The sequence below is a fragment of the Camellia sinensis genome, chromosome 2 (genome assembly GCF_055761805.1).
Source record: "Camellia sinensis isolate YWXY chromosome 2, ASM5576180v1, whole genome shotgun sequence".
Lineage (NCBI taxonomy): Eukaryota > Viridiplantae > Streptophyta > Magnoliopsida > Ericales > Theaceae > Camellia > Camellia sinensis.
In genome coordinates, this window is record NC_138962.1 from 15180312 (window position 1) to 15252400 (window position 72089).

The following is a 72089-nucleotide window of genomic DNA, read 5'->3' on the forward strand; positions in this document are numbered from 1 at the left end:
GAAGAGGATGCAAAGATGCACTCAGAAAATATTTTCAGAAAATCAGAGGTCCCGCTCGAGCGTGGGTTTCCCCGCTCGAGCGGACATGCTGACAAAGGTCTCCGCTCGAGCGTAAATTACTCCGCTCGAGCGGACTGTAAAACAGTGCAAGATGCTGGGAGCTCGATTTTCCCGCTCGAGCGGCACTTCCCCCGCTCGAGCGGACGACTGAAATCTGGAAATCCCACATTCGAGCTCCAGGTTCAAAACCAAGCTTAGATGCATAAACTTCGATCCTCTTGGGCCAATTTTTTGGAAAACTCTTTTAAACACATAGAATACCATGTTTCAAAACTCAATTTAGAAAATCAAAGCCCAAGGGTGTTTTATTCAAACCCAATTTCGAACCATTTCCAAGAACAATCCTCAAACATGACATGCATGATCTTAAATCATCTTCAAAGCTTTAGTGCTGTTTCAAAAGAGCTCAAACCTTCAAAAACAAGATGAACTCATGGAGTATGACCAAAAGATGGACATGCATGTGAGGTATTATGAACTACAACCTCAAAACTTCAATATATGTACATGCATGCAACCATTAAGCTTTAATTCAACAACAATGAACCAATTCATGACTTAGTTCTACAATGAAGCATGAATCATGCAAGAACAACTCAAAGACACCATTAAGATGATGAATGATCTACCTTAGGTGTAGAATTAGAAGTGAGGGAGCTCAAATTAGTAATCAACCTTCGATTCTTTAAGCAATTCTAGCCAATTCACCATGAAACAAGTTGAACTCAACTCTTCTAGCTCCTCTCTCTCTCTCTAAGGTCGGCTAGAGCATCAAACAAGGCTGAGGAAATGTTTGTTTCAAGTGTGCACAAAGCTCTAATATGTTATAATAAGAGGCCCACTAACAATGGCAATTTGGTAATTAAGCCTAACTCTTTAATTAGCTTGTTTTAATCTAATTTAGTCATACCTAATCAGTTTTCAAGTAAATACACCATAAACTCACATTAATTATGAGGATTATAAAACATTAATCGATTCCCGGTTCGGCCGCCGATAAGGCCTTCAATTAGCAGTTTAAACATAAAACATGAACAGATAATCAAACAATCAAACAGATAGGTTATGCATTTAAACAGATACAGTCAGTCAATTAATTCCAGACTCCAGTCAGTCAGTTCAGTACTTTTAATCAGCTTAATTATCAGTCATGATCAATTCAGTTTAACAGTAATCAGTCAGTCATTAGTCGGTAAACAGTGTTTAGTCGGTAAACAGTGTGAGGGTTGTTACAACTACCAAGGCATCATTATGCGGATGTTGGACCAGTTCTAAGTCGGCTTCAGTAAAGGCTATCATTGGCCCTTGGCATTCTCCTGGCCGATGTCTCTTTTCCCCGACTTGGTAAATATGCTGTAAATGTCTTACCCTCTGGGTTTCTCCTCTGACTTCGTTTTCGTTGACCCTTGAGTGGATTACATTAACCACCCTCGGTTCTCCTGCTTGTGGTAGCTGTGCTGGGGGAGGGGGTGCTGCTGGTGCTTGAGGCAACCTTGCCTGCTCTTCCCTTGTTCTGGCCTCATCGACCAGGTCCCTCAGAAGGCCTTGTCTTACCAGGTCCTCCAAGTGTGCTTTTAAGGCTCTGCAACCTTGAGTTGGATGCCCTTTTTCATTGTGGTAGGCACAACGTCTACCAACGTTCCTTCCCATGAATTCCCCCGGTGCTCTTGCCGGAGCCCTGAAATAAGGTTGATTTCGAATTCGATCTAAGATTTTATGGATTAGGATTCGGAATACCGTTGTTACCGCCTGTTTATTTCTTAATTCTGTTTCTTGTTTGGTCAGCCCATTGTTGACTCGGCCTCGCTTTGGCGAGCCGTTTCCCTTTTCTTGTTTCACCTCTTTGTTTCCCGATGTATCTTCTTCGGCCCTGGCGTATTTCTCAATTCTTGCCATGAGTTCTTCCATGCTTTTTGGCAATGTTTTTGCCAAAGACTTCCGTAGTGGGCAGTCATCTTTCAGGCCGTTCTTGAAAGACACGATTGCTACTTCCTGGTTGCATTCGGGTATTCGGTTGAACACCTCGTAGTACCTCTTCGCATAGGCCCTAAGGCCTTCTTCCTTGGTGATTCTTAGAGCCATCAAAGCATCAACCCTCAGGGGTTGCAGCTTGTTGGTCACGAACCTGGCCACAAACATCTCGGCCAAGCCTTCCCATGTCTTTATGCTTCCTTTTGGTAACTTATGGAACCAATCAGATGCAATTTCCTCAAAGGATGAGGGGAATACTTTGCAGAGCAACGGCTCGTTCCCGCTATATAATGCCATTGAATTTAGGTATAGCCCAACATGAAAGTTTGGATCTGATTTACCATCATAGATTTGAAACCTCGGCATACTGAATCTCTTGGGCGGTTCGAATTTGTCTAGTTCCACCGAGAAGGCTATCTTCGGTTTTACTGGGGAGTTTACCTCGGCTTCAGCATTCTGCTGCCTCCTTTTGAGGTAGTCCCTCAGGTCTTCTTTGCTCCTCCCTGGAGCTCGGCTGTCTTTGGATTTTAGTCTTTTTGGTACACTGCTTTCGGCCTCGTGGTGGGTCCGTTTGGATCTTTCTTCATGGGTTGTGTCAAAATGGAGTACTTGCCCCTGAACATGTCGATGTTCTTTGGGGTCTGGATTCTTCATGTGGTGTGTCCTTCGGGACTCTTCTTGCCTCGGTTTTTCCCGTCTGACTTCCCTGGAAGGCCGGTGAGAATGCCTTCCGCTCCTGGTATGCTGAGGGACCTCGGGGATTGTTTTTCTTCCACCCTTCTAGGTGTTGGTCGCTGGCATCGGCGTATCTTGCAGCGGGTATGGTGGCTGCATAACATTATTCTGCATCATGAAGTTGACGACTGACTGAAGGTCCGACAACTTGTTCGCCAGTTCTTTCACCTCCTCATCCCTTCGTAGGCACCTGTCCCTCCATACCTGGAGGTTATCTTCATTGTAGTACTTTCCTTGGTTTGTCTTTTTTGTCGTGTCGCCTTCTGGGATGTCGTCGTTCCCTCTGTGACTTTGGTCACGGGCTTCTGTATTGTGGTTGTCTCCTTCAATGTCAAGATCAATTGGTCTGCCACTCCCAGTGGGAGCGCCATCCCCAGTTTTTTCTTGTTGTCCGTTACTGGCCATCTATTCTTCCTTCGTTCCCACAGACGGCGCCAAATTGTGTGGGTGATTTTCCGACCACACTGCCCGCTTAGTAATCAGCTGGGGAGCACAGGCAGAATAAAGGGCTTTAGCAACCTGTAACAGAAAGAAAAAGCTCCGGCGGTGGTTCTTCCACCCGGGGGCACTCCGACGATCAAGTCAGTATATCTCTCAAAGATAATCAAGTGCTAAACTGAATACTCAAAACATAAATTGCATACCTTAGACCCACGGGGGTGCCTCTCTTTTATAATATACTCACTCCAAGTCCCACTTGAATTATGACTTCTATGTACTTCAATTTTAGTGCTTACTTTGGACTCTTTAGGAGATAAAGATAAACTCCCTAAGAGCTTTATCCTTATCTTAGTTAAGTCCCCTCTTTGTCTTAGGACTCTTGTCCCTTATCTCGGATTCCGATATCTTCGGAGATAACCTCGGCTTCTCCGAGATTATCTCGGCTTAACTACCAGGACACGTGGCACCTCGGCTGACATGTCGGCGTCACCATGCCACGTGTTGGTATTCAGAAAATACATCCCCACAATTGAAAAAATATGATTTTATATATAGGCTTATTTTGGATCAACTTTAAGTCTAAATTTGAATGACATCCACACGTTTTTTGAGGTGAGTCCAAAGAGGTGATGTGTTTCTTGCCGCATAGCAAGTCACACGGTGAAGATGGTTCGTCAAAACTATTTATGAGTGAATGAAAAGTTGACGTCATTTTCAGGTTCGTGGAATAGGAAATTTAAGAAGTAAATGTGAGTTTTCTTGAAATGGATTGTCCCACATTGAAACTTTAATAGAGCTTGTATATGTATATAAATTCTAGGTGGACAAACTTGGGTTGGGCCCCAAGGGGTACCCCAAGTTTGTAGAACGGAAGAGTTATGGACAAAGTGAGCCTTGGCTCAAACCACCACACACGCGGCGCCGTCGTCTGTCCGGTTGTGCCGAGCCGGGTGTAGATTGTGGGTTGGGTCCTAACATTAATTTTTTGGACAAAATTTATTTGAATTTTTTCAAATTCTTGCAAGAAAATTATTTTTTTAAACGAAATTAATTCAAATTTCCGGTCCATAATAGTGCCTCCTCTGGTCCAGCAGGTTCAAAAAGTTTGCACCTGTTTTGTTCTGCAACAGATTTGTTCATTTCAAAATCATACCTATTCGGTTTAGAACCTATCTGTTTGGATTTGTCCTAGAGTCACCAATTTTCTTATAAATAGAAGACCTTTCCAGCAGATTTTCACATCCAGAAAATTTATTTGTCTTCCCAGTTTTGCTCTCTCTTTGCATTATTCTTTATTTTAGTTTTTAGAGAAATATTTGTGAGTATAGAGCATAGGTTTGTTCGCCAAAACAGATTGTTTTTAGTGCTAATACAATCTGTGTAGATCATTGTATCATGAGAGATAGACGCCATTTATCCGTAAGCACCGTACGGGGCAAATCTGTCTTAAGGACAAAGTGTCACACACTCGATATGATCTATTTTTGTACTTATTCATTTCGGTAAAATAAATTATGTAAGTAATTTATTTTTATTTGTTTGATTTGTTTCAAGTTATTTATTTTATATAGAAGATTGTTCCTACAATCTTAAGACAGATTCAAATTATTCTGTTTAAACAAGATTTTTCACTTGTTTCCTTTTTTTCTGCTTACAGAAATTAATTTTCTGTGCGTTTACAAAATAATATTCTGGTTGGAAAATACAAATAATAGTTATATACTGTTTATTTTCTTTGACAACTAGTAGTAATATACTGTAGTCATTAACAATTTAGAATATTTATTTGTGAAGTTGGTTAGAAATTAATTTTGATTTTCATAAATAATTTCTGAGTTTTCATTAATTAAAATTCTATTTTTAATATTTTAATTTTTGAAGTGTTACAGAAATATTTTTCTGTATGGAATTAATTTGTTTAAATAAAATTTTTATTTTCAAATTAATTAAAAATAAAAGTTACAATTCTTGTTTCTTTTATTTTTACAGAATTAAATTATGTGTTTATGGTTTAATTTTCTGTGTAGTATAAAATTCTAATTCTAATTTTGTTTTATAATTTAGAATTCATGGCTACTGAAACTAATGCTCAAACAAGTACTGTTTTGGTGGCTGCAATTGCTCCAACCTCTCCTCTTGTTGTGACTATGCCAGTAAATAACGGTAAGAAGCCAGAGAAGTTCTTAGGAACTAATTATAAAAGATGGCAGTAGAAAATGCTATCTTAATACTCTCAACTTGGCACGCTTTCTCCGTAAGGATGCTCCTACTCTGAAAGAGGATGAAATCGACCGGCAAATGGTTGTTGTGGTCGATGCTTGGAAACATGCTGATTTCCTTTGCCAAAACTACATCTTGAACGGACTTGACAACACATTATACAACATCTACTGCCCTATTAAGACGGAAAATGAACTTTGGGAGTCTTTGGAGAAAAAGTACGAAGCAGAAGAAGCTGGCTCAAAGAAATTTGTGGTTGGCAAATTCCTGGATTTTGTGATGATTGATTCTAAGACTGTGATCAGCCAAGTTCAAGATCCCCAACTCATTCTGTATGACATTTATGCAGAAGGTATGTCTCTCAATTAATCCTTCAAAGTTGCTTCCTTAATTGAAAAATTACCACAAGGCTAGAAGGATTTCAAGAACTACCTCAAACATAAGCACAAAGAAATGACTTTAGAGAAATTAATTGTGCGTTTGAGGATTGAGGAGAACAACCGCAATTCTGAGAAGTGGACTGGTAAGCATCCAATGGAGTCTAAGGCAAATGTGGTGAAACATGTTCTAAAACTAAAGAAACGAAAGTATGCTGGAGAAAGTTTCGCACAAGGCTCTAAAGGAGGGGAAACTAAGAAATACAAGTTTAATGGCAAATCGGGCCAAAGATTTCCATAGCAAACTTAAAGGCAAAGGAAGATCAAGCAAGAAACCTGCTTAAGCCAATATGACCGAAGTGGACAAAATTTCCAATGGTGTAGGTGGCATAAATCTTTCTGTAATTGTTTTTGAGGCAAACCTTGTCGAAAATCCTAAAGAATGGTTGGTGGACACTGGTGCTACTCGTCACATCTGTGCCGACAAAGAGATATTCACATCGTATTCTATGGTGGACAACAACAAACAACTTTTTATGGATAAATCCTCAACTTTTAAAGTTAAAGGATAATGAAATATTATTCTGAAGATGACATTTAGAAAGGAACTCACTCTCAACAATGTACTGCATGTACTGAACATTCGCAAGAATCTAGTCTCCGGATCCTCTGTTGAGTAAAAATGGGTTTAGGCTAGTTTTTGAAAGTGACAAGTTTGTAGTTACCAAAAACGGGATGTATGTAGGAAAATGTTACATGTCTGATGGCATTTTCAAACTAAATGTAATGACTGTTGTCCCCTCTGTTATTAATAATAATACATCTTCTTCTTACTTGTTTGAGTCTTCAAATTTATAGCATGGTAGATTAGGACAGGTTAATTATGGATCTTTGTGTAGATTAATTAATATGGAATGTTTACTTAAGTTTGACACTGATTAAAATCATAAATGTGAAATTTGTGTTGATGCAAAATTAATTAAAACTTCTTTTTCATTCAATTGAAAGAAGTACGAAACCACTTGAATTAATTCATAGTAACATTTGTGATTTTAAATCAATTCAAACTAGAGGTGAGAAAAAAATATTTTATCACTTTCATAGATGACTATTCTAGCTATAGGTATGTTTATTTAATTCGAACCAATGATGAAACTTTGGAAACTTTTCATTCAATATAAGAATGAAGTTGAAAATCAACTTGGTAAGAAAATTAAAAAACTTAGAAGTGATAGAGGTGGTGAATATGAATTACTTTTTGGTGAGTTTTGTAAAGAACATAGAATAATTTATCAAACCATCACTCCTTATTTACCTTAGCAAAATGGAATTGCTGAAAGGAAAAATAGGACTTTAAAAGAAATGATGAATGCCATGTTAATAAGTTCTGGATTGCCTCAGAACTTGTGGAGGGAAGCAATACTTTTTGCTAATTATATTCTTAATAAAGTACCTCGAAAGAAAGTGAATCAAACACCTTATGAATTGTGACATAGGAGAGTACCATTCTACAAATACTTAAAAGTGTGGGGGTATTTGGCTAAAATAGCTATTCCTAGTCCTAAAAATACTAAGATAGGTCTTAAAACTATTGATTGCATATTCAGTGGCTATGCCAAGAATAGTAGTGCATATTAGTTTTTGATTCATAAGTCAGAACATTCTGAAATGCATGTAAATACTATAATTGAATCGCGGAATGCATCATTCTTTGAAAATATATTACCTAATAAAACTGGACAAGAGACTAGTACTAATAAAAGATCTTATGATACTATTAGTAGTCATGATCAAGAACAAGAGTAAGAGATAGATCAAAATGAGGAAGAGGAACCTAGGCGTAGTAAACATGCTAGAACCTCAAAACCTTTTGGTTCAGATTTTCTAACATTATTGTTAGAAAATGTGTCTTTAACTTTTAAAGAAGCTATGTCCAGTCCTGATACCCCTTCATGGAAAGAAGCTGTAGATAGTGAAGTTGAATCCATCCTGCAAAATCACACTTGAGAATTGGTAGATTTGCCACCAAGTTGTAAACCTCTTGGGTACAAGTGGATTTTCAAGAGAAAAATAAAAGCGGATAGATCAATTGAAAAATGCAAGGCAAAACTTGTGGTTAAAGGATATAGACAAAAAAAAAAAAGTCTTGATTACTTTGACACATACTCACCAGTCACTAGAATAACATCTATTAGAATGCTAATTGTCATTACATCTTCGTACAATTTAGAAATTAATCAAATGAATGTTAAAATAGCTTTCTTAAATAGTGAGTTAGATGAAGAAATTTACATGAAACAACTAGAAGTATTTTCTATTCTAGGAAAAGAAAAGAAAGTGTGTAAATTGGTTAAATCATTATATGGTTTAAAACAAGTGCCAAAATAATGCAATGAAAAATTTGACAAGGCGATGATGTCAAATGGATTTAAAATTAATGAATGTAACAAATGTGTTTATATTAAAAACACAAACAACGGTTATGTTATACTATGTCCTTATGTGGATGATATGCTCATCATAGGTAGTAATAATGACATGATTAAAACTACCAAGAAAATGTTGAATAAACAATTTGACATGAAGAACATGGGGATTGTTGACGTAATTCTTAGTATGAAAATTACCAAAACATTAAAAGGTTATACTTTGTCACAATCACATTACATTGAGAAAATACTTGATAAATTTAGCAAAGATGATGATCATTTTGTTAGAACAGCTGTGGATGTTAATTTATTTCTTTCTAAGTATGTATAGGAAAGTATTTCTCAATTAGAGTATGCCCAAATTATTAGAAGCTTAATGTACTTGATGAATTACACTCGTCTGGATATAGCTTATGTAGTAAGTAGATATACGAGTAATTCAGAAGTAGAACACTGGAAAACAATTATAAGGATTATAAGATATCTCCGATTTACTTGTAACATTAGGCTAAATTATACTAGATATCCAACATTACTTGAAGGATACTGTGATGCAAACTGGATACTAGAGACTTAAAATCCACCCGTGGATATGTCTTTATACTTGGTGGGGCGACTATATCTTGAAAATCTTTCAAACAAACTTGCATTGCTAGGTCTACTATTGAATCAAAGTTTATAGCTTTAGATAAAGCTGGGGAAAAAGCAAAATGGCTTCATCACTACCTTGAAGATATTCCAATGTGGCCAAAATCGATGCCTGCTGTTTACATATATTGTGATAGTCAATCAGCAATTGGTAGAGCACAGAGTCATATGTATAACGGTAAGTTATGACACATTTGTCGTCGACATAACATCCTGAGATAACTACTCTCTAATGGAATTATTTCCATTGAATATGTGAAGTCTAAAGACAATATAGCTGATCCATTAACCAAAGGGTTAGCAAGAGAGTTAGTTGAGAATTCATCGAGGGGAATGGGACTTAAGCCTATTAAATAAGAGTTACCACAACGGCAACACAACCTAGTTGACTGGATATCCTAAGATCTAGGTTCAAAGGGACAACCGAGTTGTGCATGACTCATAAGGATCACTAGAGAGTCAAACTTCTACCCATTTCTATGATAAAATAGTGATATCTGCAGTGTTTTAGGTTAAGTAATACTTTAATGATTCTTATATCTAGGAATACCTAGTGGAGTAAGGCAGGATACTCTTTATAAGATTCACCTATACGAGTGAGAACTAGGCCGGCTCTATGAGATTAGTGAAGGGCTACAAATCTTTAGAGAACTCATGAAAGACCAGGTTGTTCAGGGCCAAAATGAACACAATAATGAGAACTAAACTGTGTCTGGCAATATATTGTGTGAGTTCTATTGTCTTAGTTTACATAAATGGTTAAACAGTTCAAGACATAATATTCACTAGTTAGCTAGTAATCCGATAGTGTCTCACAAGGAAAAGTTCAAAGCCAAAAGCCACCTATTCTTCACAGAATATTTTCAATTTATGTACTCTTTGTAATTAGATCATGTTGTTGCATTCTCTCTCAGTCAAATTTCATTCATGTGGGGGATTGTTGGAAACATATAGTTTTATATATAGGCTTATTTTGGGCCAACTTTGAGCCCAAATTTGAGTAGGGCCCACACGTCTTTTGAGATGGGTCTAGGAGATTACGTGTTCCTTGCTGTATGGCAAGTCACACGGTGAAGACGGTTCGTCAAAACCATTTATGAGTGAATGAGAAGTTGACGTCGTTTTCAGGTTCGTGGAATAGGAAATTGAAGAAGTAAATGTGGGTTTCCTTGAAATGGATTGTCCCATATTAAAACTTTAAGAGAGCTTGTGTATGTATATAAGCTCTAGGTGGACAAACTTGGGTTAGGCCCCAAGGGGAACTCCACGTTTGTAGAAGGGAGAGGTTATGGACAAAGTGAGTCTTGGCTCAAACCACCACACATGCGTGCACGCACGGCCTCCGTCCGTCTGTCCAGCTGAGCTGGGCTGGGTTTAGGTGTGAGGTGCAGGTTGTGGATTGGGTCCTAACATTAATTTTTTGGACAAAATTTATTTGAATTTTTTCAAATTCTTGCGAGGAAATTATTTTTTCTAAACGAAATTAATTCAAATTTTTGCGCGAAATTTGAATTCAAATTTTCGGTCCATAACAATGCCTTATTCGGTCCAGCATGTTCAAACAGGTTGCTCCAGAAGGTTCAAACGGTTTGCATATGTTTTGTTCTGCAACAGATTTGTTCATTTCAAAATCATACTTGTTCGGTTTGAGAACCTATCTATTCAGATCTGTCCTAGAGTCACCAATTTTCCTATAAATAGAAGACCTTTCCAGTAGATTTTTAGATCCAGAAAATTCATTTGTTTTCCCAGTTTTGTTCTCTCTTTGCATTATTCTTGATTCTAGTTTTTAGAGAAATATTTGAGAGTATAGAACACAGGTTCTAGTTCGCCGAAACAGATTGTTTTGAGTGCTAATACAATCTGTGTAGATCATTGTATTCTGGAAGATAGACGCCACTTATCCGTAAGCACCGTAGCGGGGTGAATCTATCTTAAGGACAGAGTGTCACATACTGGACTTGATCTATTTTTGTACTTATTCATTTCGGTAAAATAAATTCTATAAGTAATTTATTTTTATTTGTTTGATTTGTTTCAAGTTAAGGGCAAATTACATATACCTCCCTTGAGGTTTGGCTAAATTACAAATACCCCCTGAGGTTTCGAAAATTACATCCCGCCCCGTAAGGTTTGTATTTTCATAACAATTTGCCCCCTGAGATTTAAATTTCATAACGAATTACCCCCCTAATTTGTTATGCAAATATAGCATTCAGGGGGAAATTTGAAATTTCTTAAACCTCAGGGGCATATTTGTAATTTAGCCAAATCTCGAGAGGGGTATATGTAATTTGCCCTTATTTGTTTTACATAGAAGATTGTTCCTGCAGTTTCTAAGTCTTCTACTTCGATAAGCAAGTAGAGTTATAGTTATATTAAAAAGCTGGTCTTCCTTCTACCTATAAAAATATATTTAGATCCCATCAATTATTCTAAATATAATGTATTCTAAAGAGGGTCAATAGAGAGAAACCTTTTTTCCAATAATATTGATATTAGGTTTATATTTAATCAATTTTGGGATCACTTGAAAGTTTCACATAATTGATTCGGATATTTTATTTATTTTTCGCATTATGTTATTATTTGTGAAAATCATGATAGTTCACAATTTTGGATTATGAAGGTTGTTATATGTATAACACCATAAAATTATTTATATGTAGTATCAGACCACTGGTTAGAGAACATCATGATTTTTCATTAAATAAAATTAATGATTTTAATTTATGTCCGCCATTGATTGTTTGTATATTATTATTGAGGGCAAATTACTTGGAAGTCCTATTTAAAAGAAGATAAGTCGATTTAGTCTCATAACCTTTTGAATACTCTTAAAAGTCCACTATGTATTTTTCTTTTTCATTATTTTCTGTGCATTTATTTTTCTTTACCTCTTTCTTTTCATGATTTTCAGTGACCAGCGACCATGTCTTAATTGTTCTCTTTCTCTTTCTAATATATAGTCACCGATGACTGACGACCATCATTGCTTGGGGGTTCACCGGTAACCACCGACCATTAACTCCTTACTTCACCCTTACCGACGGCGAAAGAGATGAGTTTCCGATGAATAATATAAGTAGATCTACTCAGATCTACATCAAATCTGAGTAAATCTACATGAGATCCGACTAGATCTAAACAAAAAATAGTTGCTGGAGTACAATATTTTGTCTATATCTGTTTCTCTCCTTCAATCATGTTTAAGTACATAATTAAAGTCATAATCACAATTCATTTCATTATATTCCAACTAAGTTAAAGAACTATTCAATTGAATTGATCAATGGCATTTTAGACAATTCACACAATTTCTTTTCTATAAAAACACCACTACCCTCCACATGTTACACATCTCATACATTCATACACCTACACATTTGGTTGAGGGAAAAAAAGAAGAGAAAGTGAGTGAACCTTGGTAATGGAAGAGAGGAAAATGGGAGAAAATTGTGCATGCATTTCACCTAACTCCAAGTAAGCCACAATACAACTATCTCTTTTATTTTCCTTTTTCAAATATATGTTAGTAGAGGTTTGAAACATTATTTTTAGATGTGTTGTAATGGTGTTCTTGTGTTAAAAATAAAAAAAAAAATTGAGCCTTATTCCACCTTTACTTGTGTTTTCTCTAAATCGGTACAAAACTATCTTTTTCTACACCTATCTCTCATAATTTCTAAAGGGAAATCCAAATTTTTGAGTTTAATATATACTATTTAGCATGTTTTTATTATAAAACAAGTGAAAAAATTATCCTTTGTTGTCCTCTTTTCTTACATTCTCTCTTATTTCAAGCTTTGTGTTCAAAGAATCAGTTTTTCAGCCAACTTGCGAAAAATTTAGAAAATTGTAAAAAAATTTCCTTGACCTCATTTTTACGTCAAAAACTTCCTTGAATGGTTAGATTTCAAGTAAAATTGGCTTTATTGAAAAAGACTGAGCGGTTTGAAAGAAAATTCGATTTTCATAACGATCAACAAATCGGGACAGCGCTGGAATGTTTCTTGAATAACTAAAAATCTAGAAAATCTATCCCATTTTCGAAAAAATGTTCTGAATGTTGGGTATACCTCCTTATTGGAGTGTGGGACCCAATTGATTTATTAAAAGAGTTTTAATTTGGCTTGGTTTAGTATAATATATTTTTATATATTATATTTGTGGAGACCCAATCTAATTTGGTAACAATTAGGATTTGATTACAAAACCCTAGATTCACAATATATATATATATATATATATATATATATTGTTTTGTGTGTGCCGTAGGTGAAGTGGCAGCAGTGGCCTAATTAATTTATTTGCCCCAGAGGTGAAGTGTGTGCAGCAGCCATACTATTACATTGCTTCGGTAACAGTGCCGAAGATTTACATATTGGTTCAATTTTGGTTTTTTGAAGCTTGGTTTGGGGCATCTTCGGTTAGTGTTGGTTCGTTATTTTGGATCTTCTACAACTCTGGTTCTGAAGATCTTTATTCATCTATTTGGTGAGGTCTTTCCTCTTTGTTTATTTGTGATTATTTGGAATTCACCTAAGGGTGATTTTATGAGACCATTAGTGTCTCGTTTGTAATCGTTTGGAACTTATTTGGTTGATAGTGGAATCGGATTTCGATCCCGTGGACGTACCTCACATTGAGGGAACCACGTAAAATTCTTGTGTTGTCTTTGATTTAATTTTTTCGCATTAGTTTTTATTCCCATTGATTGATTTACTTGTGGGGAATCACATATTTTCCCTAACACTGAAAACTAGATAAAAGTTTCTACGAACCATAGGAAGGCCAAGCTCAGTAAAAATCTAAAATGGTTATTTTGATTTTAATCCTTAAATGGTACAAAATTTGAAAATTTATTTTTGCACTGGTGTTCTATGCTCTTATCTTCATGAATGTACTTATTAGTTTATGATCATGTCTTGGTATGATATTACATATGTCATGGTTATATACCTTTTATTTTAGTCCTTTGATGATGCTCATAGATATGCAATTTTTTTTTTTTATTTACTCGTGCTAACTAACTTAAAACATTAATCTAAACGGAGAACTTAATGGGGTGGCTAATGGGGTTTCGATCACATGAGTATTGTTATGAGATAATGTTATGTTTAAATTGAATTGGTTAGCAAGACGTGTTTCCTTTGAAAGATAAAGTCTAGTGCAAGTGGTTGTTTCAAAACCCTTGAACAGAACGGATGTATTCGGACCTTAGTTGGATTTGGTGTAAGGAGCGAATAGGCAAGGCCCTTATTTTACCGTCTTTTTTGAGGTCCTCTGTTGGCGTTACGCGGTATGTAACCGTTGGTAGGCATCTGGAGTATGGTCTACAAAATAGCAAAAGAGGGGGCGTACCGAATAATCCTTGTCTGATTCTTGTGGTTGGAAGGATGAAATCTCATTGGGGGATTTTTGGACTACTAACAACTGACATTGTAACCCTTATTATTTACTTGAATATCATATTTCTTTCTCCTATTATTGTAATTGCTATAGTGTATTAGATTGGGAAAAATGGATGAAGTGTGTGTGCGTTTACTGGGCATTCAAAGCTCATGGGGTTTCATGCCAGGTATCAAAGAAACACACAAGGCCGACGAAGAGCCATAGTCCTTTGAAGACTTGTGTCTGTTTTAGAGAAAATTAGAAGCCATTTTGCTTACGAGTCTATTCGTGCTTTTATTTATTTTTTGGATTGTAATAATAACGGAACTCGTTTTGTAAGATTTGCAACACTGTAATTATTATTTGCTTTTGTAATCCTATGCCTGCCTCCGTGTTACTTATGAGACCTTATCTTAATACATTTTAAGATCTATCAAAAAGATAGCTTGCTATCTAAGGTGGTGGGACTTAGAAGGAAGGCTATATTGACTTCTTCGACCTTCCTGGGATCTTACATGACTATTGACTAAAGGACTCTTTCGTGACGTTACCCTAACCCTTAGAGTAGAAATTGGGGCGTCACATTAATAATATTTTGCTTGTCAATAATGTATGTGATTTGTTGCACGAATTAAGAAAATTCTCTTTAAGAACTTAGAAATGAAATATATTAGTGAGACAACTTATATGATAGAAATTGAAATATTTTCTAAATGAATCACATGAATTGTTGAGAGTTAGAAGGTACACATTAAAAGTTCTATAGAGATTCTATATGAAAGAATATTAATATAAAGTTATCCATATTCCGAAATGAAATAAATCCAGTCTTATGCAAAATTTTTATAAAATCAATTAGAGTGGAAACGATTCTTTATACATTTATTGTAAAAAATTTAATGCTCAGGTAAAGAAGTGATAAGGTAATCATAATGAATAAAAGATTATTTGCTCACATTTATGAAGTCTAATAATTTTGAATCGATTAGTTACTTAAATTTAGACTTTGGAGGATGAATTGATAGTAGAAAAGTTCACTTTCGATAATTTGTTCTTATTATGTGAAGAAGAAATATCATGAAAAATGTGAAATGAACTATAATAAATATCTCCTATGAAAGTTGAATTTGTGATGTGCTTGGAGATCACAATTTATGAATTGTTATTAGGAAACTTTATCTCAGGACTAGAAATTGTCAACTCTTGTTACCAAGTCGTTAAGAATTTATTGTGACAATTTCGCAATTGTTTTATTTTTTTAGAATGACAAGTATTCTAATGATGTTAAACACATAGAATTGAAATATTTTGTCATTAAAAAAGAATTTCATAAACAAAAAGTGTCCATAAATCACATAAGTATATAACTTTTAAGTGTAGATATATTGATAAAGGGATTACTCTTAAAGACAATAAAGAAACTTGCCAATTGAATGGGTCTTGAATGTAATCCATAACAGTTGTTTAAGATTGATTGCGTTATTTGACACATTGAGATCTCATTAACTGTGTTTCTGATATATTTCCTGTTATGAATATTTCTTGTTATGAATATTGTACGTACATATATAAGAATGAATGAATGAATGATAACAAGAATAATTTTTGATAATAAATAATAAAAAAAAAACAACATTATTAGACCTTTTAAATACACTCATCACTTAAGAACTATATTAAACTAGTTACTAGTGTTGTGGTACATGAAATGGACTATGTCGCACTATTAGTGTATATAGCGATCCCGGTTGTCCCTTTACTGTTCTGTTGTATTCCGGACTCGGTTCCGTGAAGTTGGTAGTTGTATCTATCTTGTTGTCGTCCTTTAATTCCGCTTGATTGAGTTTTAGGATGTTTTGGGCAGGGTTGTTACAGGTTGGTTAGGCCTTGGTTTCAATTCCTTGTTGCCCAGTTTTTAGGCAGTCCGCTCAAGCGGGTCTTCTTGCGCTCGAGCGGGGATTGCACACCCCCAGTATTTCGTGTCCCTGCAAAACTTCTGCAGGTGTGATTTTTACGCTCGAGCGGGTTTCTTTACGCTCGAGCAGTAGCGCTCGAGCGGGTTTGTTGGCGCTTGAGCGGGTGGCACTTTCTGGGTATAAGTTCTGGGAGGGGGAAATTTACGCTCGAGCAGATTGGTTTTCGCGCTCGAGCGGATGTACTTTATTCTTGTGTCTTGACGCTCGAGCGGGCCTTCTTGTGCTCGAGCGTACCTAGTTTTTTGTTCTTAACGCTCGAGCGTTGTGTTCTCCGCTCGAGCGGGAATGTCGTATATCAATTGGCAGCTGGACTTTTTAAAATCACTTTTTACACACTCTCTCTCTCTCTTACTTTCTAAAAAGCCATTTGAGAGCTCCTCTCTCTAAAACCATAACTTCTCTCTAAGTATTGATCTAGCTAGGGTGTTTTCCTCACCTTTGGTCTTTACAAAAGTTGGGTTGATCGTCGAGGGCTTTACCTTAATCCGAAAATTTTGAGTTTTAGAGCACGTTGAGTTTCGTCATCTTCCTCCTTTGAGCTCCGAATTTGAGGTAGGGATTCCTACTCACTATTATGGTCTTCAACATAGATTATTGATAGTTTTGATAAAGTGTTGAAGTTGGTTGATTTTGGGACTTAGGGTTTCAAAAGGGCATAAACGAGGGTTTCTTATTTTGATTCTTAAATATGTATTTTGGGTTTCAAAATAATGATTTTGTTGTTGGTTGTTGATATATAGGCCATTGGGTCAATATTGGGAAATGGGGTGAAAAATCCTAATTTGTTGGATAAATTAATTGGTATAATTAATTTGGAAAAAATGTGGACTTATGGAATTGAGTTGGAAATAATGAAATTGGCTCATTATGTTGTGAAATAATCGAGTTGGATTTATAAATCGCTCACTTTTAAAAATATTGATATTTTATCTGTTGGAGCTTTTATTATCTGTTTAGAAATAATTGCTTGGGCTACCGGTGGAGGGTAGTTTTGATTGTTGTAGACAATGCATGATGATTAGGCAAACTAAAACTAATCAATTGGATGAGTCATAGAGTATGACGGTTGATAGAATACATTAACGTTATGTATTGATTGATTGTGTATATGACCTTTGTGTATATACGCTGTGTGTGTGGGAGGAGATATGGAATGTACTCCACGGTTTAGGGGGAGATAGGGGATGGACCTCTAAACCGGATGTTGTTTGGGAGGAGATAGGGGATGGACTCCACTGATACAGCTCATATGCTTGTCAGATAATGTGTTGATATAGCTCATATGCGTATCTTTGGAAGTGTTGATACAACTCATATGCTTATCATTGGAAGTGTTGATATAGCTAATATGCATATCTGTTGAAATATGGATACAGCTTGTATGCTTATCTGTTGAGATGTTGATACAACTAGTATGTTTATCTATTGTAAAAATGAAAAATATTTAATATGAGTCATTGTCTCATAGAAGTGATTGGCCAGGTTCTGAGCCGTTGATGTAAATTGTGAAATTGATAAGAAATGAAAAGTGGAATGGAATGGAAATAGGTTATGAATCGGTTTATGGAAATTGAACATTTATCAATTGCTAATGTCTTAGTCATTGCTCATACTGTGTTTAGCATATCTCTACTGGGCTGTGGCTCACCCTTTATGGAATATCATTTTCAGGTACAGGTAGCATTCCACCTCTAAGGGCATAGCTTGGGAGGCTAGAGGCAGGCGGATTGTTTTGTTTATTTTCTTTTGGTGTATTACATGTAAATTCAAGCCAAGGGCTCTATGTGTATTGAGTTAGTACTCCTTTTTGTAATCAAGTGTTAACTTGGAAAGCTGTAAGCCCGTAGGGCATTTGCTTTTGTTGTTAACATGCAATACAGTTGTAAGAATTACTCTGATGAATAGAAATGGTTGGTTTCTTTTATATCAATGCATGTCTAAAATGATGGGTTTTATGTATTATTTTGAGGGCGTTATAGTGTAGAACCACCATAATTGACATTATTGAATTATTTAATTATAATATTATGATGATGACCAAATTAAAGTAAGGTTGGATATGATTTATTGTGCACCTTATGTTTACCATATTAAATCTTGATGTATGTTATCATATGGGCCAAGTGAGAGAATGTAAGACTAAATTTAATTGTTTAGTCATTAAGGTGACCCACATGATATGGTAATATGAATTATAGATTTAATTAGCTTATAGTTCCATATCTTAAACCATAAGTGATTGGTCAATATATAGAGCAGTTTCCAAGTCTCCTAGTGGAGTTATAGTTATAGTTATAGTTATATTAGGAAGCTGGTCCTCTCTTGCCTATAAAAATATATTTAGAATTCCGATCAATTATTCTGAATATAACATATTTTAAAGATGGTCAAGAAAGAAACATTTTGCTATTAATATTGATATAAGTTTATGTTTAATCAATTTTAAATCACTTAAAAATTTTGCATAACTTATCCGAATGTATTATTTATTTTTTACATTATACTATTATTCATAAAAATCATAATAATTCATTATTTGGAATTATAAAAGTTGTTATATGTATAACACTTTTAAATTATTTACACAGCTAACGTAGTATAGCATGGGTACAGTTTTGAGTGATTGATGATAGTGGGTCCAACCAAAGAGACAATTTTGGACCCATATTGCAGTGTGCACTAGCATGGGAATTAACGTCAACCCTTCACCACATCAACAGCATCATGTTAACTTTCTTGGAGGGATAGTTAAAAAAAATATATTATATAATAAAAAGTGATGAAAGTAATATCTAAAAATATGTATTAAGATGTGTTAAGAGTTTGTTAATTTTAGAGAGTGAGTGGTAGTATAATGAATATGTTAAAGTATGTGTTAATAATATATATATATATATATAGTGAAAGTTGTAGAGGAAGATGGTCGGACGTCCGGTCGGTCAACTGCAATTTTTTTTATTTTTACTTAAAGGGTCCCGACGTTCGGGGAGATGATCTGCCGAACATTTAGCCAGACGATCCCACAACACTTCCTCACGTCTCTCCCCTCTCTCTTTCGCTAGCTAAAATGGTAATCATAGTTAACACACAAATTAACACACAATACTGACAACTGACACTAACACACAAGTTAGCAACTCCATTGCAGTACAAAATAGTGTTTTGAGCTGACCAAAAATTAACAATTGACACTAACACAACATTTAACTAATCCATTAATGATGCTCTTATTCCTAACATAAAATTATGAACCTCATTGCATTTGCCAATCACAAATCTCGAGCAACACTACGTGGCTATATCGAGTTGGATAAATATGTGCATGACATTTTTTATTGTGAAAGCACTTTTTAGATTAAAAATTAACTATTTAGCTAAATCATAACAAACAATACATCAAATTAGACCTAGGCTGTATGCCTAACATAAAATCAGAAATAAGATCATATTTACATTGATTTTGGAGACAATGTTTAACACAAATTCGTATGACAATGTAACACTACATTGTGAAAACACCTTTTAAATTAAGTAAAAAAAGACGAGTATACTAAAACAGAACCAACAATATTCTCAAGTAAAGGTTGACTAGCACCTCTAATAATATATATACTCATATAAAAGAAAAATCAGATCTTTTTGTGCTTTACGATAACTTTCTCATATTCCTATAAGAGCATTATGATTAAAAGGATCAGCACCACCTGCTCATTGAGAGCAAAAGAAGATCCTCACCAGCGATTCTCCACACAGACTCTCAAAATATTTTCTTTTTATGCTATAAAGATTGGTGAGTGTAGGACTGCTTGGATATTCTCATTGATCCGCCTTTTTTTTTGACTTCAATAATGTGTTTGTCTATGCTTGTTTGTTTTTTCTACTACTTTATTCCTCAACCATCTTACTTTGCAATTGGACCTTACTATTCATAACATTATTCTTAAAGGGAGCAGCTTTCCTTTAGTTCTAAATCGGATTTGAGAGTGTTGTTTGGTCCGTAGAGGCCCATCACGGATCTCTTTTCAATAATCTGAATTGTTCAATGTGTAAAACTCGTCAAGTATTATATACTTCTAAAAATCCAGTTGATCGGATATCGATGGCTATCTCATCGGATCAGTTTTCTGTCAATCATTAATTTGTTCACCGTCTATTTTCTATACAAAACTGATTTGATCACATAGTTATCGATATCTGATTAACGTAATTTTTTACAAGTATATAGTACTCGACGAGTTTTACACATTCAACGATTCGGATTATCGAAATAGGATCCGTGATGGGTCCCCATGAGTCTAACAATACTCTCTAATTTGATCTAAGACTGGCCAGAAGCTGCTTCCATTCTGAAACTATCTTAGTTGTCTCTGATCAATGCTAATGCTACATTTGACTTCCTTTTTACCTTTATTCTAATCTAATGCTATAAGCTAAAAAAATACATAAATTTTTAAATATATAAATTAGATTCATTACAAGTGTTCATATCACACTATTTAAGACTACATCATAGATTTTAATTCTGAGTATTTTTTTAAAAAAAAATTCGGTATATTACATTTATATAATTTTAGAGTGGTGGGTTTGTTTTTTTAGTCAGAAAGTTCATGTATGGGGTGACCCCTGTCAAAGTTCAATTACTATTATTTTTATTACAGTAATACTTGTTATAAATCTTATCAATTTTTTTATCTTTAAGATTTAAAAAAAAAAAATTAATATTCACCATGTTATTAATATTTGATTTTAAAATTAAAATACTATATCTTTTCCTCATATCTCAAAGTGTGCGGTAAAAAAACAACTGAAATAATAAATGTTCACATGTTGTCTAATATAAAAAAAAAAAAAAATTATTAATGTGTGGCTTACAACATATGTTAAGAACGTACATTCCTTATTGTTGGTACATTTTTGCATGATATATAAATTTATAAAATTTCTTTAAAAAATGGCAAAAAGGGGAGCAATAAGATTATAAAGGACAAAAAAAGAAATTAAAAAAGTGGCACAGAGCTCTAACATTCTAGCCAGCAAGCTTATATGGCATTGAGCCATGATAGAGACCCTCTCCATTCATCACTCCATAACTTCCTACATGGCGGGTGGTGATTGGAGGAGCAGGAAAAAAAGAAAAAAAAAATGTAACTAACGAGAGAGAGAGAGGGGGTCAAAGGGATGGGAAGAAAAAGAGCATGAAACATTTTTGTAGATCAGAGTTGAGAGATAAGAGAGGAGGAGCAGAGAAAAAAAGTGAAAGTGATGGTTAGATTTCTGTCTGCCTCATGACTTTTTTCTACATCAAACACACAGCTTTTTACTTAAAAAGAAGTTATGAGAGATCAGAATATGTTTGTTTGAATACTTAAGTCGCATGGATACAACAAACAACCATTGTATTGTAATGCTAGTACTTCGTTGATTAGCTGATCAATGATCATGCATGCCATTGCCATCCATACCAGACAAAGCTCAACCTGCCATTAGGCCCCCATTACACACACACACACACACACACTTTTTATGAGGTTTTCAGTGAGTGAAGGGATGAGAGGATAGGGAGAGAAAGCAGTCTTGGAAGAGTCATCAAATTAAAATGACATTTTGACTTTTTGTTTGCACTTATTTTAAGGGTTTTCACTCATGACATTCTGCATCATCTATCTTACCCAAAAGAAAAATGATGCCTTTTAAGGGTTTTCACTCATGACATTCTGCATCATGTATCTTACCCAAAAGAAAAATGATCTGGTTGTTCTAATTATGTGATAGTGGGTTTCACTTATTGTCACATGCATTTTGTGTTTTAGTTTTTTTTTTTTTTTGCTTTCTGCATCATTAATGGTGATATTAATGATAAAAATTTAGTGATATATAACATTGTTATACCCAAAAATGCAACTGATACAATCCCATGTTCAGTAATAATTGAACTTTCTTTATTTAGTGTGCATTGAAGGAGTTTTTTTTTTTTTTTTAAAAAACCCAAGGTCAAGTTTTTACATAACTTATTTTTACTTCTTAAATGGAACGACTACTAGTCAAGATATTTAACCGAAAATGATTACAAATGTATGGGGCGTAAGTTTTTACTTTTTTGGGTGTAAAAACACCTAAAAGAGTTGCACCCCACAAGATTCTCACTTTTTTCTAATAAATATGTACTTTTTCCCGTTAAATGTAAGTTATTTTTCAAGTCATGTTTGGTAAAGTTGTGTTTTTAAAAAATAATTTTTTAAAATGGCATGAGTTTAAAAAATAAGTTTAAAATTATTTGTGGTCATAGCGGTGGTGACAAGAACGGACTTGGAGTTGTCATTGTGGTTGGGAAGGTACTGGGGTGGCAAGGGAGAAAGGGGAGGGTGATTGGCAGTGAGGGCAGGGAGGGAAGAAAAACAAAGAGAGGAGAGAAATTGAAAGAGAGAAGTATTTTAGTATTTAAGAGTAGATTATTTCACCCTTAATTTTTTTGCTCTTTTTTTTTATCTCTACTATAATTAAAATTAATTTGCCATTAATTTACAATATTGATACATGAAATAATATATAAAATTTAATAAGAAAGTGTGATCATCAGATTTGAATTGAGTATTGTATGATAATTTAATGAAATACAATCAGAACGGTAAAGTTTGGTGGACCACGTGGACCTGGCGTCGCACCACTTTGATGTGTTATGATAAAATAAGAATACTAGAACTAGTGCTCTTTGTAAACTAGAGCTCTTTCCTAATACAAAACACTTTTAGCTATATGTATAATTTAATTTTGTATTGTGTTTATTTTATACCCATAACATTCCAAATTGGGACTAGTATTTGTGAATTATTATTAGTCATCAGCTGAGTCCAATCTCATACTTCGCCCCTCTCACATGTGCACTCGTGGGATGGATTTGTGAATATTCCAAAATCAAAGAAGTTTGAGTAGAGAAAGTATACAAGCACAGGTCGCCTTTGATAATTTATCGTTTTAGTTTAAAAATTAAATAGTTATTAAAAAAATTTAAAATGTCAATAATTTATACTAAAAAGTTAAAGATTTTTTTCTCTACTTTTTATATATCTTTTCATAAAAGATCAAAAATTCATTCCAAACATAATAATTTTTTACCTTATATTTTAGCTAAAAAATCAAAAAAATTACTAAAATAACATGTTTTTAAAGGAGGCCAAAATGTGAAAGTTAACAAAATTTGGCAATGGGTTTTTTGGTTAAAAAAGTAGAAAAGACAAAATATGTTAATAAGTTAATAAGACAAAGGGGTGTTTTGGAAAGATGGTAAAAAGTGACATTTTGACTTTTAACCAAGTTTTTAGCTTTTTTTAAACAAGTGATTTGAGAAGTTGGTAAAAAGTTACTTTTGATTTTTTTGATTAATATTTGTTTATACTGTCAAATAACAATAAAAAGACCAAACTACCCCCATTCAATTTAAAATATTTACAACTTCACCCATGTAGCATATTTTGATCCATGAGGGGTAGAATCGTAATTTCATCACTGGCTGAAATCCAACTACTCAAATGTATTTAAATACAAAAAAGCCAACTTTTGACTTTTGCTACAAACGCACAAACGTGGCTAAAAGCCAAGTACCCAAAAGAGGCCAAAATATCACAGCCAAATTATAATCATTTTACATTTTCTCTCTCAAAAATCAAAAAAAATCAAAAAAGCTAAACCAAACAAACTTTCTGGGTTTGTTTGGGGTGAACTACAATAGCACATTTTTTATCTTTTGTGGATTATATTATCTCTCTATTTTTTTATATATATTTTCGTAAAAAGTCTCAAACTAAAATAGTTAAAAAGTCAACTAAAAAAAGTAAATTGTCAAACGACAACTGAAAAGCATAAATTAAAACTATCAATTCTTCTAATTTTTCAATAATTAACTTTTTTAGTTTCAAAAATTATAAACATGAGAAACTATATCAAATAATTAGACATAAATTTTCAACAAATAAATTAAAAAGGATAAATGGGATCGGTGCGGGCAACATTGGAATAAATTGAAATATTGAAAGAAAAAAAACAAAATTCAAATTTGTAAAAGACAGAAAATGAATGTATTTGAATAAAAATAGAGCGTGAATATTACCATCCTAAATTATTTTCACATTTGATTTCATTTTTTACCCAACTCAAGTGACTAACAAACAATATATACAATAGAGTAATGGATTTTTTTTTTTTTTTTTAAATTAGTTATCTCATATATTTTGAATTTAATGTACTAGAAAATGAGTGAGAACACTAATTAATGCCATCACTAATGATGTGACAGTGGATCCCACACATTGTCTCTGTTTTTTTTAAAATAAAATAAAATAAATGCCACATCATTAATAATTGGAAAATGCTAGAGGTACCAAATTTTCTACCAAATAAATGACCAAATGTCTCATATGGGTGTGGGGCCACAAAATTGCGGACCCCAGACATTTGGTCATTTATTTGGTAGAAAATTTAATGTCCCTAACATTACTCTTAATAATTACTTTAAAACACCATTTTTAATGATATCCATCATTGTCCGTTTCAACATTTTCAAACAGTCGAGTCACAACAATCACCACAAGAAGATAGATAGGAACACATTGTCCTTGTTAAAAATAACTTCGGCAAAATGAATTATTTTGCAAGTGTCGTGCAATAATTGATTGTTACATTTATGACACAGATATCTTCACAACAATTCAATGTTGCAATTTACTCTAGGGAATTCAATACTGGAATTTCTTCTATGATAGGTCCCTTTCTTCTTCTTTTTTTCACCTTTTGATCTACCATTCCTACCTTACTTCATGGTCCTGCCTTGACATCTATTTCTCTTTTATCTTCTTCTCCCCCTTGCAACAATAAATAAATAAATAAAAATAATTATTAATTGTTTTCTTCTCGGACAATAGTAGAGATTTCACTAGTGTTATTTTGTATTTCACCCAAGGATACTTGAGCCTTTCATTAGATCATATTAATATCTGTCATTATTATTATTATTATTATTTTAAAGGGTAAATTACAATTACACCCCTAGGGTTTGTTTAAAGTACATATTATCCATGTGATTTGAAAAATTACAAATACCTTATTGTTAGAATTTTTTATTTAACCGAATTAATTAAAAAAATAAAATTCATAATTGTTCTCCTATACAATAATAAAATTACTTAAATTATTAATTGAAACATATTTCTTACATTATTAAAATTGTTAATTGACTTAATAATTTATTAATAAAATGGTGATTTGTTATGAAATTAGAAATCTCAGGGAGTGGAATGTAATTCCCAGAACCACAAGGGACGATTCGTATTTTAATCAAATCTCAAATGGTGTATTTATAATTTACCCTATTTTAAAAGATTCAATTTAAACCAAACGTCAACATATCTTCCACATTATTATACCAATCAAATTTATTTTTCTAAATTTACCAATGAGTGAATTAGTTGTTTTCATTACTATAATTTTTGTTCCCATATCATGGATCATGATTGGAGGGTTATGATGTTAGTATTGGATGTTTAATTAGAAAAGGAGATGACAAACTTATCTTGCAGTGATTAGAGGTTGTTTGGATTCACTGATGAATTGCTTTACTTAGGAAAGATTGTCATTAATAGATGGATTTTTAGTAGGCCCTTGGTCCCCCCCGTAGCACCTAACCCATTAAGATCCACATAACCCATAATTTGCTATGCAATTTGGTTGAAATTGTGAAAAGGTTATCATTACATGTTAACCAATGTTTTTTCTCATCTTGTAATATTAACTAACTAATAATGCTAGGTAGCTCAAAATTTTATGGTTTAAATGGCTCAAATCACTCAATACGACATCGTTTTGAGTGCAAAACGACGTAAAACGACGTCGTTTTGACAGATTTGAACCATTTGAGCCACAAAATTTTGAACTACCAAACATTTTCCTTAAAATAATCAAAAGTATTAAATTAACTTACAGTTAATGATCGGATAAATTTTTAATGACCCTTAAGATAATTTAAATTTAAAATTATAAATTGTATTATCAAATTTTTACTGGTCAGTCAATCCCTTAATAAAATTTACAAAATTCTTTATTCACTAAGACCAATTTGATTTATGATTTTTTTTTTTCAAAAACAGATCCAAATTGACCTGCACACGTTCATAATAATCTTTCTTTAAAAAAATGAACTTTTTGGTCAATTAAAAAATGGGCAAATTACATATACCTCTCTTGAGGTTTGGCTAAATTACAGATACCTTTCTGAGGTTTCAGAAATTACATCCCGCCTCCTGAGGTTTGTATTTTCATAACAATTTGCCCCATGAGGTTTAAATTTCATAACAAATTACCCCCTAATTTGTTATGCAAAAATAGCATTCAGGGGAGAATTTGTAATTTCTCAAACCTCAAAGGGGTATTTATAATTTAACCAAACTTCGAGGGGTATATGTAATTTGCCCTTAAAAAAACAATATTGATAAAATATTTATTAATGTCTCTGACGTTATATTTTTATTTATGATAAAGCATTGGCGGCAAACAGGCGTCAAAGTTCATCGTCAGCACAAAATGCCGTGTTTGATTAGTTTCCTTCCATTTTCTGTGTCTCTGTTTACCACTTCAAAGTAATTTCGATGTCACGTTCAAAAGAGAAAAAAAAAAGAAGAAGAGTAATTTCGATGTCCCTCGTGAGACTAGTGAGCTAAATCAACAATCGGGTATTCTTTGCATTAATAAAAAATAAATTATTAAAAAAAGAGAAAAATACTAATAAGTGATATTATCAAAAAGTTATTACAGATTTATGAAAATATTTATGTTTTTAATTATTAATTATTATATAATTTATCACTTCTTTGTAATTTTTTTTTTCTTTTTAAACTTACACTACATTGAATTTTTTTTAAAAAAATTATGGAAAAAATACAATTTGAAGAATAAAAAGTACACATAAATAATAAATTATATATTAATAATTAAAATTTTAATTTTAATTTTTTTTCATGCATTTATAGATATTTTTTTTGAAAAACCCACTAAATTGTAATTCTCCCCAAAATTATACTATTTATTTTTCAATTTTTATTCAAATTTTACTTTAATAATGTTGTATGACCAAATTTAAAAAAAAAAAAAATTTGTGCTTTAGATTTATTTTAAATATAACTCACATAATATTGAAGATAAAACTTAATTACACATTATACTTTCTTTTGCATTTTATATATTTTAATTTTATGCAATTATCATTTCTCATTTTATTTTAATTCTTTACAAAATGTTTCAGTTAAATTTTAAGCAGTGATATACTAAGAGAATTATATTAAAAATCGAGTTAAAATTTAAATACTTTGTTGGTTTGAAATTTAAGTGTTCCATGTGCACAAAATTAATCAGATACAGCTCTATTTTATATAGTAATTTTCATCAAATATGTATCCCATCTTATCTTATAAAAAAAAAGTGTCTGATTTACGTGCATTTAAATTTTATATTGCAATTAAAATAGTGAATAAAATGGAATTTAAGCTAGAAGTAGAAGATAAAAAATATAATTCATCGAGTTATAAAATAATAGAAGTACACTTGCCTCTATAACGCTATACAGATCCTCACAAGTTGGTCTTGGACACTCTGCCATGGCGTCTTAATAATTAGTGGGTGTGGCGAAATTAATAAATTTGTGTTCAATAATTAGATAATATAAAAAGATATGAAAAATTATGATTGGCATAGAATATGATTACATGACGTTCTAAGACTAATCAATAATTTCTTCCTTCACACGCCAATTTGACTGGAGCAATGTTATTGTTGAATTTGGTAGGTTTGAATTGTGTGAATTTGTTTATATTGATGGTTTGGCAAATTGGTCGACCGTCTGAATAACAAGGTGATGGTCGAGGGTGACAACCACAAAAGATGACGGTAAAGCCAATAGTCTAATAGGCACAAATTCAGACAATTCAAATGATACTCCATTCGTCTCAAAATATTAGTCTCTTATTTTATTTTTTATTATATCAAAATATTAATCTATTTTTTAAAATCAATGATTAAAATAATATGAATTTTTGATTTTACCATTCTTTTAAATTCATTAACAACACAAAAAGTATAATTATGACAATTGATATCCTTTAAAAGATGTATTATCAAACGATAATTTTAAAAAAATTATATTTTTAAAGTGCAACAATTATACTATTAAAAAAAATTAAACTCTCCAAAAGAGACTTTGCTTGGTTTAAGTTTTCTAAAAACATTTTTTAGAAAATTTTATTTTCTTATTTTTCGTATTTTTTTGTTTTTACTGAATTTTTTTAATATTTTAAGTAAATTTTTTAATTTTTAGACACATCTAATATAAATATACTTAAAAAATATAATTTTTGTAAAAAAAATCTTTAAAAAATTCACTAAATACCAAAAATATAAAAAAATATGAAAATTCAGTATATTTTTCGTATTTTTGTTTATTTATTAATTTTTTTTTTAAAAATTCAAAAAAATATTTTATTTTTAGACATATCTAAGTAACATAAATCTAAAAAAAATAAAAAAATACTTAAAATTTAAAAAATATTCACTAAAAATAAAAAAAATACAAAAAATAAAAAACTTAATTTAAAAAAAAAATAATTTAAAAAATTCAAACCAAAACACACTTTGAAACAGAGTAGTAACAAATTCGGTGATTTCACGTTAGCACCGATACAGAAAAACGAACATGTATACACTGACGATTCCCATTCCACCGAAAAAAAACTTCCCTTCATTCTCTCTCTCTCTCTCTCTCTGTGCTACATGCCGACGACCGGCTCCGCGCTGGCAAGATTCCCCTTCTGTCCTTCTCTCTCTCTTTCTCTCTCTCTCTCTCTAGCTCTCTCTCTCTTTCTTTTCTCTTTCCCTTGTCTCTCATCCCAATCCCTAATTTCATGGCCATGTCTGGGTTGATCGCTCTCTAATCTGTGAGTCCCCCCACATACTGTAACAGTAAATTTGTGAATTTAATTATATCCATCTTGTTTATTATAATAATGGGTTGTGCAAGCTCGAAGCATGATGAACTTCCGGCGGTGGCGCTCTGCCATGAGCGGTGTTCCTTCCTCGACGACGCAATCCACCACCGCTACGCTCTCTCTGAAGCTCATCTCGCCTACACTCACTCCCTCAAAGCTGTTGGCCTCTCCTTGCACCGCTTCTTCGATCAGAATCTGGATAATTCCATGGCGGTTCCTCCTTCTCCGGTTCTCAATCTTCCCACTCAGAGAAAAGGAGGTTATTCGCCCCATAAGGCGGCTCTTCATCATTCCAATCATTCCGATTCTCATATTCAATTCCACTCTGATTCTGACGACGATTCGCTCACCGATTCTTCTCTGCACCATCAATCGGAGAATTCTTCGCCCTTACATTCTTACGATCATCATCATGTGAATTATCCGGAGCAGGATGCCCAGAATTCGTATCCAGGAGGTGGGTTTATGAACATGAACTTCAATTATATGAAGAATAATCCGACTACTTCGGTGACGTACCAGCAACGCCCGATGAGCCCAGAGACTTTAAATATGGGTGAATCGTCTTCTTCATACTATTCCTCCTATCCTTACGTTAATGAAAACCCTAATTCTTATTCCAATTCCGACAACGGTTATCCTCCGGCGAGTTACGGTGGTGGTTTCAGTGGCTTCTTCGGTTCGACGCAGCCGCCGCCGCCTCCGGTGGGGCCTGTAGCAGAGGCGAATTCGGAGGCTTCTTCTTCGAAACCGCCCCCTCCTCCGCCCTCGCCGCCGAGTAGCTCTACTTGGGATTTCTTGTACCCTTTCCAGAGTTTTGAGAATTATTACCCTCCCTACACGCCCATTCGCGATTCGAAGGAGTTGAGAGAGGCAGAGGGGATTCCTGATTTGGAAGATGAGGATTTCCAGCACGAAGTGGTGAAGGAGGTGCACGGAGACCAGAAGTTCGTCGATGGCGGTGGTAAAAATTATGAGAAGGGGGTGGCGATGGAGCAGCAGGGTGGGAAGGTGGCAAATGGCTCGGATTTACCATACGGTTCAAGGCCGAAAGTTTCAATCGAAAACGATCCGGTGGCGTATGAGGTGCATATGGTGGACAAGAAAGTTGTTGATAATGAGGAGAGAACAGGGGATCGAGGCAATGTGGCTGCTCGCAACGACTCTGAAGTTGTGAGGGAAATTCAGGTTCTGTTCAATCGAGCTTCGGAGTCGGGGAACGAGCTTGCAAAGATATTTGAGGTTGGAAAATCTCCTTATAAGAAAAATGCAGCCTATCAAGGTAAGGAAGAAACCATATATAAAATCTTTTTTAAGACCGTGCAAAGAGTTTGATTTTGTTCTTCTTTAGAGCAATTACTTGTCTTTTGTGTGCATAGAAAGTGAAGTTATGCTAGTTTTGATTGAATTGGGTTTTCTTTAATTTGCTCTTAACATTCAATTTTTAAATGGATCTCTGTGAAGCAGTTTCTTCGAAGATGTTGCATGTAATTACACCGTCATCACAGCCTTCTACTTCTACAACAACCCAGTCATCCTCCGTAGAAATTGATGAAGATGTGGGGATGAGTTCTTCAAATCTTTCTTCTACGTTACAGAAGCTGTACCTTTGGGAGAAGAAACTATATGAAGAAGTTAAGGTATGTCGTTGATTTTTGTTTTTAAATTCATGTTACGTGGTTCTATAGTTTATGTTCTTTGAAGGACTAAAACTCAAAACTTGTCCACTAGGAATGTTGTTTGAACACTGAGCCATCGATTGATATTAAGTTTAAAACCTATTAAATTTGCAACAAGTAAAAGAGATCATCCAAAGCTATCACACACACAAGATATGATTTGCGGGAAAAACCTTTCTAACCACGAAGTTAAAAAACTCAATGCGAACTATCCCCTAGTTAAATGAATCATGTGTAAGTACAAGAACAAGATCAAGAACCAAGATCCTACCTACTAGTCCCTTGAGCAGTTTCTCTATTTTGCTTCACGACTAGCACGTCACAATTCCACAATCACTATCATGATCTCCACCTCATATCCACAAAACGGCTCCCTTGTGCCATCTTCCAATGATTGTGCATGTGCCATATGATTGTGCACAACTCTTCAAGGTCCTCACCAAACTTCATGCACACAATACAACATAGAATTCATGTCTGACAATGAACAGTTCAGAAACCCTCTCTCTATGTAACCCCATTTACTTCAGAAGTCAGAAGATAGCTATATATGGACACAATGGAAATCTCGATTGAATAGAAATCAAAGACTACACCCAAGTTAGATTTTCAAAAACATTGCACTCATTTGAACATCGAGCACTCTGGAATGTAATACATGCTTGGCAACCAATTTCTAGTGAGTTTCGAACAAAGTAGTTATGCATGTGAACAAACAATACACTAGATTTCTATGACAACATAAAACATTGTTCTCGTTCAAATGGATTTGGCACACCTTGGAATGCAAAAGCCACTATTTATGTGCGAAATATCACCGTGTAAACCAATCTAAGGTGTACTAGGTCAAGTCCCATTAAATAATTTAGCCTAAAGTCAACTAAATTAATTTCTCTAAAAAATGCTCAATCCCAATGGTCAAAACAGATAAAACACCCAACCCAAAGTGTGTGAAAGCAAATGCACTTGTGTTTTTAACCTATACAACTCTTAGGTGCGTACGTTAGATGTTTAAACTTGACCTCTAGAGCATGTTCTCGCCTGTAGCAAGCTTCATTTGAGTCTAAAAGATATTGGAACACAGAACACTCACCAACTCAACTAAAGCTTGATAATTATAGACTCAAATGTTTGGGATGAAATTGCCGATCATACAAAATTAGCAAAGGGGTTAAGTAGACATTTTTTTTCTTCATATATGCGTACATTCTAAGAAGCATGGGTACATGCACAAACACGGGCACGGGATAGAGTGATTTTCAAAATACTAGGTTACAGTTGCAACTAGAGTATGGCACATTTTTTATTTGCTATATATATTGGATATATGTGGGGTTAGTTTTATTATTTTCACTTTTCCCACTTTGTTTCCACTATATAAAATCCCCCAAACATGTCCTGAGACATGTCTAGACATGGGATACTCATGCCCATGAAGTGTCCCTAACATGTCTATAAATAATAATAATAATAAAATGGATACACTTCATGGTCACACCTTATGTGGACACATTTCCGTGCTGTGTTTGTGTCAAACAAGGACATGACACCCTTGGCGCATGTTAATGCTTCCTAGCATACATGTGAATGTATACATCCAACTAGTGCAATTACACAAATTTATGAGGATATGTGGGTAACCATGGCCATAGTTATGTAGCAAGATGTGATGTCCTAAGCATGTGCTTGTGCAAGGTTGTAAATGCCCCTTTCATCAGTCTCTCTTCCCTTTCATCTCTTTGTAATGATTTTTCATGCTTTTGCAGGTTGAGGAGAAAATGAGGGTACTCCATGAAAGGAAGTGCGGTAAGCTTAAGCATTTAGATGAAAGAGGTGCTGAGGCTCACAAAATTGATGCAACAAGAACACTAGTGAGGAGCCTATCCACAAAAATAAGAATTGCAATTCAAGTTGTTGATAAGATTTCTGTGAAGATAAATAAATTAAGGGATGAAGAGTTGTTGCCACAATTGAATGAATTTATTCAAGGGTATGTGATTCTATGAGTTTTGTTTACGCTCTTTGCAAGCATTCTGCATTTCTTATTCTATATTGTGCTACCCTAGGCATAACGTCGTTCTTGAATGGTCTCTAGGCATTGTAGGATAGAGTTATGAACCTTACCCTTTGTTTGTTTGTTTGACTTTTGTTCGTCCGGTTTTTTATTTTGTTTGCTTTTTTGGGTGTCTTTTAATGTAAATGCTTGTCTTTCTTCTAACAACTGATTTGTGCAAAATCTGGCAAGGAATGCTCAGATTTCACAAGGTATGGGGCTCAAAATCAAGCCTAGAAAGGTAGCAATATAAGGCTACAGTGAAATCCAAAATTTGAAATTTCAATTCCTTCAGAACCTCCTCAAAACGAAGATTACAGCCCTCCATATAATAGTTAAGGAGGTTATTTCATGGAACAGCACCTAGGAATAGAAAAACTACAAAATAACAAGAAGGCGACAAGTGGAATACATGCCGCCACTCAATATCAATCTAGTGACACATGACCTACATGCAATCACTACATTAGAAGTCAGTGAAAAGCTGCTTACATGCACCCACTTCCAAAGGAGGTTATCTTGCGAGCATGCTTGGTTATCATTTTTCAAAAACACTTTTTAGAAAATTCTACTTTTTTATTTTCTGTGTTTTTTTGTTTTTACTGAATTTTTTTAATATTTTGAGTAATTTTTTTTAATTTTTAGACATACTTAACATAAATATACCTAAAAAGTAAAAAAAATTTGAAAAAAACCTTTTAAAAATTCATTAAATTCCAAAAATACAAAAAAAATACAAGAATTCAGTATATTTTTTGTATTTTTATGTATTTATTAATTTTTAAAATTATTTTTTCACAAATTTTTTACTTTTTAGATACATCTAAGTAAGGTGCATCTAAAAAAGTAAAAAAAATGTTTAAAATTTCAAAAATATTCACTAAAAACAAAAAAACACGAAAATAAAAAAACTCAGTTTTCAAAAAATTTAATTCAAAAAATTCAAATCAAACACACTGAATAAAATTACACCTAATGACACAATTTATAAATTGCATCAACCTAAATAGTACCTAGACATACAAGTCAAAAAAATTAGCTTCTAAGTTTTTTAAAGCTTGATTGTGTGCATTTCATACCCAATGACTTCTTGTTTACCTTTTTGATGCTTAAATTTGTGCGAGGCTTGTCTTTGTGTTCTTGTGTGGACATTGACCCGCCTTTTAGAAGTATAGATTGCTTCTTAATTTTAATCCTTTTTTACCCTCTTATTTTAAGGGGTTGGCAATCGTATTTGTGTATCTTTATATACTCCACAATTATCTTGAAGGTTGAATATCTGTATTTTGCTTATTAACAGGTTAACCAGAATGTGGAAGGCCATGCTTGAATGCCATCGCAGTCAATGCCAAGCAATGGGACAAGCTAACCGGTTAGATGTTGCATCCCGCAAACACTTTAGTGATGCACGTCTTGATGCCACGTTGCAGCTTGAACGTGAGCTTCTTCATTGGACTTTAAGTTTCTCTTGTTGGGTTGGTGCCCAGAAGGGTTTTGTCCAAGCACTGAATAACTGGCTTCTGAAATGTATTTTTTATGTACCTGAAGAAACACCTGATGGACCTGTTCCCTTCTCTCCTGGTAGAATAGGTGCTCCTCCTGTTTTTGGACTCTGCAATCAGTGGTCACAAGCATTGGATGGAATTTCTGAGAAAGAAGTGGTTGATTCTATGCGAGATTTTGCCACGTGTGTGCTTCAGCTGTGGAAGCAGGATAAGCTAGATATGCACCAGAGGATGATGGTGAACAACAGGGATATGGAGAGGAAAGTCAAGAACTTGGAGAGGGAGGATCAGAAGATGCAAAAGGAGATTCAGGCATTGGAAAAAAGAATAGTTCAGGTCTCTGGGGATAGCAATGGTCTTTCAATAGGTGGACATGTTTATCAGAGTGACACTAGCAAAACTAATAATCTGCAGGTTAGTCTGCAACATATTTTTGAGGCCATGGAAAAGTTCACAGCAAAGTCCTTGGAAGCATATGAGGAGTTATTGCAACGTATTGAAGATGATAAACTTGCTCAGGAGAAAGAGAGAGTTTCATAGGGTGTCAGTGAATTGAAACTGCTTCATCTCTTTTGTGAGTGGATGATTTGATTTTTGAGGGATTGTTTGAAGCTTGAGATTATTGAGGGGCAAATGATTTAAGTTTTAAAAGCCAATATTTGCTCCTTGATTTGGTTCTGCAATGAAATGGTTGCATGCTGCTTTGGCCGAGATTCTCACATCATTGGCTGTGCATTGGTGGCTCGTATCCATGGAGAATGGCGTTTTTTTTTTATATATGGAAAGATGAAATCTTGTGGGTTAAAAGTCCTGTGTTTATACATGTGAAGAAAAAGCGAGAAATGGGTGAAGTTGTATCTAGTAAGAAATTGCCTTGATATACCAAAGTTGATAGATGCGGATTCAGAAGCTGTAGCAGGCCACACAGTGGGGCAATGCTTGTACTGTCTCTGTTTGCCCACGGGGACCTGTTGATGTTGTTGCTGTTGCTGTGTGAAACATTAGTGCACTCAAGCCTCCTCTTGTCAGTGATCTGGAAGACTGGCACTGAAACTAGCTTTGCATGGAAAGAGGTCAAGGGAATGCATCTAGAATTCAATATCAATTTGGGCTTGGGCATATGGCCTGGAGTCCTTTGGAGAGGCAGGTTAATCCTTCAATTTTGCATTTAGGATGACTTGGTGATGAATCTTTTAGTCATATTAACTGTTTAGTGACGCAAGTCATGGAAATGCCCAAATATTAGTTCTTAATAATCATGCTAAATTATTGTACATAATTCTTTTTGTTGAACATATTAAGGTTACCCATTAGAGGGCTGTTGGACTCTCAAAAATTGAATTTTTTTTTATTTTTTGAAAGTTGAGAATGATAAAACTTGGGGGGAAATTACACAATTCCTAGGGAAACCTTTGTGACAAATTAAGGGTAGTAGTGGCAGCAGGGGCAAGGGAGGGAGGGGGTGTCGATGGAAGGGGAAGAGTAGTACCGGCTGCATAAGGAGATGGGGAAGGGGAGGTGTCATGGTGGTTGTGCTAAATAAGAGAGAATGAGTGGTGGGTTTGAGGGGATGGGAGATGGGGAGCGATGGTGGTGGAAGGGGAGCGGTAGTGGTGGGTCTGTTTTCATGTGGTCAAGTCCATGAAAGTGTTGAGATGGGTGATTCTGATTTGGTGAATGGTTGTTAGATTGTGGTGGTGATCTAGTGCAGTGAAGTTCGAAGTTAGTATTAACAACAGGTCAAAAGCACCAGAGGGGTCACCAAAAAAAAAAAAAAATGGTTAGGCAAGGTAACAAAGATAAATAGATGGTTGGAATTGATATCTTGAAAATTTAAAATTAAAAAAAATAAAAGAGATCATTCTTTCCTCCCCTTTTTCCTTTCCTTCCATCCAAACATAAGTGGATGATGCTTGGTTAGTAATCTCTTTTGCCAAGAGGCCACTTTCTAGGGAAAGCTGAAGGGAGTTTGTGCTGGGTGGGACTCATTTGGGCTGGCAAAGGGATATGTGGACACCAACTAAACATTACTGCGAAGGACATACCATTACGCAACTAGGAATGGACCTATCGGGTGGCGGGCCCCTGAAGTGTTGAAAACTACTAGCAATTAAAAATATTTTAAAATTATTCGAATTTGTCTCCTTATTTTCATTGAAAAATTTAATAACCATCTCGTAAGGTTATATATATATTTTTATAAAAATTTTAGTGATACCTTAATTTACAAACTTTTTAATTACAAACTATGCCCGTTTAGTTAGAATGCTAGGTTTGTAAATTATAGCCTTTTTTTTTCTTTTTCTTTTTTTTGAAATAGAATTTTATATTTGTTTTAAGACATGATGATGGGATTCTGTTCAAATAATTGAGATGGACAATGTCTTTCTCTTCCATTTTCTTCAAAAAATTTGGTCCTAAAAAAAAGAAAAAAACTTTGTTTTTGATGATGCGGGTTTGCAGTTGAGGCCTGGACTGGCCTAACTAATCAGACATGTTTTCAAGCTGTGATAGTGATTAAGAGGATAAAACTAGGCATGGTAGTTTTTAGTAGTGTCCAATAAAATGTGCTATGAAGGGCATGGTAATAATATAAGAAAAAATAGTGAAACATTCTTCTATAATTTTGTGTAGTGGGAGAGGTTCAAAATATTTTTCTTTATTAACTAAGGTCTCTTAACATTTTCATAGAAAAAATTTGACTAAGAGAAATTTTTGACACCGACTCAGAGAAAATTTCTCTAGTATAATCACAAAGAAATCTTAAAAAATTGAAATTTCTCTGAGTCTAGAAAAATTTCTCTGAGTCAAATTTTTTCTGTAGAAATATTGAGGGACCTTAATTATTATGAAAATATTATATGTCTTTTATCTTATAAAATCTTAATATCAGGAATCTTAAAAGAAAAATTCCCAATAATATATTAATTAGCACAACAACTTGGTGGATGATCGAAAAGACACATCTCCTATTCCTTTGGCATCATATATCTCCCAATCACAACAGCCTCTCCTTTGGCTTGTTCCCCTTTTGTTTCCTTGTATAGGTTTGGCCTCAAAATTAAAATTTGAATGACTAGTGTTAAACTAAACTTACAAAAATATTATACAGAATGATAAGAGAGTTTTTATTGTATATTGTACTTTGTCTGAATTCATATCATTTTTGTTTGTTTGATTATTTTTTGAAAAAACAGATTTTGAAAACGAAACTGAGCACAGCCAATTTGAGATTGATGAAAAAAATCTGACACCATTAATGGGTTTCGTTTCAAGGTTATTTTTGCATTTTTTTTGGTTGTTGTTATTGATGTTCTTAGTTATCCCTCGTGTTACTCATGCCTTTTGGCCCATTCCTCTCCGACAATTTGACATGGAATGCTCTCTCTACATAGGCAATTGAGTGTTCTTTTAATCTGTTCTTTAGAAGCAATAAAAAATGCACATCTCACAAATCGAAATTAGAAAGACAAAAAAATAAAAATAAAAATAAAAAATTCAGCAATACTATTGGAAAAAATACTCAAAAAATTCAAAATTCAAATTGTTTGGACAAGATTCAATAAAGTTGTGATTCACAATACATCAAATTTCAATTTACACCATACACTTGGTTTCTGAATAAATTTCATAGTAAAAATTCTGAATTTATATCTTTTTCAAATTTTATTTTTTAAAGAATGAAAAGAAACAATTTATCGAATAGGTGCCATAATATGTTAAAAGGAATCCACGTCGTCCAGATAAGTTTGTTTAGTATATTTTTGTTTATTTGGAGGTCATGGTGTCCATATGATGTGTAAAAATTGAAAGGGAATTCTGTCCTGTCCATTCTGGGTGATACACGGCATGTCATTATTATTAGTGTTGTGATTCCAAATATCAGAACAATCTTCTTCTTTTCTTTTTCTTTTTCTTTTTTTGGTTTTTTTTTGTTTTTGTTTTTGTTTTTGTTTTTGTTTTTCTGAGAATATATATGTATGTATCTATGCCTCCAATCAGTCTCCATACAGTAAATAAAACGTGTAAAGATACTTAATATCAACACATTGCCCAATCTTTGTGATGGCACATTTTGGTATCCAATGACAGCCTAATAGTAAATCTAAACTAGAAGATAAGTGTTTATTTACAACATGTTCGATAATATTTATATTTATAAAAAAATAAAATTCATTAAATGCCTTTTTTTGGTTTTTTAAAAAATTGTAAATAATTTTATAAATTTATTAAAATCTTATAACCGCAATAAAAATAAATAATTTGATTTCACTTTGTTAGAAAGGAAAAAAAAAATTCCATCATCTTTCCATCCCTTTCAATTACGACCCACTTCTCATTGCCACCATGTGTGATTGACTCTACCTTCAGCCATTGTTATTGGTGGCCTCCTCTGAAAATCATGCCTAGCCACCACATCCTATGCTATCAACTATCTCTAATCAAAGACGACCATCCTCTCTCACAAAAAACTGCTTTTGGTTATTACTTTTGCAAGTTAACTATCATCTTCAACCATAAATCAACCATCTCTACTCACCATCTTTAACTATTGACAACTATCTTTGATCACCACCTTTCGATTAGTTATCTCTCCCACTTGTTTTTAGAACAAAATATGTACTAAACATATTTTTATAAATAAAAAATTATAAACGTTATCAAATAACATCTTAATATTTGTTTGTACATTTTTTTTAATACTTATTTTTTTGGCTTATTCTAAATTTGTCAGAGTATCGTTACCACAAGGAAATGATTTTACAAATAAAAGTTAGTTAGAGGTATAATAGTAACATTTTTGTAATTATGCAAAGTATTTTATTAATAACAATAATGAAAAAGATGGAGAAAGTACAACAAAGAGAATTATTGTAATGTCACCAAAATAATTTGAGAAAAAAAAAAAGGGGGAAAAAAAAGAAGTGCTAACAACAATTACATAAGTTTCATATACAATTATTATTAATCCAGTATATGTGATTGTATCAACTACACATTTTAATATAATAATATATTAAAGTAGCATTAACTATCATCAGCAAAGAAAAGCAAAAGATGCTCTTCTTTAGCACATTTAAAAGAGTGATTATTATTAAATCATAATCATGCTTTATTTATGAGCCACTAAATCACCCTTCTCAACTAAACCCAATCCCAAGCTTAGAAAAACTGTTTGAAACTTTGAAGACCAGATTACTAACCCCAACAACACACCACAGCACACTGTAATTCAAGATTTATCACTGTCACCAGTGTCAAAGATTGGAAAGAGAAAGAGAGACAACAACAACGATAAAGTGAAACAACTGAGTGAGATACCCATTGCCTCTCTCTCTCTCTCCTCTCTCTACAATTTTTTCACTGTAAAATGGTTCCTCTGGCCAGTTGAGGACAACTCTGAGACTTACTCAGACATGGGTTGTTGTGAATCGACGTTGCTGGCAGAGACACACCCAGAAAAGGACAACCACCACCACCACCACCAACAGCCGCCGCAGAGCACAAACCCACCTTTCGTCCACCCACCGCCTTCCGGCGGACCAGACACCGGAGTTCCCTCCTTCTCGGAGTTCTCTTTCTCGGACCTTAAAGCCGCCACTAACAACTTCAGCCCCGAATACATCGTCTCCGAAAGCGGCGAAAGGGCCCCCAATCTTGTCTACAAGGGCCGCCTACAGAACCGCCGGTGGATCGCCGTCAAGAAATTCACGAAATTGGCTTGGCCTGACCCTAAGCAATTTGCGGTATTGTAACTTTGTTTGCTTTAGTTTGTTGGGTTTGTTTCTATTTTGTCACTAATTTTGATGGGTTTCTTTAGGAAGAGGCTTGGGGTGTTGGAAAGTTGCGGCATCGAAGACTTGCAAATTTGATTGGGTATTGTTGTGATGGTGATGAGAGATTGCTTGTTGCAGAGTACATGCCTAATGACTCTCTTGCTAAGCATCTATTTCACTGTATGTACAATGAGTTATTGCATTTGGGACTTTTGTTTTGTTAATTTATGTTTTCAAGATTTGCTTTAGCGCTTATATTGATGGGTTTTATATATTTTGGGCTAGTCTTTCCAGTGAATGTGTAAATTTGATTTGGGTAGTTTGTTGAATCTTTTGACAAATAGGCATTCAAATTAAACTAGTGAAGTAACTGTTTGAGTTTGTTTACTTCTGCTTTAATTTATGTTTCGAGTACTTAGGACAATTGCGTGAGTGGTTCAAAGGGTTTGGAGAGAAGGGTGGTAATGTGGATACATTTGCATCTCCAACTAAACATACTTCTATGTCCAGTTCAAAATGGGATGATGCTTGTGTTGGATTTACATTTATTTGTATTCAGTGGTTTGGTGGATCCTAATTACTCCATGATTAGATTAGGTTTGCATTTGTGCTCCTCATAGGTGTTTGGCAGTCGATGATTATAATCCATTACTCTGCAGCGTTAGGATGAATCTAATGAAATAATAAATGTATGCCATATTGAATCTTAGCTGATTTTGGATGTATAGTTTCACTTGGTTAAAATGCTAGTCAATATTTTTTGTTTCGTGTATATACAAGTAATTTTGGAAGCTTGTGGTGTTTTATTGTGCAGAATTGTTTTTCTTCTAATTTAGTATTATTTATCATTTTTTTCTTTTTTTCTGTCCCTGTTAAATTTTATGGTAGAGATCAATTTGCTTTGCTACTTATATATGGCTCTCTAGCTTCAAAACTGAGAATTAGTGTATGCATTTCCATTTATGTTGGATTGATTTCTGGTATTTGTTTTTTCTTACAGGGGAAAATCAGACCATTGAGTGGGCCATGCGTTTGAGAGTAGCACTTTATATAGCTGAAGCCTTGGACTATTGCAGCTCTGAAGGTCGTCCATTGTACCACGACCTGAATGCTTATAGGGTTCTCTTTGAGGAGGTGTCGTGAATTAAATCCTAATACATTTTTTAAAGTTTACTATTACTTTTGCTTTAGTGATGTTATTTTTTCGACTTTCTGTCATATAGGGTGATTATCTAATATTTGGATGGCCTCTGTAGGATGGTGATCCACGGCTTTCATGTTTTGGTTTGATGAAAAATAGTAGGGACGGGAAAAGCTACAGCACAAATCTTGCCTACACACCTCCGGAGTATCTACGAAATGGTGGGTTCATTTTTTCTCTAGATTCAATTGGTAATCGTGTTAAAGCAATTATTTCTTGTTTTCAATACTCTGACTAACCTTTCTTTTGTGGCTCTGGTTTATACTTACTGAATTACATATCCTGTGTTGTAGGAAGGGTTACTCCTGAAAGTGTTATATATAGTTTTGGAACTGTCCTTTTGGATCTACTAAGTGGAAAGCACATTCCTCCAAGTCATGTGAGTTTCTTTTTATGTTTAACAACATTCTGTATAGTTGTAGACTTGGCAAAAAATTCAAATAACAGTAGCTAAGATCAGTTAATAATTCTTGAAATTCTCTTCTAACTGATTTGAACTAAACCTTATTTAATAAGTTAATAATTAAATATCTGCTTCTCAAAATCTCATCCATCTTAAAGTTGTATGCCAAAGTGTAGGTTCACAAATCCCTCTGCATCTACAGTAGTGTTATCCACCCCATATGAAGAACTTGTCCTTGCAGTTTTCATCAAGCCTTCAAAATCTCTTTGCACTAATCATGATTTTTGAACTCTACCTTGATTTTTCACCAGACAAGTGTGTTTATATTTACACAAACATGTCACTGAATGTGCGTCGTGAACATCAATACTGGTTTTGGAAGAAGGTTGAACTCCAAAAACACTAGTGTGAGGAAAGTGATTAAGCTTTACGTGACATGGGTATCAATTAAATATATTGCACTCGTTTTCAAACCTTTTGGGAAAAATCATCACCTCCATTTGTCTGTTGTTGTGGGACGAAATTTTTTTCAGAATCTGAAATTTGGTTCTTGTGAACCTTCACAAAGTAAGCTAAAAGGGCTAATAAATATCATAGCATGGTCTGAAGTAGATTGCTAAGTTTGATGAGAGGGACAAGATACATGAATGTGATCAGTGTTGTCCTCATGAGGATTATAGTAAGCTTAGAAAAGTGATCTCCAACTATAATAATTTGCGTGTGTTCTTGGTTATCCACTCTTGTGCTACATCAGATTTGTTTTTGTTATTGTTGTTAAGGATTGGGGATTTATCCCCCCAAAAATAATAATAATAATAAATAAATAAATAAATAAATAAATAATTTATTAAGGATTGGGGAGATACGGATATTAGAAATTGATTGTAGAAATGTTTGTGTGACATTAATATATAAAAAAAATAAGTAAATAAATTCCAAATTAGATTTTGAGTGGAGGGCATGGGGAGGCATTCCAGCCAGTCTTATTTTATCCTTATGATCTTTGTTTAAAATAAAACAACATAAAAAGATGTGCTACATAATACATATCAAAAGGTTCCTTATGATTTTTCATTTTATTCTTGTTGCACGCCTTCAATGATGGTGACATCTACTTGTAATTTTACCTACCTTGAAACAAGATACGTGTTCAAATATTAATTTAATTTTCTCTGATGTATGCAGGCTCTTGATATGATACGTGGCAAGAACATTATTCTCTTAATGGATTCACATTTGGAGGGAAAGTTTTCTACAGAAGAAGCAACAGCTGTTGTTGGTCTTGCCTCGCAATGTTTGCAACATGAACCTAGAGAGCGGCCTAGTACTAAGGACCTTGTTGCGACACTTACTCCGCTGCAAACAAAATCTGATGTAAGTAACATTGCTCTTTAATCTTCAGGAATCATAACCACACATTTTTACCATTATTTGTCCACATGGCTTTCCAATATGATTACCTTTTTACTTTGGTGATTCATCAGCTAGATGGTTTCTCTCTAATTAAAAATATTAAATTATATATTTTACTAAATCTTATCTAACAATTCGGAGAAGCTCAAATTGTTGGAGAATAGCTTTCCAAGTGAAGCCATGGAAGGGATAGAGTCTCTAACTCTTCACAGACCTGGCAACACCTCCTCCGTCCTCTTCCCCTCTTATTTTGTGATTTCAAAATGGTTTGTGTTGCAAATCAATGACTATGTAATCTGTGCCCTTTGACATAAACTGAATGTGATCCTTTTCGATACTTTCTGATATTGCTAAATAGGAGTATTTGTCTGGCAACTATGATCATACAAATGGGTGCACAAAAGAATTGAACGATCCGTGAGCCAAATCAACCTAGCCTTTATGGGTTGGGTTGGTTCTGTTCTAGCTGAGGTTTGGTCATGGGCTCAAAAACCCGAAAACTGATAATATCAGTTATAAACATGGTTATCTTCCTTCCAACCTCCAAGGGTCACTGTAAAACCCAAACAATCCCATAGTACATTTAATTCCCATATAAAAATTCCATGGTTACTTGTGGTATTACTTATCTCTCCTAGTCTATTCCCCTGAAACATACATGACCAATGCATGTTATAAAGAATTACTATGAATGGTGATCACGCTCATACGTAATTTTGATCATTTTTGTTAGCACGCCTGCAACTAGCAACAGTTGTATGCCTTGTTTCTGTAAACATCTCATGATTCATTATACTCAAATTTAATGCTCATTATGCATCATATGTGGAGTAAATTTACTGAATCACTCCTGACTTCACTTGATGAAAATTATATCTAGGACTAAAATATTTACAATATATAGGATGAAACCTTTTCGCAACTAGCCTTTTAGCTCCTCTACTTTTTGCAGTTGGCTTCACCTGCTAAAACAACTGTCTGAGGTGTATCAATGTGCTTTTTAGGTTCCTTCTTATGTCATGCTTGGGATTTCAAAGCATGAGGAAGCCCCACCAACCCCACAGCGCCCTCTTTCACCAATGGGTGAGGCCTGCTCACGGATGGACCTCACAGCAATCCATCAAATCTTGGTTATGACACACTACCGGGATGATGAAGGAACCAATGAGGTAATTGACTTTTACAAGAGGGCTCCCTCACATGTCAATGCACTTTTAATTTCTATCCTAAGGTTTATGTGGTTGTGGTTTGGTTCAGTTATCTTTCCAGGAGTGGACCCAACAGATGAGAGATATGCTGGAGGCAAGGAAGCGTGGGGACTTGGCATTTCGTGACAAGGATTTTAAAACTGCCATCGACTTGTATTCTCAGGTACGGATTTGTTTAACTTGTGGTGGAGAATAAATATTCTTAGGCTGAGAACATGCCATGAAATTTTCTGCTTATAGGTCAACCCACTTTATAATCTAGCTCCTTCAGCTGATGCCTTTTCCCTTGGATGGTTGATTGCCAGATCACTAGAGAACTGGAACACAGTTCCTAAGTTGTTAAGCTGTGTTTGGATTTTGGGAGGAATTTTGGGAGGGAAAATACAAGAGAATGGAAATGTGAATGAAATATAAGTATCCCCCCCCTCCACATTTCCTTGCTAAAGGTTAGATGGGTCACTTAGTGCAAATTATGCCAACGGTTAGGCCTTTACCCAATCAACCCCTCCCAGACTCCCATCAAATGGGGGACTAAACTTGGTGTAGTTTACATTTCCCTCCATAAATTGCTATCCAAATCCAAGATCAAAACACAGCCTTAATGTTCTTTTCTAGTTCAGTTCACTGTTGGCGATGCCCTTCCTCTCTCCCATGCTCAATTTTATGCATTCTTTTTTAGGGGATTGACAAATTCAACTCTTGAATGAACCAAAGATTGTAACTAGGGATGTGATGTTCTCCGTGGTTCATTTTGTTTGGTTGCCTGTGCAGTTTATAGATGTAGGAACCATGGTCTCCCCAACAGTTTATGCACGGCGAAGCCTATGTTATCTCCTATGTGATCAACCTGACGCTGCTCTTCGAGATGCAATGCAAGCACAAAATGTCCACCCAGACTGGTCAACAGCCTTTTACATGCAATCAGTCGCCCTTGCCAAGCTCGACATGCACCAGGATGCCGCTGACATGTTGAATGAAGCTGCTGTACTTGAAGAGAAGAAGCAAAAGGGCATGAGAGGATCATGAGAATTTGACGTATTTAATCCCAAATAAATTGATTCATCACCACACCTATTGTTCTTAACACTTCCCTGAGTTAGTGAAATCTTGAGTAGGGAATTGAAGTTGTCTTCTCAATAGCAAATGTATTATAGGGGCAATACATGTTCTTTGCATTAACAGAAGGTTTGCTTTTGCACCAGTTGATGAGAAACTATCATTTTAATCTTGTTAAAAACATACTTGAGCCCATATATTACAATATGATTGTTGAGCAGGATGATTCTGGTATAACTGTGTCATTTCCGCAAGAAAGCAATTCCAAAATGTTATACATGTTTTTCGCTATGTAATTTTGGGTTTAAGGGTGGAAAAGTTAAATTTCCCATAGGCGGCAAAGCACTGGAAGGTGCCTGCTTTTCTCTAGCATCTGTTGAATGAATGTTTATTAGGGAAACATGTTTTATATTGCTGCAAACTTGTTCAGAAAGAAAAAAAGGAAAAAGACCATAAATGAGATTTTCTTTTAATCACCAAAACACAAAATTATTTAGACCCTTTTCAAGCTCATCTAATTCCATAAGCAAGGTACCTGTTCGAAACAGGTGCCCTCCAACACCACGACCACCACTGTCACTGCCACCATTCCACCACCACCACCACCACCACCACCACCACTATTGTTGCCACTCCATCATCACTGTAACCATTGCTGCAACACCACCACTGTCGCACTTCCACCATCACCACTGCCGCCACTCACCACTAATCCACTACCACTTATGCCGCCACTACCACCACCACTACAATCGCCGTCGTTGCTACTCCACCACAATTATTGTAAATGGATTGATTGGGTTTATTTACTAAAACTGTATTTGATTTTTTCAAACTCATTCAAACCCGTTAATTAAATTGGTGGGTTTGAGTTTGGGTTTGGGTTGGTTTGCTTTAAATGCAAAGCCTATTTTTGACCCACCCAAAATCTGTCTGTTTTTGCCACATCTACTTTTTTGTCCAAAAAAAGATAAATAGAAAGTAATCAATTATGCCAATGAGAAAAGTGTTAGTAAAAATGTGTGTGAAAACCAATAACAAACCAAATTGGAATGATCACCTTGATCATAATAAATTAATAATATTTTGAGGCAAGGTGTCCACTGCACTCGCGTGCTGCATATTTTGTTTTCACCTGGTGGGAAGGTGACATTGCATAGATATTTACTGAGAGATAGTGTTGAGATCAAATCAAGATCACATGCTATAGCACTCGTGAAGAGTTGATCCAGAGGTTGAGAGATTCCTCTTGTCCGGTGCTGCCATTTTTCTTCTGAAGGAAACAGAGTGTTGTGCCACTCGTGCATCACAATTTTATGGATTATTCAATCCACTACCACAATTGATGCTTAGATATGCCAGTGATTTCAAAGAAAAGAAATTTGAGTTGGTAGTTTGGAACCTCGTGGTGGGGAGACGTTGCATAAACATCGCCAATATAATCATTTAGATCCAATTTCCTAGCCATGTTACCATTTTCTCATAACTGAAGAGAATGAGATTCCTTATGTCTCCTACACCCCCATGATATATATATTGATAACATTGCCAAGGGAAGGGACACAACACAACACAACTCAGTGGTTTTGAATTCAGAAAGAAAAAATGGCTTCCTCTTCTTTGAGATCAAATTACCATGCTCGCTCTGTCAGCTTGCCCTCTAGATCTCATCCTCTCATTCCCCAATTCAATGATCATTTGTGTCGAGTGAGGTCTTCTGAATCTACCTCTTGCTCACTGCCATCAATAAGCAACACATTAAGCGGCCTTGAAGATTTGTACGACTGTGTGGATGATTTGCTTCTACTACCACACACTCAACAAAGCTTGGCCCAAAAATTCCATGAGAAACAGGTTGATGAGGCGTTGGATGGATACCTCAAACTCTTGGATGTTTGTGCAACCGCCAAAGACGTCTTCTCAGAGTCAAAGGAAGATGTGAAACAACTTCTTTCAATCCTGCGTCGAAAAAGGGATGCTAGTAACTTTGGGGGATACTTAACCTCTAGAAAGAAGGCGAAGAAGGTCATGAAAAACTTGCTCAAGGATTTGAAGAGCATTGAAAACAAAAACATGATTCTAGACTTGGATAAAGACCATGAAACTGTTGTCATATTTAGCATATTGAAAGAGGTTGAATCAGTCACTCTGGCAGTATTGGAGTCCTTCTTGTCCTATGCTGCGGGATCAAAGATGCACTCAAAGAGAAGTGGCGCGTGGTCTTTGGTTTCCAAACTGATGCACCAGAAGAGTACTGTGGCTTGTCAAGCCAAAGATACAGTTATCAATGAGTTTGAAAAGGTTGATGCTGCAGTGCAGTCGCTCATCAGTCACATGCCAAGCAAATCTGATGACAACAAAATTGTGCAAAACCAGCTTGAAAAGTTTGAGTTAAGCATTCAAGATCTTGAAGGAATTCTAGAGCGCTTGCTCAGGCGTTTGATTAAAACCAGAGTTTTTCTCCTCAACATTCTCAACCACTAGCCTAGAAAATCTTGATGTCACAGATACTTGAAATGTAAATGAGAAATATACTTGTAAATTGTCCTCTAATTATAAATCAATATACTCAATCGGTGCAAATTATTGCATATGTATACATTACTTCTTTCTGTTCTTAGATCATTTATTCGTTAATCACTTGAAGATAAATGTGGTAATTGGTGCCATCTTTGTTAGTTTTCAAATTTTAATGATAAAAATGAAAGTGAAAGAAGCATATCATGTATTAAATAACCTCAAAAATTCAAATTTGTGTCAATGAAGAAGGTGAAAAAATTGAGGTTAACAACATGAATCGTAGATTCACAGTCGAGACCCTTTTCATTTGATTCAAAAAAGTATTTTATGTAATTTAATGATTTCAAAGATGTCAGAGATTCCAATTGTCTGAAGGGGATGATTGAACACTAATTAAAAAAATTTTGAGATTCACATGGTGGTTCAACTTTCAACTCTAATATTGTTTAAGAAACCAAAAAGTGTTGGTTGTCTCCTTGTTTGGAAGACGGTCTAATTTCTGTTAGCTAGTCAGCCTCACCCCATCCCTATAAATTATGAAACGACGTGGGAAAGCCATGTGGATCTCGCTGGCTAGCTTCTCGTGCACAAGCACAACATTCAATACCTGCTTAATTTGACTGAAAATCACTCTGAACATTGGTTAAAGAATGATTTTCTGTCTAATAAACATTCATCATGGTGGCTGATAAGCCCAAGTGTGAATTTTCTCAAGGACTTGTTCATTTGGAAGCACTGATAATCTAGTTCTGTCACCACTCACAAGCTTCGACTTCAATTCATCTGATATGTGATGGCACTATTTAGGTTCAATTCATTCGTTCAGTTTTGCAACATGACAAGCCTGATTACATGATTGCATCATAATGATGTACCATGACAATGTTAATTAATTGTGTACATGTGCGAGCATTCACATGTTAGATGATAATTTTGTCTCCTAAAGAGCCAGACCTCAACAAGAAAAGCTCATAATACTGCTATTTGATTTGCCAGTGTTTCACAATTATTGTGTAAAAAAAAGAGAAGAAAATGTACATAGAAGATGCATACAAACGAACATGCACGCTTGATTGCACATTGAAAAGATGAGAGCAGAAGGGGAAGATTAATGGTGCTGGTATTTTCTTGCAAGAGGAGACAGTATGTCAATGCCACTCGTGCATTGCATATTTTACGGACCATGTTGTATCCTGTTGCATGGATCAATATTATGTTAAGATGTGCATGTGATTTTTCAATTTAAAAAGACTTGGGAGGAGACATTGCAGAAACATTGCCAACGGAGCACTAATAATTGAAGAAGAAGGATTCCTTTATCTCCTTCCCACCATGAAATACATTGTGCATATATATACATATGCCAAGGAAGGAACACAACATTGCAAAATTGAATTGTGCATCTCCTTGATAAAGCCTAATTCCTAATTAGAAAGAAAAATGGCTTCTTCTCCTTTGAGATCGAAAGCCCCTTACCATGCTCGATCTGTCAGCTTGCCCTCCAGATCTCATCCACTCATTCCTGAGCACTTGTGCAGAATACGAACTCCAGATCATGAAGCTTCCTCTTCTTCATTGACATCTATAAGCAACAAATTGAGTGGCCTCAAAGATTTGCATGATTGTGTCAGTGATTTGCTTCTACTGCCACATATTGAACAAGCCTTGGCCCGAGAGCACAATGAGAAATTTGTTGATGAGGTGGTGGATGGATATCTAAGGCTCTTGGATGTGTGTTCCACCGCCAAAGATGTCTTCTCACAGAAAAAGCAAGATGTACAAGACATTCTCTCAACGCTGCGAAGGAAAAGGGATGCAAATGACTTCCCCAGATACGTAGCCTCTAGAAAGATGATGAAGAAGACGATCCAGAAGCCCTTGAAGGATTTGAAAAGTATCAAAAACAAAAGCGCCCTCCTTCTGAAGGACAAAGACAGCGAAACTGTTGCCATTTTTGGCATGTTAAAAGAGGTTGAAACAACCACTCTTGCTGTGTTTGAATCCTTGTTATCCTATGTTGGTGTGCAATCAAGGCAAAGAGGCTGGTCTTTGGTTTCCAAGCTGTTTCAATGCAAGAGTGTTTCATGTCAAGATGAAGAAACAAATGGGAATGAGTTTGAGAAGCTTGATGGTGCATTGAAGGCAGGAAAATTCAATTGCACACAAAATCAGTTTGGCAAGATGGAGTCAAGCATTCAAGATATTGAAGACAGACTAGAGTGCTTGTTTAGGCGTTTAATCAAAACCAGAGTTTCACTCCTCAACATTCTTAACAACCACTAGTTGAGAAAATCATGATGCATAGACGCGCATCAAAAATTTTGTTACTCAGAGAAAAGCCTTCTGATCAGCTGTTCATACTTGTAAATGAGAGATATACTAGTTATTTTTTACTCTTAAGGCCAAGTTTGGCAACTTCAATATAATACATCTTTTTATCTTTTTATCTTTTTTCCATTACATCACCTCTCTACTTTTCTGCACATCTTTTCGTAAAAAGACAAAAAGTGCACTTATTTAGGTCATCCCAAACAACCCATTATAAATCATAACACTTGTTACAATTTTTCGTGCAATGCTTCTCTTTTCCTCATCTGATAGCATTCAATCAATTTGGTGGAAATGGAATTGATACTTTCAACATGCCCCATCTTTTAACCTCTTCAATATTTCATCTCATACACATGGAGTCACTTGTGGGGGGAAATGTGAGCAATATTTCAGTGAATTAGCGTTAAGGAAATGGTGTTAGTAATGTAAGTTAAGTTTGAGAAACCTGGTAATCTCAGCAATCAAGCCAATTATTTCCAGTTTTGCAACGTGATTGGATCAAGGATTTGAGGGGGATTTGTGAAGAGAAAGGGAAAAGGAATAAAATTTAGCTTCTATTTTCATTAACTTTTTCCTTTTTTTTTTTTTTTTTTCTCATTCATTCTACAAATCTTTTAATGCAAACATATCCTATTGAACCACAGAGCTCTCAGCAAATAATTGGCAAATAATGATGCATTATGTTGTTCTGAATTGTGGTTTCAATCACACAATAAAACACTGAACAATTATTTTTATTTAACGCCCCTCGTGCACTGCATGTTATTATTTTCGTAGGCTTTAATAATTATTTAATGAATTATTAGTCAGTTGCATATTGCACTAAGAAAGACCTGTGATTTAGGAGTTACAACAATTGGATGGGGATCAGATCAAGATCATGAGGTAGAGATTCCTCTTGTCTCCTGTAACTGATGATATATATATGGTGATGGATGGTGCTGGCATTTTCTTCTGAAGGAAATTCGTTCCACTCGTGCATAGCAATTTTATGGATTACTCAATACAGTATCACCATTTATGCTAGGATATGCCATTCATTTCAAAGAAAAAACAATTGGGTTGGTAGAACTTGGTGGTGGGGAGACATCACATAAACATTGCCAACATATAATTTAGATCAATTTCATAGGAATGTTGCCATTTCCTCATAATTGAAGAGAATGAGATTCCTTATGCCTCCTACACCCCCATGATAGTACGCTTTCTGTATTTTTGTATATTCAATTGTGTGTATGTTTACAATCAGACCTTCGGTTATATAGCCCTAACTCCTAAACCAAAAAGGGAAAATACAATCATGCCTCTAATAGGACTCTAATACAATCACACCTAAACCAAAAAGGAAAATACAATGACACCTCTAATAGGACTCTAATACGTACAACTACAATCATGCCTAATTTGGAAAATACACAATATATTCTCACACCCCCACTCAAACTCAAGGTGTTTTAGCAGAAAACACTGAGAGTTTGCTAAGAAGAAAGTGAAACCGAGCGGTAGTGTGAGTCTTGGTGAAGAAGTCCGCAAGTTGCAAAGCCGAAAAGATGAAAGGAAACGAGATAGAGTCAGACTACAAGTGCTGGCGAACAAAGTGACAATCCATCTCAATGTGTTTCGTTCGCTTATGGAAGACAGTATTGTGGGCAATCTGAATAGCACTGTGGTGTCATAATAGAGAGAGGTCGGAGAAGACTGAGAGACACCCAAATCAAACAAGAGACAATGAAACCAAACAATCTCAGCAATGGCATGAGCCATAGCACGATACTCAGCTTCCGCAGTAGAGCAAGCAACGACTGATTGTTTCTTGCTTTCTCAAGAGATCAAGGAATCACCAAGAAACATACAGAAACTAGACGTAGACTTGCGATCAGTAACATCACTAGCCCAATCAGAGTCAGCATAGGCCACCAAGTCCAAAGAGGAAGTAGAGGACAATAGTAAGCCCTGAAAGATGGTACCCCTGAGATAGCGAAGAATGCAAACCAAAGTAACCTAATGAGTACAGCGAGGAGCATAAATGAACTGACTAACCACATGAACAGCATAAGCAAGATCAGAGCGAATGACAGTCAGATAAACTAAACAACCCACAAGCTCGCGATATAAAGTGGGATCATTCAGAGAGACACCATCAGTAGAGTTAAGCTTCACATTAAGCTCAATAGGTGTATCAGGAACCTTAGTATCAGTAAGACCAACACGGTGAATAACTTCATTAGCATACTTAGCCTGAGATAGAAAATAGCCCTTTAGAGAAGAAGCAACCTCAATACCAAGAAAATACTGTAATGGACCCAGATCTTTCATTTCGAAGGTGCGGAAGAGATGCTGCCTGACCTTAGAGATAACAGAAGAGTTAGAGTTAATGATGATCATATCATCCACATAGAGTAAGAGAGCAACAAAACCAGCCAAGGTATGTCTTAGAAATAAAATAGAGTCAAAAGCAGAAAGATGAAACCCAAGCTCAGTAATAACAGTCTGAAAGCAATCATACCAAGTACGAGGAGACTGTTTCAGACCATACAGAGCACGCCAAAAACGACAAACCTAGCCAGAGGAATGGTGAAGGCCACGGGGAGGACGCATGTAAACCTGCTCAGTGAGATGGCCATTAAGAAAAGCATCCTTAACATCCATCTGATAAAGAGGCTAATAACGAATAGCAGCGACAGAGATCAAAGTACGAACAATAGTCATCTTAGCAATATGAGCAAATGTCTCATTATAATCAATACCATACTCTTGAGAGAAACCTTTGGTAACCAGATGAGCTTTGTAGCGCTCAAAAGAACCATCAAAATGAGTCTTGACTTTGTAGACCTATTTGCAACCAACCAGGTTCTTACTAACAGGCAAATGAACCAACTCCCAAGTACTAGTTTTCTATAGAGCAGACAACTCATCCTCCATAGCTTGAACCCAGTGAGGATCTTGACAGGCCTCCTTGTAAGATTGAGGTTCTAAAAAATAGTGAATAGTAGACCAAAAAGTACGATAGGAAGCAAAAAAACATGTATTAGACCAACCCAACCTGTTTGGAGGATGACGTGCTCGAGTAGGATATTGGTGTTCAGCGGGATCGGAGTCAGCAGAAGCAGGAGGAGCAGCAGCAGGGGCAGAGACAACTGATAGAGGAGGAGCCTTGCTGTAGACGTCTCCGAACGTCCCAGGAGGGAAATCCCCGCTCTGTTCATTTCAGGCTCACTACAGTTCGGGACTCAAATTGTCATGATTCTTAATCTGATCTTGCAAAGTGCAATGCAAGACTGATAAATCACCAAAGAGTCCAAATCCGGCAAATCATTTTTGGAAAACAGATTTTTTAGAAAGAAGTGCCAAACATGGATTGCTTTGCCAGATATAGAGTCGCCACTTAAATATTTTATTTTCGGGAATTTAGGAAACCCTGACTCGTTTGCCTAAGGCCACGTGTCTGTTATCACCAAAGTTGTCTCGGCACGGGAACTTGGGTACGATTGGGGAAGGTCACTTCGTGAGCACCCCCGCTCGCCCGATCAAAGATCGGCCTCTACTAACCATGATATCGAGTTTTGGAAACATTATGCGTTCCTACTCCGGTTATTAGCCTAGAATTACTATGTAATGCGCACAGCAAAACAAGTATAGACTGGATCGCCTAAGTTGGAACAAAACATCTCATGTTTGTTTTTGAAAGTGGTTTGCTACTCGTAAGGAGGCTAAATGTGGATTTTTCCACCCTCAAGTGAGTTTAGAAAACATGGTGATTTGCCACTCACAAGTGGGCTTAAAACTCACAATCAATGCATTGTTCCAATTCAAATAACCCAACCTTCACCCACAGGCATTCAGACAGTTATATCACATAAGCACATAGACTCATGGTAAAGCATGCTATCATGGCAATACTCACACGCATGTAAGGATGCTAAAGCATAAAAACTTACCGAGTACTCCAAGCCAAAACAGAAACTAGTTAGTGAACATGCATGAACCCTAATTATGCTGAAATGCTTAATGCAACACATGCAAAAATGCAACCTAGATAGGTTCGGCTATTCTAAACATGGCATGTGAAATGCAACAGATAACATGTATTCAACTTGGAATTGAAATACCATGCAGTTAGTATGATGCACCGAGCCTGGTGCATGCAATACAGATGAATGAATGCACACATGCATAGCATAAGGTATGCTAATTTAAATATGCCCTAATACTAACCATTAAAAGCAGGTAAATAAAAGGGAGAAAGAAGTGGAGGTTGGAAGACATACACACACTTATTACACAATTGCCCTCGCTCGGAGGGTCTGAAAGAATAATACAGGCCAAATAATGAATCAACTATCCTAGCTAATTAATTATTACAAAACTTCTAATTAATTAACAAATTAATTACAAAAACAGCCTAAATATGAAACTAAAGAGACCACCGCAGCTCTGCCTCGGAATGCGTGGATGATGCATGCTCGATTTGCCTTGCTCGAAAACCCGTTACCATGCCACTGTTGCCTCTGTTTGCACTGTTCTGCACCTCTGAGGGATGCGAAAATTCTTAAGACACCTCTGAACCATTCCCTGATCATTTTGGAATGCCACCGGCCAATGAAAAGCACCACCGACCATGTAAATGTGATCATCGACCATAAATTGGGTCACCGGCTGGACTCTGATGGTCGGTCGGCATTGAAAGTGGCCGGCCGGCCATTTATTCCTGCAGAATTCTGTTTTTGCTACAGCAGTGGACAGACAGTGCATGGCAAGGAAATTTCAAAGCAATGTATGCATGGCCCTTGGTCCTCGGGCCACCAATCACGCATCTTGATGCATGATGGCCAAAGGCACCAAATTTGCCAATCAATGTAAATGAATGCAACAAAACAAATGAATGTTTCACGCCCTATCATGTTGAGATCAAGGGCATCGGCGACCGAGGACTGAGACGTGTTTCGTCACTTTGTGTACGAACACACCTCACTCCTCGTGTTTGGTTTGACACCCCAAACCAAACACAATGCTATGTATGTATGCTATATGCAATGCGAAGTAATGCAACTAATGCAATGCAATATGAGCATGCTAAGCTAATGCAACATGACACTACCTAACCATGCAAGCCAAACTAATGCAATATGAACATGTCAAGTATACAACGAGACTATGTAATGCAACTAGCTAAACAACATGCAAACATGATACAATGTAAGCATGCAACCAATGTAATGCAACATGTCAATCATGCAATTTATATACAAGGATGGACTTAAACTGAAATGGGAGGCCTCGACCATGCCCCAAAACAGTGGCCAAATATACTAAAATGATGGACAAATGCTCATGCAAACATGCACGCCAATGGGCCTAAAACTAAGGCATAAAAGGGAGCATTCCATTACAACTATCATGACCACTCATGCCATGGATTATGCAACCAAAAAACAGAGTTTTAGTGCGTCAAAATACACCCCAAAATCCACATGAATGGCATCCCAAATGACTTAAACAAAAGGCATGCACTATGACCCATTTCAAGGCACAAAAGGACGACTCTTCAAAGCATAAAAGGGATGATGAATGCAAGCACACAAGCATGGATTATGGACTGAAATAGCATGGGAATTGACTCCAAATCACTGAAACAACCCAACTACAACATGCTTATGGCTCACACACTCAAGGCCTACAAGCTAGAATGCAAAAGGACTATACAAAACATGGCAAACATGACTCTAAAGACCCAAGACAGACCTTAAACATGATGAAATAAGACTAAAAGCTTCATGGAGTCAAACCAAAATCATGCTAAAATGTCATCTCACAACATGATACATGTTAGGCCAAAACATGGGATTACAAGGCAAGCATATAATGCATGAAATGGACCATCAAACCAACTAAAAACAGAGGTATAATATGACCAAATATCACCAAATACCTACTGAAATGATGCTAAAAACAACTAAGCATGTGTGCTACTCTTATGAGCCAACAACATAAGCAAAAGAGAGACAAAGGGAAAGGGGTGTCCCTCCCCTATCCATGACCTCAAAACCTCTTCTTCACCACTAAAAATCCTCTGGATTTCAGTGGCGAGAAGGCCAATACACGAAGGTTCCCGAAGCTCAACAAAGAAAGCACAAAAAGGGCCAAACAAGGCCAAAGAGGGGGTGGACGACCCCCAACACCAAAGTGACCTTAATGAAGTATCTTAAGCGCAAAAAAACAGAACTTTTATATGTTATACACAAAGCTCAAAACAGCATGAAAAGTAGGTTAAAAGCTAGTGCAAGAATTCGAAATATAAAGCAATAGTGCTCACCCTTGAAGAACACTTCAAGAACCAAAACTCCAGCCCTCTTTTCTGATCAAAACCAACTCAAAAGCTCTAAGAACAAACTCTCAACGCCTCAATAACCAAGGCAAGGTGTAACACTAGGTGTCTTAGTGCAAAACTAAGAACAAAACACACTTTTAGGCCCTCTAACACACACAAGTGAAGAGAGAGAGAGAGATATAGAGGGAGAAAGTTGTATCTATCATATATCTCTGTTTTTTTTTTGCTGAACCCCTCAAAGGAGAGGGAAGGCCCTCTTATATAGACAAGGCAAAGGCCTAAGCTTCCAAGAGAAGCTAAACAAAAGGGGTCAAGGCTTCTTAAAGAAGCTAAGGCCAAGGGGCCAAGGCTTCTTGAGGAAGCTGAGACAGGGGTCCAGGCTTCTTGAGGAAGCTAAGACAAAGGTCCAAGCTTCCTCAAGAAGCTAGACCAAAAGGGTGCAAAGGGTGCAAATTCCTCCATACATGTGTATGGAGGACAGGCCCGTGCACTCCAACTGGCACAGCTGGCATGCACAATGCCTGAAAAAAGCAAAAAGGAGGTATCGACCAGATAAAGAGACTATCAGCCAAATAAATGGCCGGCCGACCACACAAAGAGCCGATACACTAAAAGAAGTGCCGACCGACCAAATATTTGGTCGGTAGCAGAAAAAACAAGGCCGATGGCTTCATGCCACGGCCGGTGGGTTTTAGAGGATGGCTAACAAGCCACCTCCTACCTTCAGGTGCAAAAACAAACAAGTTCTTGGTCCACAACCAAGCACAAACAGTCGAGTCGAGAGATCCTAAGGCAAGGCGCGCAGTCGAGTCCTTCGGGATCTCAAAACGAACACGAACATGGATGATCGTTGAGTGTTCAAACGGTGACGTCCAAGTCTTGAGGTCGGTCAAAAATGGGGTGTCTACACTTGCGACGAGAATAAACTAACAACGGAGGAGGAGGAGAAGCCGAAGGAAGAGAAGTAGCCAGAGGTGAAACACAAGCTCAGGATGAACAGTGGAGATGTACTCATCAGACAAGACCTCAAAATGAAATGGATCAATGTGAACCAAATCCTCTTTGGAAACTAGAGCAGTAAGAGAGGGAAGTTGAAAGTAAGACAAACGTTCGAGAAAGGCAACATGATGGGAGACATAAAGGCGACGAAAGACAGGATCGTAATAGCGATAGTCTTTTCTGAGTAAGACTGTAACCCAAAAACACACACAAGACAGACCAGACACTGAGTTTGATCCTATCTTTACAGGGAATGAGGACAAAACAAGCCGGCCCAATGACATGTAGTAGGGAATAATTGGGAGGTTGGGAATACAGAGCCTCATAAAGGAATCGACCGGAGAGTAAGGGAGTCGGCATGCGATTAAGGAGGAAAGCAACGGTAAGAACTGCCTCACCCAAAATGGTCCCTGAACAAAGACAAAGAGAAGAAGAAATCAAGCTATCTGAAGGAGATGACAGGATTTATGTTCAGCATAACTATTTTGGGCAGGTATCAGTACAGGAGGTTTGGTAAATGGTGCCCAATTTGGCCAAATACTCACAGAATTCAGTTTTAAAGTATTTCCTATCCAAGTCAGACCGGAGTATTTTAACTGTGGCCCCAAACTGTGTAGTGATCATAGATTGAAAGGCAGGATATATCTGGTAGAAGTCAGATTTATGAGCCATAAGATAAACCTAGGTATAACGGGTATAATCATCAACGAAGGACACATAATACGCAGAACTCCCTTTAGTGAGAACAGGAGAAGGTCCCCAGACATCAGTATATACAAGAGAAAAAGGGGAAGTAGAAATAGAAGTACCGTTATTAAAAGGTAAAGCTATCATTTTAGTAAGTTTACATCTTTGACACTCATTAATTTGACTAGAAGAAACTTTACCTAACAATCCTAACTGAGCTAAAGACCGCAAGCAGTCAACAGGCAAATGACCTAAGCGAGAATGCCATAAATAAAACTGACTCGACTAAGAATCTAACTGAAAAGATGAAAGTGCAGCAGGGGTGATAGACAGAGGAAGATGTAGGCTTTCCACCACATAGAGATCTCCAACTCTACGGTCGGTCCTAATTTGCTTCTTGGACACCCAATCCTGCACAAAACAGACAGAAGAAGAAAAGATAACATCAAAACCAGAAGCGTCAAGTTGACTGATAGAAAGTAAGCTAACAGACAGTTGAGGAACATAAAGAACAGAGAGAATAGTAATAACAGCAAACATAGTAGATGGTAAAACAAACCCAATAGATAGGATAGACATACTAAACCTATTAGCAGTATTGATAGTAATAGGAAATTGAGGGGGGATACAGTTTTGGAGTAAGGAAAGGTGAGGAATCATATGATGAGAGGCACTAGAATAAAAAAGCCAGATAGAGGAAGGAATACCTGAAGAGGACCCAAGAAAACCTGAATGAAGAGAAGCAAATGAAGATGATTGAGAGGTGGACCAGAGATGCTAAAGTTGAGCAATCTGGGCACTCAAGGAAGCCAAGCCAGGATCAGAAGCCGGGGCAGAGGCAATATATGCAGCAGGAGGGCAAAAAGTACTCGGAGTAAGACCGCGAGACTGCGGCTAAGGAGGCTGAGAAGACTAAGTAGATTGATGGCCTTTCTTGGGACAGTTGTACTTCCAATGGCCCTTCTAATGGAAAAAAGCACACTCATCAGAGGTTAGTGGCCCCTTTTTGGGCTTTCCATTGGCCTGAAGCTGATGAGGTGGGGGGTTCGTCGACAGAGGAGACGGAGTAGGGGCCAAGAAGACAGATGGAGACAGAGTCTGACTGGCCGTCTTAAGGCAGGTTTCCTCACAGAAGAGCTCATGAACAATAGCATCCACAGAGGAAAGAGGAGACCAATGAAGGATGCCACCATAGATAGCCTCATACTGAGGGGAGAGAGCTGTTAAGAATTGCGCTAAACGACCTTGCTCCCGAAACTCAACATAAGCGTCTAGTGTCTTAAGACTACATGGTTCTATGAGAGCTAATTGATCCCAGAAACCTGATATCTCAATGTAAAAGTCTTGAATAAACGGATCCCACTGATGAGCTCCCTAAATAGCTGTTTCCAACTCATACCGCTTGACAAAGTTGGACTACTGATAAACACTTTGTAAGTAATCCCATACCTCTTTGGCAGTGCTATATTTAGAGAACATCATCCTAATACGGCCATCCTCAGAGTTAGAGAACCAGGTCAAAACTTGAGCATTATCACAATTTCAAGTGTCACAGGAACTTAGATATTCTTCTTGTTTGGGATTCGATGGACGAGAAACAGAACCATAAACATATCCCCATTTTTTTTTACCGAGACAAGAAGAAAATTTCTCATAACACTTGACCAATAAGCATAGTTGTCACTTGTAAGCTTGCATTTAATAGCTTGGATTTTATCTTTCGACATTGTAATGAACCAAAAATAAAAGAAAAAGGAACTGATAGGGCACAATGATAAAACCCAATAAAGTCAACCGAGAGCAAAGACCAGACAGTGAGAGCAAAGACCAGTCAGAACCAAAACCGAGAGCAGAGACAAGAGAGAAAGCCAAAGCAGAGGTTGCGAGAGAGTGAGAGAGATCCCTCAAGCCCAGACCCTATGAAGCACCGACACGTTCCCAAGGCTGGTATACGAGTGTCGGACACGGACACACGTCGGACACGCTGTGGGCACGTGTCCGACACGCCCTCTATCGTGTCCTCTTTTTTTTTTGAATTTTTTCAGTTGGGCACACGATGGACACGCGATGACACTTTCTGGACACAGATCGAAAAACCCTAAGCTGTTGGAGAGAAAAAGGGAAACAGATCGAGGGAGAGATTGATTGAACGAAAAAACCCTAATCGGTTCAAAAGAGATGAATCAAAGAAGCCCTAACCTGAATCTTCTTCGTCTTATCTGCTTTGGTTCATCTTCTCTGCTCGTCTTCTTCTCTGGTTCATCTTCCCTGCTCGTCTTCGTCTCTGATTCATCTTCTCTGGTTCGTCTCTCTTTTCTTCTTCTATTCTCTTCTCTCTTTTTGATTTCACTCCATTCTTTTCACTTCTCTCTCTTTTTCTCCTCCTGTCTCTTTCCCTTCCTTTTTATTTCCTGATTGCATCTCTCTCCCTCCCCTCCTTTTTTTTTCTTTTATCTTTATTTTTATTAAACCTAAACTTTATAGAATAAATTATTTTTATTAAAAACAATTTAAGAAATATGTTTATTAATTTTATTATTATTATAATTGTATAGGAACTAATAATTTTTATTTTAATTTTAGACATATAATAATTAAATAAAATTATATATATTAAACGTGTCCCCAGCGTATCATGTCCCCTATTTTTTGAAAATTTGGTTTTCGCGTGTCTGTATCGTGTCTGTGTCATGTCTCGTGTCCGTGTCCGTGCAACATAGCCCAGACCAGACTCGCGACTTCAAACCCAGCACTAGAAGGCAATCGCGATTTCGGCGAAGACAGAGAGGGTTGTCACGACTTCAGAGAAGACTACACAACCCAGAAAGACCTTCGTGGTTTCGGAGGGGGCTGTTGTGACTGTCATGACCCAGAGAGGGCTGGCTTCGATCGACCCAGAAAGACCCAGCAAGTAGGAACGAAAAACTTCGAATGATTTGAATGATTAAGGCCAGACCTAGGCTTTCGGACGTGGCTTTGATACCATGTAAGCTTTCTGTATTTCTGTATATTCAATTGTGTGTATGGTTACAATCTGACCTTAGATTATATAACCCTAACTCCTAAACCAAAAAAGAAAAATACAATCATACCTCTAATAGGACTCTAATACAATCACACCTAAACAAAAAAAAAAAAAAAATACAATCACACATCTAATAAGACTCTAATATGTACAACCACAATCATGCCTAATTTGGAAAATACACAATATATTCTCACAATCTATACATTGCCAAGGGCAGGGACACTACACAACTCAGTGGTTTTGAATTGTGCATTCCAAATCAGAAAGAAAAATGGCTTCCTCTCCTTTGATATCAAACTCCCATTACCATGCTCGCCCTGTCAGCTTTCCCCTAGATCTCATCCACTCATTCCCCAATTCAATGATCATTTGTGTCAAGTGAGGTCTTCTGAATCTACCTTTTCTTCATTGCCATCAATAAGCAACAGACTAAGTGGCCTTGAAGATTTGTATGACTGTGTCGATGATTTGCTTCTACTACCACTCACTCAACAAAGCTTGGCCCAACAATGCCATGAGAAACTGCTTAATGAGGCATTGGACGGCTACCTCAAGCTCTTGGATGCTTGTGCAACAGCTAAAGACATCTTCTCAGAGCCAAAGGAAGATGTGAAAGAACCTCTTTCATTCCTACGCAGAAAGAGGGATGGAAGTAACTTTGGGGGATACTTAACCTCTAGAAAGAAGATGAAGAAGGTCATCCGGAAGTTGTTCAAGGATTTGAAACAAAAACATGATTCTAGACTTGCATAACGACTATGAAACTCTTGTCATTTTTAGCATGCTAAAAGAGGTTGAAGCAGTCAGTGCTGTGGCGTGTCAAGCCAAAGAAACAGCTGTCAATGAGTTCGAGAAGGTTGATGCTGCAGTGCACTCGCTCATTGGTCACTAGCAAAGCAAATCTGGTGACAACAAGATTGTGCAAAACCAGCTAGAAAAGTTGGAGTTGAGCATTCAAGATCTTGAAGAAGTCCTAGAGCGCTTGCTAAGGTGTTCAATTAAAACCAGAGTTTCCCTCCTCAACATTCTCAACCACTAGCCTAGAAAATCTTGATGTTGTAGATACTTGAAATGTAAATGAGAAATATACTTGTAAATTTTCCTCCAAATATAAATCAATATACTTGGCGCAAAATTCTTTCTTATACACTACTTCTTTCCTATCCTTGGGCCATTTATTCATTAATCACTTGAAGCTAGATAAAACTAGTACTTTTGTTCCATCTTTGTTAGTTCTCCAATTTTAATGTTAAACATGAAATTTAAAGAAAAAAATATTTAGTGGGGAAAGAAACATGATATGTTGAATGACCTCAAGATTCAAAATTAAAACTCCTTTTCATTTTATTCAAAATATAAGCAAGTATTTAATGATGCATGTGTTATAACTGAGGCTACATGAGGATGGATGTCATGTAATTTAATAATTTCAAAGAGGTAAGAGATTCCAATTGTCTGAAGGGGATTATTAAACAATGATTGAAAATTTTATGAGATTCATATTCTAGTTTTAAGTTTCAACTCTAATTTTAATTGTTTAATAAACAAAAATGTGTTTGCTATCTCTCTGTTTGGAGAAGAGTCTAATTTGTATTAGCTAAGCCAGCCTAGCCTTCCATCTCTGTGAATTATGGAGTGACGTGGGAAAGCCATGTGGATCTTGCTGGCAAGCTTCCCGTGCGCAAGAACAGTCTTGTAGCTACCTGCCTAAATTGACTGAAAGTAATCTATTAAATGTTCATCAGGGTGGCTGGTAAGCCAAAGTGTGAGTTTTCTGAAGGACTCTGCATTTGGAAGCACTGATCATCTAATTCTGTTACCACTCATAGCCTTCAACTTCAATTCATCCGATGTGATGGCAGCTATTCAAGTTCAATTTATTTGTTCGGTTTTGCAACATGAGAAGCCTGATTACATAATTGCATCATAATAATGTACCTTGGCAACAGTAATTAAATGTGTACATGTGCAAGCATTCACATGTTTGACTATAATTTTGTCTCCTACAGAGCCAGACCTCAACAGGAAAAGCGCATCATGTTGCCATTTTGTCACTATTTCACAATTATTGTGTAAAACAAGAAAATGAAAAAGAAAATGTAGATAGAAGATGCACACGCATGAACATGCACACTTTCTTGCACGTTGACAAGATGAGAGCAGAAGAGAAAGATTAATGGTCCTGGCATTTTCTTGCAAGAGGAGACAGTGAATCAATTGCACTCGCGCATTGCATATTTTATGAACCATTTTGTATCTTATTGCATGGAACAATATTATGTTAAGACATGCATGTGATTTTCCAATTTAAAAATACTTGGGAGGAGACATTGCAGAAACATTGCCAACAGAGCACTTATAATTGAAGATGAAGGATTCCTTATGTCTCCTTCCCACCATGATATACATTGGGCATATATATACATATACCAAGGAAGGAACACAACATTGCAAAATTGAATTTTACATCTCATTGCTAAAGCCTTATTCCTAAACTAGAGAAAAAAAATGGCTTCCTCTCCTTTGAGATCGAAAGGCCCTTACCATGCTCGATCTGTCAGCTTTGTTGAGTTGGCTACAGATTCTGGCCATGTGAAGGAAAGTAGCAGCCAGCTACATGGTGGGGAAGCCATGAGGCCATGTGAGTTGGCCATGAGGCCATGAAGCCTCAATCTGGAAAGCCACCGAAATGGGCTGGCAGCCAGCTCAATTTCTCTTGCATTGTAATCTCTATATATAGAGAAGCTAAGGAGAGTTGAGGAGTACAGCTGAGAGGTGTGAGCAGAGAGCAAAGAGAGAGAGAGAATTACAGAGAATGTTGTAATTCTTACCATCTTGTTCAATATAGTGAATCCGCTGCCCGTGGACGTAGGCGACTTGCCGAACCACGTTAAATCTTGTGTGTTATTGCTTGTTTGAGTTCCCTGGTGTGCCCCCGATCCTCAACAATTGGTATCAGAGCTCGGGTTGCGAAAAATCGAATTTTTCCCGAAAGTGCCCAGATTTCGAAGTGCTCAAAATCCACTTTTGACCATACCAGGAGGAAGAACTCCCCGAGAGGAGTCCAGAACAGCAAAAACAGAGCCCAAAAGCCTCCACACGCGCTCTCACGCGCTACCTGAACAAAGCGCGTCAGCCACAGTCTCGGCACGCGCCCACACGCGCCGTGCAGTCACCGGCGCGTGATCCCAATCGCAGCCACGCGCCACACGCGCGTCTCCAGGAAGAAGACGAGCCACGTGGCACCACGTCAGCGCCACGCCAGCACCGCGTCAGCGCCACATCATCCAGCCACGTCAGCACCCGTGTCCGACTGACAGGCCACGTGTCAGCCCAGTCAGCCTGAGCCGCTGACCAAGCCGAGCCGTTGAGCCGGAGCCGCGTTGACCGCGCCGCCGATCCTCCGTTGACCGCGCCGCCTGCGCCGTTGACCGAGCTGTTGACCAGCCGTTGACCGAAGAAATTATCCGGTGCATCTCAGTGCACCAGATTCTGCAGATCTGACCCGTCCAAAGTGTTTTTGCCAGATCGGAGCCATTCGGAGTCCGTTTTTGACGATCCAATAGTGCTTCCCAACTATTTGGAGTGTTCCGGACACATCTGTACGGTCAGTTTTTTGAATTGAAGTTCCTAAAAAAAAAAATGGCAGACTCTAGATCAACCGAGTCCGTAAGTAATTCAGCCAGTACAAGCACTTCTAGGCATTGGACCCCGGTGTCCCATGCCAAGTTCGAGGTAGAGAAGTTCGATGGAAGCAGCAACTTCGGCATGTGGAGATGCGAAGTTAAGGATATGCTTGTCCAAATGAACCTGCACTTCACTCTGGAAGACAAACCAGATGACCTGGCCGAGATAGAATGGGAGAGGGTGAATCTCTTGGCCTGCAGTTCCATCCGACTTTGCCTTGCAAAAGAGGAGAAGTATGCCTTTACAGAATATGATATTGCGAAGAAGCTTTGGAAGGCGCTGGAAGATAAGTTCATGACAAAGAGCATTGAGAACCGGCTCTACTTGAGGAAGAGGTTGTTTCGTTTCGACTACATTAAAGGTATTTCGATGAACGAACACCTACATAATTTCAACAAAATTATTACGGATTTGAAGAATTTGGATGATGACGTTGGTGATGAAGACAAAGCACTGTTATTGTTAAATTCCTTGCCTGACTCGTATGATCATCTCACTACTACTTTACTGTACGGTAAAGAGAAGATCAAGTATATTGATGTTGCAAATGCCTTGGTGAACAATGAGTTCAGAAGGAAAGATAAGTCTGCAAACAAGGACTCAACATCCGAGGCATTAACAGTCAGAGGCAGAATAAATAACAGAAGAAATACAAGGCGAGGAAAGTCTCGCTCAAAATCTAGGGGGAAACCTTCAGACAAAAGACGTCTTGCAAAAGACGAGTGTGCAGCTTGTCGCGAGAAGGGACATTGGGCAAAAGATTGTCCAAATAAAGACAAGACAGAAGAGAAGGTGAATATTGCACGAGATGGAGATAATGATGAAGGAGGAGCCTTCACAGTTTCATCATATGGCCAGTCGGATGAATGGATAATAGATTCCGGATGTTCATTCCATATGTGTCCTAACAAGCAGTGGTTCTCGAGCTTACGAGAGTTTGATGGAGGAGTTGTGCTGATGGGCAACGACCAAGCTTGCCAGACAAAGGGGATTGGAACAATTAAACTGAAGATCCATGATGGAACAATCAGAATTCTTGAAGATGTACGGTATGTACCAGATCTAACCAAGAATCTCATCTCAGTGGGAGTTTTAGACTCCAAAGGTTACAGAGTAACCATGGAAGGTGGAGTCCTTAAAGTTGTTCGAGGAGCATTGGTTGCAATGAAGGGTACTCGACAGGGAAATTTATATTTCCTAGATGGCTCTACAGTCACAGGGAGAGTGGCTGTCTCCACCAGCTCAGAAGATGATGCATCAGACACTTCCAAACTTTGGCACATGCGCCTAGGGCATGTCGGTGAGAAGGCTTTACAAGGGTTGGTAAAGCAAGGCCTGTTGAAAGGCGCCAAGACGGGGAAGCTTGAGTTTTGCGAGCATTGTGTATTGGGCAAGCAAACAAGAATCAAGTTTGGTACTGCAATTCACCGTACCAAAGGGATTCTAGACTATGTCCACACCGACGTATGGGGTCCTTCCAAGATTGCTTCGTTGGGAGGTAAACACTACTTTGTGTCGTTCATTGATGATTTCTCTAGAAGAGTTTGGATTTATACAATGAAACACAAAGATGAAGTCTTAGACATCTTTCTTACGTGGAAGAAGATGATTGAGACCCAGACAGGCAGACGGATCAAGAAGCTCAGATCTGACAATGGTGGAGAATATACATCAGATCCCTTCTTTGAGGTTTGCCAGAATGCAGGGATAGTGAGACATTTCACAGTTCCTGGAACACCGCAGCAGAATGGAGTTGCAGAACGCATGAACCGCACTTTGGTGGAGAAAGTCCGGTGTATGCTGTCACAGTCTGGATTGAGCAAGGCATTTTGGGGCGAGGCATTGAACTATGCTCGTCATCTTGTCAACAGACTACCTACTGTAGCATTAGATGGGAAGACTCCCATGGAGGTATGGTCAGGAGTCCCAGTTACTGATTATGATCAGTTACGTATCTTTGGATGTCCAGCATATTTTCATGTTACAGAATCTAAGTTGGATCCAAGAGCCAAGAAAGCCATCTTCTTGGGCTTCGGTGACGGTGTCAAGGGATACAGACTGTGGTGCCCTGAATCAAAGAAAGTTCTCATCAGAAGAGACGTTACCTTTGATGAGTCTGCAATGCTGAAGCAACCGGATCCTCAACAAAATGAGGAAGCATTGAAGAAGTCAGTGCAGGTGGAGTTTGAGACTCCAGCAAAGACTAGTCAGCCAATCAACCATCCTGAAGGAGTCTCAGAGGATAGCTCTGAAGAGAGTTCAGATGAAAATGAAGATCCAGAGGCTCCGCAACAATTAGAACCTATTGCAATCAGGAAAGGAAAAAGGGTTACTAAGCAACCCAGTTGGATTATCGATATGGTAGCCTATGCACTCCCAATCATTGAAGACAATATTCCTTGCACTTTCAAAGAAGCCGTGCATAATGCAGAAAGTGTCAAATGGAAGGAGGCTATGGATGAAGAGATCGGGTCACTTCACAAGAACCAGACTTGGGAGTTGGTGCAACTTCCAAAAGGCAAGAAAGTAATTGGGTGTAAGTGGGTTTACACCAAGAAGGAAGGCATTCCAGGAAGAGACAACATCAGATTCAAAGCTAGATTGGTAGCTAAAGGCTATGCTCAGAAGGAAGGAATAGACTACAATGAGGTATTCTCACCTGTTGTGAAGCACGCGTCTATTCGCATCTTGTTAGCTTTGGTTGCACAGTTTGATCTCGAGCTCGCCCATCTCGACGTCAAAACTGCCTTCTTACATGGAGATCTTGAAGAGGAGATATACATGTCCCAGCCAGATGGTTTCAAAATTGCTGGAAAAGAGAATTGGGCCTGTAAGCTGAACAAATCGTTGTACGGATTGAAGCAATCCCCGAGACAGTGGTACAAGCGATTTGATCGGTTCATGATGGAGACAGAATACACAAGAAGTCAATTTGATCATTGTGTATATTTCCGTAAGCTTCCCGACAGTTCCTTTATCTATTTGCTCTTATATGTAGATGATATGCTGATTGCATCTACGAGCAAGGTGGAGATTGACAAACTCAAGGCACAGTTAGCAAAGGAGTTTGAAATGAAGGATTTGGGAGAAGCAAAGAAAGTTCTTGGCATGGAGATCAAGAGAGACAGGAAGAAGGGCACGGTTTGTCTGACACAAACCCAGTATCTGAAAAAGGTGTTAGACAGATTTGGCATCAATGGGAAAACCAAAGCTGTAAGTACACCATTGGCCCCTCATTTCAAGCTTAGTGCTTCGTTGTCTCCACACACAGAAGAAGAACGGAAGCATATGGCACAGGTTCCATATGCAAATGCAGTTGGTGCATTAATGTATGCTATGGTTTGTACACGGCCTGACATCTCGCATGCTGTGAGTATGGTAAGCAGGTATATGCATGATCCAGGAAAAGATCACTGGCAGGCAGTGAAATGGATCCTAAGGTACATACATGGCACGGTCAATCTGGGATTGAAGTTCGAGAGAGATAACCGACTCTGGCAGAATTTGGAAGGATATGTGGACTCAGATTATGCTGGTGACTTAGACAAACGCCGGTCAACAACAGGGTATTTATTTATGCTTGCTAAAGGGCCGGTAAGTTGGAGGTCAACGCTTCAGTCAACGGTGGCTTTGTCTACTACAGAGGCAGAGTACATGGCAGTGACGGAAGCCTTTAAAGAAGCTATTTGGCTACATGGGTTGATTGAAGACTTGGGAATTGTTCAGAAGCACGTTAAGGTGTTTTGTGACAGTCAGAGTGCCATTTGTTTGGCAAAGAACTAGGTCCATCATGCCCGCACCAAGCACATTGATGTCCGTTTCCATTTCATCCGAGAAATTGTGAATGAAGGGGATATTCTGCTTCAAAAGATTGGTACTGCAGATAATCCGGCCGATATGCTCACAAAGGTAGTTTCTGGGATCAAGTTCCAACATTGTTTGGACTTGGTCAACATCTCTCGGAACTGAGCACCTTCGGGTGCATGGCAGTGTTGATCGATCACTATGTTGGATAAGAGAATCCTCGCCAAGGTGGAGATTTGTTGAGTTGGCTACAGATTCTGGCCATGTGAAGGAAAGTAGCAGCCAGCTACATGGTGGGGAAGCCATGAGGCCATGTGAGTTGGCCATGAGGCCATGAAGCCTCAATCTGGAAAGCCACCGAAATGGGCTGGCAGCCAGCTCAATTTCTCTTGCATTGTAATCTCTATATATAGAGAAGCTAAGGAGAGTTGAGGAGTACAGCTGAGAGGTGTGAGCAGAGAGCAAAGAGAGAGAGAGAATTATAGAGAATGTTGTAATTCTTACCATTTTGTTCAATATAGTGAATCCGCTGCCCGTGGACGTAGGCGACTTGCCGAACCACGTTAAATCTTGTGTGTTATTGCTTGTTTGAGTTCCCTGGTGTGCCCCCGATCCTCAACAAGCTTGCCCTCTAGATCTCATCCACTCATTCCTGAATTCAATGGGCACTTGGGTAGAGTAAGAGCTCCTGATCATGAAGCTTCCTCTTCTTCATTGCCATCAACAAGAAACAGATTGAGCAGCCTCGAGGATTTGCATGATTGTGTCGGTGATTTGCTTCCACTGCCACACATTGAACATGCCTTGGCCCAAGAGCACGATGAGACATGGGTCGATGAGGTTGCGGATGGATATCTAAGGCTCTTGGATGTGTGTTCCACTGCTAAAGATATCTTCTCACGGACAAAGCAAGCTGTACAAGACCTTCTCTCAATGCTGAGAAGGAGAAGGGATGCACATGACTTCCAGGGATACTTAGCCTCTAGAAAGATGGTGAAGAAGGCAATCAAGAAGTCCTTGAAGGATTTGAAAAGTATCAAAAACAAAAACACCTTCCTTCCCAAGGACAAAGATAGCAAAACTGTTGCCATTTTTAGCATGCTAACAGAGGTTGAAGCAGCCACTCTTGCTGTGTTTGAATCCTTGTTGTCCTATGTTGGTGGGACAAAGGTGCAATTGAGGCAAAAAAGCTGGTCTTTGGTTTCCAAGCTGATGCAACACAAGAGTGCAGAATCCCAAGATGAAGCGAATGGGAATGAGTTTGAGAAGCTTGATGGTGCATTGAAGGCAGGAAAATTTGATAGCATACAAAATCAATTGGGGAAGATGGAGTTGGGTATTGAAGATATCGAAAGCAGATTGGAATGCTTGTTTAGGCGTTTAATCAAAACCAGAGTTTCGCTTCTCAACATTCTTAACAACCACTAGTTTGAGAAAATCATGATGCATAACCTTGTGCGTCCAAAATTTTGTTACTCAGAGAAAGGGCTTCTGACTAGCTGTTCATATATACTTGTAAATTGATATACTTGTTATTTTACTCTCTTAGTTATAAATCAATATACTTGCTATAATTTTTGGTGCAGTATTGCTTCTTTCCTCATTTTAGAGCATTCAATCAATCTGTGGGAATGAAACTAATAATTTTAACATGCCCCATCTTTTACCCTCTTGAATATTTCAGCTGACATATATACATGGTCACTTGTGGGGGAAAACGTAAGTGATAAGATTTCAGTGAATTAATGTTAAAGAAATGGTGTTAGTAATGTAAAGTAAGTTTGGGAAACCAGGGAATCTCAGCAAACGAGCTAATTATTTCTAAGTTTTAGCGGGGGATTTGTGGCTGAACAACATCAACCGTGCTAGTTAAATTAAATGAATGCACCATTTCAATAATGAAGTACTTCTATTTTTTTCCTCACAAGAATAATGTGTTTTGTAAGTAAAAACTATCTGGGTTTCAAGTACATCAGTCTACAAGTTTGGGCTAACTTTTGGATGGTGAATAATTTGAGTAGCTTGGCCAAATTTCTTACAGAATTAAAGTATACTAACACAGTTGAATTTCTTGGGTTGTGACTTGTTGAGTTTAGCAGGTATCTAGCACCAAATAAAAATACCTCATTTTCTTTTCATTTTAATCAAAAAAAAATTGAACTGAACTATTTACTTTTGCCAATTTAAACATATATATCAGAATATAATTTATCGAGGCCACATGAGGGGTTTAAATTATTTGATGATGCTAAAGCTGTCAAGATTCCAATTGTCTCAATGGTAGTGCTTTAAAAAAAAATCATGAGATTGGCGTGGAAATTTTTAATCTAATTAACATGCCTTAAACAATGTAGAGTCTGGTTGGCTGTCTTTCTGTTTGGGAACACTACGATTTGGTTTATATAATATTAATCAAGCATCGTACCAAATTTCCTACAATATGAAAATCAATGGAAAAGTTGTGTGGAGATCATCTTGCCAGCCTCTTGTACAAATAATTAAGATGTTTCAAAATTTTATTTAAATTTTGATTTGGATTTTTTGAAACAAACATGTCACTTTTGGATATAAATTTTTTTTCCCCCATACCTTTATTTTTACTAAATCATTAGTTTGTAAATTTGTTATTTTAAAAAAAAAAACTGAACCCGTGAAAATACTTTTTATAAGAAAAAAAAAATTACAAAAATATTGAACTAAATCAAGTTTTTTTAGATTCAAGTAGGGTCAGGTGAACCCACTCAAATATATATGTTGTTATCACCTAAAAGCCATTGATCTTGCATTAGCAAAAGCTGCTAAACCATATAACATGAAATCAACCATCATACTGTACTTAAAGTTGCAGCTTAATATAAGACAAGGGTCACTGATCATTTGGTTGTAGCTTCTCAAATGTCTTGCTTAGAACTATCCTCTTTTAGCATCATTTTCTTTGTATCACTTGTAAAATCTCCAATTTGTTTGACTGTAATTAGTGAAGCAGTTATATTGCAAATTTGAAGGTATCAAACAAACAGTTATATTGTCTCTCAGGTGTAGATGTTTCAGTCACCACTCAGAAACATGGAAAAATTCTAAAAGATGCACACACATGGTCATGCATTTTCTTCTGAAGGAAACAAAGTGTTGTGCCA

The 72089-nt window shown here is 36.7% G+C and overlaps 4 protein-coding genes across 4 annotated transcripts; all 4 read left to right on the top strand.

The window, feature by feature from the left end:
• Positions 1-28927: 28927 nt before the first annotated feature.
• LOC145819857 (uncharacterized) lies at positions 28928-35846 on the top strand. Its single transcript, XM_082913788.1, has 4 exons — positions 28928-30555; positions 30741-30913; positions 32719-32942; positions 34306-35846. Exons 1-4 carry the CDS (start codon positions 29292-29294, stop codon positions 35048-35050), a joined length of 2406 nt encoding a protein of 801 aa, XP_082769914.1. The 5' UTR covers positions 28928-29291; the 3' UTR covers positions 35051-35846.
• Positions 35847-36801: 955 nt separating this feature from the next.
• Positions 36802-45802, top strand: LOC145788687 (serine/threonine-protein kinase BSK1-like). The gene is made up of 9 exons (XM_082913789.1): positions 36802-40257; positions 40332-40467; positions 41288-41421; positions 41544-41649; positions 41782-41867; positions 43077-43265; positions 44309-44473; positions 44562-44675; positions 45284-45802. The coding sequence occupies exons 1-9, from the start codon at positions 39928-39930 to the stop codon at positions 45536-45538; spliced, it is 1515 nt and encodes a 504-aa protein (XP_082769915.1). The 5' UTR covers positions 36802-39927; the 3' UTR covers positions 45539-45802.
• A 1371-nt stretch (positions 45803-47173) lies between these two features.
• Positions 47174-48052, top strand: LOC145806483 (uncharacterized). The gene has a single exon (XM_082903680.1). The coding sequence runs from the start codon at positions 47174-47176 to the stop codon at positions 48050-48052; it is 879 nt and encodes a 292-aa protein (XP_082759806.1).
• A 1476-nt stretch (positions 48053-49528) lies between these two features.
• Positions 49529-50371, top strand: LOC114264849 (uncharacterized). The gene has a single exon (XM_028205566.2). The coding sequence runs from the start codon at positions 49529-49531 to the stop codon at positions 50369-50371; it is 843 nt and encodes a 280-aa protein (XP_028061367.2).
• The last annotated feature ends 21718 nt before the right edge of the window (positions 50372-72089 follow it).

Bases quoted from the DNA above. Each gene is read 5' to 3' on its own strand.
- LOC145806483 (XM_082903680.1), top strand. From the start codon at position 47,174: ATGGCTTCCTCTTCTTTGAGATCAAATTACCATGCTCGCTCTGTCAGC.
- LOC145819857 (XM_082913788.1), top strand. From the start codon at position 29,292: ATGGGTTGTGCAAGCTCGAAGCATGATGAACTTCCGGCGGTGGCGCTC. The intron at 30,914-32,718 runs GTATGTCGTTGA...ATGCTTTTGCAG, and splicing joins AACTATATGAAGAAGTTAAG to GTTGAGGAGAAAATGAGGGT. The intron at 32,943-34,305 runs GTATGTGATTCT...GCTTATTAACAG, and splicing joins TTGAATGAATTTATTCAAGG to GTTAACCAGAATGTGGAAGG.
- LOC114264849 (XM_028205566.2), top strand. From the start codon at position 49,529: ATGGCTTCTTCTCCTTTGAGATCGAAAGCCCCTTACCATGCTCGATCT.
- LOC145788687 (XM_082913789.1), top strand. From the start codon at position 39,928: ATGGGTTGTTGTGAATCGACGTTGCTGGCAGAGACACACCCAGAAAAG. The intron at 44,474-44,561 runs GTAATTGACTTT...GGTTTGGTTCAG, and splicing joins ATGATGAAGGAACCAATGAG to TTATCTTTCCAGGAGTGGAC. The intron at 44,676-45,283 runs GTACGGATTTGT...TTGCCTGTGCAG, and splicing joins CCATCGACTTGTATTCTCAG to TTTATAGATGTAGGAACCAT.